Source organism: Lepisma saccharinum, chromosome 9 (assembly GCF_977018435.1).
Source record: "Lepisma saccharinum chromosome 9, izLepSacc3.1, whole genome shotgun sequence".
Taxonomy (NCBI): Eukaryota; Metazoa; Arthropoda; class Insecta; order Zygentoma; family Lepismatidae; genus Lepisma; species Lepisma saccharinum.
Genome location: NC_139237.1, coordinates 76,531,075 through 76,597,948, shown reverse-complemented (window position 1 = coordinate 76,597,948; position 66,874 = coordinate 76,531,075). Strand labels below are relative to the sequence as shown.

The following is a 66,874-nucleotide window of genomic DNA, read 5'->3' as shown; positions in this document are numbered from 1 at the left end:
GCGCAACCCCCAAATTTTGAAGGGTGTTACAGCAGGGGTTTATCCAGGATTTTCCCCTTGGGGGGGTGTTGGGAACTTTTGGGGGGGGTGTAAGTTTGGAAATGTTAAGTGCACATTTTGGACCATTTTAAAATGTTTGCCCTAATTCAATTTGTTCATAGATGTTTCCAGAGATTAACCCCCCCCCCTTCCCTTCACGTAACATTTCAGAAGAAAAAAAATGTCAAATGCTGGAAAAGATGGAAAATATATTTTTGTGACAATGTTAACATTTCAGTCTACAGTTCAGTACTTGATTTAATCAATCGTTAGACAAACACAAGAGATAACATTGAAAAACACAAAATTTAAACATATTATTACCAGGGATCATTTAATGCAATTCTTAAGCTAGTTATAAAGAGATTAGGAACACTTGCGCAATATTTTTTTTACTGTATTTGTATGGTTCTTATCGTAGGTGTAATTCACATATTATCGTGGGGGGTTCCCAATTCACCGATGAAATATCGGTGAGAATGCATTGCATGGGTGCGTGCGCTCTTGCCTGTCTGAAGTAGTAGTAATAAGTACATGTATCTGCAGATATAATATGACTCTTAAATAAATGACAATACTGCGAGCGAAGCGAGCAAGAAAATATTTAGAACTATTTATTTGCAAACTTATAATGCATATTATTAATTAAACATAGCAACAATACTTTCATTTCACAGTATCCCACAATGTGTACTCTTTACAATCTTGCTTTGCTCGTTCGGTGTCCTCTTTACCGCAGCACATGCCCCCTGCCACCTCCTATTCTAGTTACAGTTAGGAAATATGCATATATATAATTTTAATAGTTCTATGTTGCGAGTGAGTTCCTAATGCCGCTGGTGATTTCAAATCTCTGTTTAAACAATGATTCACAAACTGAAATAAAATAATGAAACTCTAGAGCATGGCCATGAAGACTTTAAAATATAGTGGGAAGTTGAGATGCATGTTTGATAGACAGCTGGGGCCTCCCACATGGCGCAGTGGTAGCGTTGTCGCCTTGTAATCAAGGGGTCCTGGGTTTGATACCCGGAAAAGGCTCAGAGTGGTTCGGATCCCACTTTAAACTGTAAGTCCAGTCCCGATTAGCCTTACTGTGCATAAAGTGGACTTAAAACACCAACTCAATCAATCTGTCAATTGATAGACACCTGGTATTGCTTTTGAATGAAATCGATCAAGGAATTTCATACTGAAGTCTTTTTACCCTTACAAAACATTGGAAAATATGCTTGCTGCTGTTGAGAGTTTATCTTTCAAATACTGAACGAGAGACTCTAGGGAATTGTGCCTCTTTGCCTTAAAAGAAAACTAAATAACTGTGCAAATAAACACATGGCATGTTAGCTGCAAAGGAAAGGAAAGGAATTTTCACTTCTAATTTGAGGTAATGCTTTATTTTAAATTATTTTAAAATTGAATAGCATTTTTTTCACTTTCCAACACAAAGAGCGCAATGAAACAAGCAAAATTTTTCTCTCTCCACGTTTTCCAACAAGCAGTGGCATGCATCGCCGTGTCCCCACTGGTGCGCCTATGGTCAAATATAAATTTGGGACTTAATGTAAATAACATTTCTTTTTATGTTTAATTCCTTATACTTCCTTTGCTTCCTCTGAAAAGTTGGGGAAAAAAATAATATGTCATTATGTCGGGGAACAGACTAGATAAAAAGAGGAAGACAATTTTTACTAAATCTATATCTTTGCAAACTGACAATAACTTTATTAGGGTACCAGTAATTTCACAGGGCACTACGACGTTAACGCTTTTCTATTTATATCTGTTTTGCTTGTTTGGCAGACCATTTGTCCTTTGCACCCAGGCAAACCCCACTCTACCTCCCCCCACCTTTTACAACTCTCTTTCTAATCTCTTATAAAATATAATTTATTTTACAAAGGTAAGAACTCTTAAGGCCACAAAAATTGTCACACACATCAACTATAGACGTGAATGAATCACTTAGGTTCTACGTGAATGAATCACTTAGGTTCTTCGTGAAATTCTTGCCGTTTTATATTGAATACTCGGTCAGTAAATTTTATATTGGTACTTTATGAATGGTTGGTTGATTTGGTGTTTTAAGTCCACTTTATGCACATTAAGGCTAATCGGAACTGGACCTACAGTTTAAAGTGGGATCCGAACCACTATATGCCTCCGCCGGGTATCGAACCCGGGGGTACTTTATCAATATCCGTTGGAAGAAATTATGCCTACCACTGCTTTTCTACTCGCCACTTTCGGTTTCTTTCTGTCTGGTTTCAATTTCTCTCTCTTCTTCAGCCAATTTTGCAGTAAAGTTTTAGACATTGTTACACTAAGTAGAACGACAACACACAAACTGAGATGCTACACTGAGACTGACCTAAGGCATTTGACTGTTCTCTTCTCTACCACTCCAAAATCATCCATCTCGCCCAAGTTACAGAAAATAGTGTTGCTAACCATTGTAAAATAATTCACTACAAGAGTCAAACCTGTATCTGAATTTTTTCCCTTACTTTTATCGTACATTTTTCACATAAAAGAATCATGGTTGTTCGCAGGATTTTTTACAGCAAGAGACAAGGAAGGTATTTTTTTACAGGGGGGGCAAACAAGGGACATTTTCCCCAATAATAGTATTGTTCCCTCAAAAAACATTGCTTAAATTTGAATGTATCACATTCATGCAATAATGAACGCATATTATTATGGATGAAATGAAATTATATGTGAAAAATATATAATTTCTGGTTGACTTTCATTTTCCGGGGGGCGGAAGCCTTCCGGACGCCCATGGAAAGAATTGAAAGGAAAATGAAACGAAATGTAAATTTCATTGACTCAGGGGTTGAATTTATAAACCTGTAACGTATTTAAGAAATATTTATTTAGGTATTCAAATGCTGAACTGTCAACACTGTGTGGTATGTGCTCCCTGGAAGGAGGGTTAGCGGTCAGTTTGACATTTTCCAGATGGCAGTGTCCCTTTCCTAGCGAAGCCTTGTCAAGGGAGCTGGTGTTTCCAGGAAATGACCATGCTGAAAATTCCACCCTCCTTTGACACTTTGGTTGTAGTTGATCGAAAGGTCCATTGGATTACGCTTCTTGTAGAGCTACAAATGGTTCCTTTATGTTGAAGTATTGTCATTCTATTGTTGATATAAAAATCCATATTTACACCCCCCTGGAGGGGTGTGTTCCTCTTTTCTGCTTGGGGGGGTGTTCGTCAAAATTTGGGGGGGTGTTAGGGGGGTGTGGATAAATCACTGTGTTACAGTACCCCCTAAACCATAGATCCAAGTTGTAACCCCCCCCCCCCCCTTAGATAATTTGATAGACCCAAGGTGCTGCTCTTAAAAGGACCTATTTTCTAATCGCCCAATGAAAAAAGTGCATATTGTTTATGAGTAATATCTTCCTTACCACAGGAATTCAAACCATTGTAAACTTATTCTACTACATTGTGCTACTAGTTAGTTCATTGACTTGTGTTCTTGGTTACCTTTTTAAGGAGATGAAAATTGTTTAAAATGTTTGTGGAATGATAGAATCAGATAGTTTACTTTCAGAAAATCATGCTGCAGATGAATGCTCCTTTCCGTAAGGTAGGTACACTCTTCCAAAGAAGTGATTGCAACGATTCAATTACCTTTTGAAGTTTTTGAATGGAATTTTCCGAAACTAAATAGCTACTTCCACAATTTATTATTTCGAAGAATACCGCATTCTTCGGAATCGGTGCACGCAGGAAATACGAAAGAGAAAGTTTTGCTTTGCGGGACAACTATTAAACTACAGATTGCAGCCGAAATCGCTGTGGAATAAACTTAAAATGTTCGGCGTTGGGAAAAAATATGATAGTAATGAAATTTTTGGCATCTCCACAGAAGAACTAAATGGCCACTTCCAAAACGTATCAGGTATAAATCCTGAAATTAAGAAACGTACAATCGACTCCATAAGTGTTCATAAAAGCAACAACAACAATAGTTTCGATTTCTCTTTTATAATGCATGAAAAGGTCCAAACTACAATTAATGAAATGAAATCCAATGCAACCGGAGCAGACGAAATTTAACATGTTAAAGTATATTGCTACCCACATATCACCCGCAATTGCAGATATTTTCAACACATCCCTGTACACTTGCACATTCCCAAGCATTTGGAAACTCGCTCACATACGCCCCCTGGCTAAAATCACCAACCCAGTAAGCGCTAAAGATTTTCGACCCATCAGTATTCTCCCAACTTTGTCAAAAGTATTTGAAAACATCGTTCATGAGCAAATTTTTAACTATGTGCAATCGAAAAAATTGTTAAACCCCTTCCAGTCCTGTTTCCGCCCACATCACATCACCAGCACAGCGCTCATTAAAGTGGTGGATGATGTAAGGTCGGCGATGGATAAGAGATATTTGACAATGCTAGTTCTCCTTGATTACAGCAAAGCCTTCCAAACCGTAGACCACAATATCCTACTGGCGAAATTGTCATCTTATTTCAACTTTTCCCAACCCGCTGTTGACTGGGCTCGCTCATATTTAGCAGCCAGACAGCAATGCACATTCGTTTCTGACAATAAGTTGTCGTGGCTGCCAACGAATTGCGGTGTACCCCAAGGTAGCGTCCTGTCTCCGCTGCTGTTCTCCATGTACGTAAATGATATATCTGGAAACTTTCAATCGACAAATTACCATCTGTACGCTGATGACGTCCAATGTTATTTGTCGTTCCCTAAAACAAGCATCAATATGGCCATCAAAGCCCTAAACGATCATATTATGAACGTCTGCAAGTGGTCTCAGGCAAACGGTCTGCGAGTAAATGCTGAGAAAACAAAATATATTTTAATTGGCTCACGTCAGCTCATTTCCACAACAGAGAAGTCCTCCATCCCTGACATTCTTGTCGAAGGAAACCCCATTTCGTTGTCGCTTTCGGTCAAAGACCTGGGAGTCGTTGTGAACGAAAACCTCACTTGGAGTGACCATGTGAAGGCCATATGCAAAAAATCCTATGCAGCATTACACTCCCTGTACCGCCTTAAAAATATTTTACCACAAGAAGTAAAAAAAAACACTCGTGGAGTCGTTAGTTCTGTCTCAAATAGACTACTGTGACTTGACATATATTGACCTCAACGGTGAACTAGCAAGACGTCTACAGCGAATACAAAATGCATGTGTGCGCTACATTTATAATATCAAATATTTTGACCACCTGACCCTGGCTTTCAAGGACCTAGGCTGGTTCGACCTTTCCACTCGCTGCCGCTTCCACGCTCTTACAGCGTTCTACAAAATAGTAAACTCACAAGAGCCGTCCTACCTACTTTCTCGATTTCAACCCCTAAGTTCAGCACACACCTTTGCCACCTGTTCGAGAGACAATTCTCTGCTGGCCATCCCCTCCCACAAGACAACGTTTTATGGAAATTCCTTAACGGTCACTGCTACCAGAGCGTGGAATGACCTCCCCAACGACATAAGAAACTCTTCTTCTCTCGGCCAATTCAAATCAAAATTAACAAATCATCTTCTGGAGTCAACTTACCAGAACTGAAAACAGGGAAATAAAATTAAACCTTCGTGTAAACTGGTAGGACCAACACCCACCAACGTTTTCTGTAATTTGACTATGTTTGTTGCATGTGTGTTTATGTTTTACGTGTATTTTCTTTTTTTTACTTAGTGTGTATGTATTTTTGTCTTTATTTTTTATGTTTTTTGCATCTTTCTCTTTTATTTTTTCTTGTTTTTCTTTTTTTGGTATCTCAATGTTCTTAGTTTTTATAGATTTCATTTCTTGGTATCTTAATGTTTTTAGTTTTTATATATTTAACATACAGTTAGCTATAAAAATCAATTTATAAAATGTAATGTAGAGATGGTTAAGTGGAAGAAAAGGCTTGTGCCTTAACTTCGCCATCCAAAACAAGGAATAAATAAATAAATAAATTTAGAAAAACTAAATATGCTGACCAAGGCAATAATTTATTTTATTAAAAACATAAACTAAACGTAACGTTTGTACTTGATACAGAGTCTGAAGAAGACCTTGCTAGAAGGTTGAAACGTTACGTTTAGTTTATGTTTTTAATAAAATAAATTATTGCCTTGGTCAGCATATTTAGTTTTTCATAATCATGGAAACAAGGCTTAATGGTGTTATAAATAAATTTAGGCATGACAAACGAATTTGGGGTGTACAATGTGTTCCTGTACCTCACATCAGAGGGTGTTCAGAAAACTGTGCTTAAACCTCTAGAAAGAGATTTGTTGAAAATAGAGTTGGTACTGAGGCAATAAAAAAAGTCTTGAAGAGACTGAAATAAATCTCAGCAAAATCAAACCAAGATGATACTTATGTCTGCGGCGATCTCATAGCATATTTGTCTTATTCACACATACGACATACCAAATGTATATCTTGTTGATTTCTCAAATAAGTTTTATATTTATTGTAATTACAAAGTTAATATATTAGTGGCAATTGCGAGCCTGTGCTGCCCTGTTTCTATTCAGGATAAAATTCCTTGTTTCAACGGTTCGCAGCGTCGAAACAAGATGTAAAGCAGAAAAACTTTATTAAGAAAAGTTTTTGCTTTAATGACATATGCATACACTGTGAATGTTTGAGCAGTGACAATGTATGTGTTGCTTATATTAAATATTACGTGGGTCTGGTCGAGTTATCTCGCCTTGTAATGAAGGGGTCCCACATGCACAGTGCCGTGGATTCCACTTTAAACTGTAGAGTAAATCCAGTCCCGATTAGCCTATCTGAGCATGAAGTGAATCTAGAATAAGTTTAACAACATCTGAGTTGAAACCAATACAAGAATAAGCAGAAACAAGAACAAAAAAGGACCTCACCACACAGGATGAGATGAGGCTGTGATGAATCTCGACTCGCCTCATCTCGATACCATTCCTAGTTGAAATGGAGCATCGATGTTTGCTAGACATTAAAACAGGGTGGGTTTCAGGCACATAGCCAGGGGGAGGGCTAAGTGGGCTGAAGCCCCCCCCCCCCAAATTCCCACAAATATCTATTTTGGATAGTGTATAGGTCCTAGTGGTAATTAATTGTACTTCCTTATCAGGATTAAACATGTTGCATAATCATTTGTAATATACTGAGAAATTCATCTTCAGGGCTTCCAGCTCCCCTTTTTTCACCTTTAGATGGCGGCTACTGATTAGAGATGAGCCCCTCCTGCAATAAAACCCTGGCTACGGGCCTGGTGGGATTTGTGATTTTATCAAAGAGAGGAGGACATATTTTTACCTATACATTAGGCATACTTAGAATTGGACATTAATTGCTTAAAATCTAGTTTTGATATCAAATGCAACACAAACACAACACAATTCTAGGTTGTCAAACTGTAAGAACATTACATTACTCAGTTGAATGAACGAGATAAGTAAGGCTTGTGAAGGGCACTATGATCCTTAGACTTGATCAAATTTTTCTGCATCAAAGCTATGCACTGGGGTCTATTTATTGAAAGGAAAAGTAGGTTTAAGACTTGTAAATGGTTCCTATAATCAGTTAGGTCAGGCTCATGGCATTGAACCTAATTTCACATTCAGCTCTAGATATTTATAGAATTTGAATTGGATTTACAAGGTCTTTGAGTGAAGTGGGAATGTGTTTTGGATTTTCTTTGTAGATGTAAACATCTTTAAATGGTGATGCACACATGCTTTCACTTACACCTTTTCACATCAACTTTGCCTTGCTCGGACTCTGAAGGATTTTGGTCTTGTACATGTAATGATAGTACTTTCAGTGTTTGAAGAGCATCACTCGTAAGGTACAGCTAAATACGTACATTACAAATAATTACATTGTCGAATGTTTTACAAATAGTAGACAAAAGTTAGGCCTCTTATGAGTTGATCGGGAACACAACATTATAGCTGTCAACAAGTGCTCGAAAAGTATTAAAAGACGAAGCAGCCAAACACACGTTAAAAACTGGTTACAGTTTGAGTTTAGAAAAGTACTTGTGAAACACCCTCTAGAAGTCTTGAGAAAATACGGAATACATGGCTTCTAAAAGGCACTGTATGTAGTACACATCTGCCATAAATTAGTCAACAATATTTTTATACATAGCTTTCGGGCTCTAAATTGAACTGTTCGGAAGTGGAACTCTATAAATATGATATATTTAATAATATATGATAGGCTACATACTCACAATTTTCACATTACAAACTCCTGATTTTCCATTCCATTAAATTGAAAATGAGGCCAGAACATGGTCCAGAGGTTTGTGTGTTTTGGAATTGTTATCTGGTCTAAAATCCTGTTTTTAAAATATTCATGAATTTTAAAAAAAATATTTATGTAAATTTTGCATTATAAACAGAAATTCGTGTGTGCTGTTCTAAAATGGAATTTCCCATGTGTCCACGTTATACGTAGGTCAGGCACGTATACAGAAGGGGGTCTCGAGCCTCCTCCAAAATAATTTTAGATTTACACTAGATATAAAGAGATTTTTGACTTGTGTGTGTGTGTGTGAAATAAAATATTGTGATTATAATTTAAAGAGAGATATAATTATCGAGGAAAAGCGGAGAATGTTCTAGAACCCTGAGGGATAAACCTGTTATTGATAAAATAAAATTGTATGTAAACTTTTCTTGCTCTTTGGGTGTTGTCGCATCGAACTTGAGCATTATTTAAAGATTTGTCAGCATTTGGAAATTGCACAACAAAGCACTGTTGAAGGCAGCGCTCCATGAGTTGGGCGATTCGTTGGATTACTAATTCTCTGCAAAGTTCGAGAGGGAACGTTCTTGAAGAGGAGGTGGAGTCGAACTACAAAACATTTTATGTGCGGAACATTCCAGAATATAATATGGATATAAATATGCAGATTCAATTTCACGGTTGGTCTATACAACAGAATCATTCAATAAAACTTCAGGAGTAAGTGTGACAGTCGATTAGTCAGGCACGTAGCTAGGTTGATCAGTTTGGGGGGGCCCAAACGTAAGATTTTTTCTATCAAAGTATTATAAATTAACAAACTATTTATACACCATATAGGTCTATGCTGTATACATACATTATGTTATGTGTGTGTGCGTGTGTGTATATATATATATATATGTATATATATATATATATATATATATATATAATATAGTCTTGGAAAGAAAAGGATCAAGGGCCTCCTCGGTGGCGCATAGTAGCATCGTCGCCTTGTAATCAAGCGGTTCAGAGTTCGATACCCGGTGGATGCTCATAGTGGTTCGGATCCCACTTTACACTGTAGAACCAGTCCCGATTAGCCTTTCTGTGTATAAAGTGGACTTAAAACACCAACTCAATCAATCAATAAATTGGAAAGGAACATCATTTTCGTCTGTAGCCCCAACAGTCTACGGATATATATCTCGCGAAATACACAGCCATTATTCGGGAAACTAAATGCAGAATGAACTCATTAGTTTAATGGCTTATACACCAAGAACAATGTTATTAGTCTTTAGATTTGTAAATTTGCTGGAAAAAATTGAGAAGTAGATAAAACCCTTTTCCGTGGCTTTGGATATAAAGTGCTGGAACCAGGTTTACAAGTATTGGCAACAGTGCAAATATGAAATGTGTGCGTAATGAGTTCAAGCCAGGCATCTCATGTATAAAGTTCATACCGGAATCAAGCGCCTCCCCGATGGCGCAGTGGTAGCGTTGTCGCCTTATAATCAAGGGGTCCCGGGTTCGATACCCGGTGGAGGCACAAGTGGTTCGGATCCCACTTTAAACTGTAGGTCCAGTCCCGATTAGCCTTACTGTGCATAAAGTGGACTTAAAACAACAAATCAATCAATCAATCATACCGGAATCGAATCCGGTATCTCTTAGTTCAAGGCGACCGCGTTAAGCACTATTCTAAAGGGTGGGACCGAGTCTTCTATGGCATCTGATTGTTCACTTGGGAAATGATGACGATAAACAATTATATGCACACGTCTAATTTCTTAAAATTAATCTTATTTGTGTGTGGAAAACTGAATATATGATGGCACTGGATAAAACAAAGTTCCCACACGCTCAAATAATTACGCTCTCGTCTTTGGTTCGGCAGGTTCAACAACCTACCCGGGTTCTATTCCCGATGGAGGCACATAGTTGTTCGGATCTCACTTTAAACTGTAGGTCCAGTCCCGATTAGCCTTACTGTGCATAAAGTGGACTTAAAACACCAGTTCAATTAATCAATCAATCGAAAGGTTCAAGGTTCGATCGCTGGTGGTCAGGCCGTTAGCCAGAATTTGATTTCGGAAGGGGCTTATCCCTTATCGGCAGCCGCCATCTAAAGACGAAAAGATTGGGGAGGAGTAAATGCACTGAAGATGAATTTCTTGGTATATTGCAAATTACCATATACTAGATATTTAATCCTGGTAATGAAGTAAATTTAATTACTACTACACATTATTAAAATCAGATATTTGTAGGATTTCGGGAAAGGACTGCAGCCCCCGAGCCCCTTCCCTGGATATGTGCCTGCTTGTATGGGTTTCAAAATTTCTGTGCTGTTCCAACATCGTGAGGACAATTTGGGAAGTACTTGCAAGCGATATGGAAGCAAATTCTGCTCTCGAAACTATGGGACTGGATGTGATGACCACGCGCGACCGAATGAAAGAACTCTTCGCAGGCCTTGTCCATCAATATTAATTGTACTGACTAATTGTAAGTTTCTCTCGGCCTCCTCGATGACGCAGTGGTAGCATCGCCGCCTTGTAATAAAGGGGTCCCGGGTTCAATACCTGGTGGAGGCACATAGTGGTTCAGATCCCCGATTAACCTTACTGTGCATACAGTGGACTTGATACACAAACTCGATAATTGGAAGGTTTTAGAAGAACTAAACATGGCTTTTTATGCATTGTACAACTTTGCTTCTTTACACCCTACTTTTACAGTTTATCTTCCTAAGAATTCCACTGAGTATAACAAGCTACGAAACAAGAGGTCCATGGTTCGGACATTGGACAGATATGGTTGTATCATGTCTGTCCCATCGCCATTCCTTCGGCTCATCATTCATCCTCATCGTCGCATTTAACCCAAGAAGTAGAAAAGCGGCGTAATATAGAAATATATAAATGATTGATTTGGTTTATTTTACTTCGCTTTTCTGACACTTTTTGGCTAATCGTGAAGATGAAGATGACAATGAGTGTTGTGAAATTGTTGAGAGGACAATCATAAAGAACACACACGCCCAGTCCGAGATTCGAACCCAGGACCCCTGGCATCAAAATGCACCTTGTTAACCACTGCACAACAAATAGAAACAGAAAATGCTTGATAAGTTATTTGTTTCTCCATAACTCATGGTTATATTATAAGTATTATTTGCTGTATGACAAGGGATTAATTATATTTGTATGTCTAGCCAACCTAGCCACCTAAGCAGCAGCAGCTTACGCATTTGCAGGTGGAGGCTAAATTAAGAAAAATCACAGAATGCCAGAAAGATATACAAATTTTGTAACATAATACTTATAGAGCATACAGATGGCTGTAAAACCAATTGCTACACACCTAGTTTCCTTCCTTAATTGAAACGTGGTTTATTCTTCATTATACATGAGATCAACCACCCTGGGAGTTGAACACAAGATCTTGTGTGGTAGTCAGACTCTCTTTTAGAATGCCAATATGTTGGATATTTGGTCGATCAGTCGATCCTGGTCCATTGTTTCCAGAGGAAGACAATCTGGCAGCTCCTCATTCGACATTTTACTCGTGATGTAGGAAAACGAGATCATAAACACTTCGTGATGCTGTCTTCTCGCGTTTACAGAAGTTTACCACCGCTCGGACAACAAATCCTACTTTAAACTGACAGATATCAACTGTCCACCAAATCAACAGATGAACTGACCGCTTCGATGTTTCTCCGAATTTTCAGAAAGTGGACATTCCCTCCTAGCAGGGCAGGTCATTAGTAGGAGGGTTGAGTGCATGTGAGAAGAACCGCTATGTCATTCATTCCCGCGCAGAAAAAGGGACAAGCAATAGAATTCTGTTCTTGGAATTTGAAACGCATGGGGATATCTTTTCTGAACCATAAAATAATTAACGCAGAAAGTTCTAGCCACCCGTAGCTAAATCTTCATGTTTGTGTCGCCCTTTCGGCGCCCATGGAGCCAGTACAGGGCCAGATGAAGAGAAAGTGCGAGTTTTTGGGGGGGATCCTGGATCTGGTGTGCAGCAGAGAGGAAAAGTACTTTTTCAATAGGTCTCAGACTTCCCTGACCGGGGCGGACCACAAAACCATCCCCTCCCAATACATCTGTTTGTGTTCAACAAGCAAGAAACAAGGAAATAAGAATGAAATGCATTGCTTGGGTTCGTGCTACTGAAAATTGAAGAAGTGTTTCAAATTGCAAGCAAAATTTACTGAATAATTATTTTGCAATATTTGTCATCAAAGTAAAATTTCCAGCAAATACAGATCAATTTCCCGGGGCCACATGGACATTTGCCGGGGCCAGTGCCCCTGCGTGCCCCCCCTAACGACGTCCCTGCGATTAGTGATCAGTCAGCGTCCATTGACAGTTTATAAGATGTAGAGATGAGGGGAGGAGAACTAGTAACACATTTGGTGGAAAGTGCTGAAGTCTACCACTATTACAAGTTCGGGTCCAAAGCTAAAGACATTGCTGACAGTGTAGTGCTAGTTTCGTGTCATGAGCCGAAGAGATCGAAGGTCTCTAAAAGTAAATATTACAGCAGTAATTGGGCATTGGAGCATCATTTTAAAAAAAAAAAAAAAGAAAAAAAAAGAAATAAGCTGCACAGATTGACTGAAAATCTAAGTTTTGAGTGACGATTTATCAGTGACCGGACCAAGTTTCCTGCATGCAGTCCGAGAGTTTCATGGGTTAAAAAAGGACTTTTAAGTCAACTGTTTTGGAAAAACACTCAAACATTAACTACCACAAAGGGGCAGCCATGAAGGCCGAAAATGTTATGAATGTCGAGAGGAGAAAGCAAGATGATGTTGAATATGTGGAAATTTTAGTGGAAAAAGCAAGCTCAACCATGACTCTGGCATATACCGTGCCATTCTTTGTTCTACCAAGTGAGCTACCGAGTCGCCCTTGGCTTCGCTTGATCTTTTGCTGTCAGTGTAGAGCAATGGCACAGTATACCTGGTGGAGCCTGCATTTTCCGCTAAAATTTCTGCATGGCACATCTCTTGTGTATGCTCAACAGTGGCGTAGCATGGACATTTCGGGTGGGAACGCCAAGTCCGAAGGAAGGGTCGGCCCTTTCTTGCTTAATAACTTACTTATGGTATTAGTCGCCACAGGTATTGTTTATTTGCCTGAAGTCAGCTGGGTTTTCAATAAAACATCATCCATGCATGTTTTAGCTAGACAATTAGATGCCTCACTATGCCACAAATGTTTTGAACTCTGGTGTTTTATACCTTTCTGCATGACGCAAGTCATTAGAAAACCTACCTGAATCACAAGCACCTTTGAACAACAGCAGACGTCATTGTTGTGGTTGATCCAACTACTCATTGATTTGGTTTATTTTACTTCGCTTTTCTACCACTTTTGGTTAATCGCGAATATGAATATGAGTGATGATATTGATGAAGGGACACTGACAAAGAACACCCGTGCTCACGCTGGGATTTGAACCAGGGACCTCTGTCGTCTTGGCGCACTGTGCAAAGCAGAGTGGATGATCCAAATATCGTACACTCAACTGACGTAACAGTGCCGATTAGTAATTCAGACCACTGTTTATTACATCTTGAGAATCCTGATAAACATTTTAAAATAATTTTGTCCAGAGACCATTCGATGTTAAGAGCTTTCAAATGAATGCTAAACATTTCCATTGACACAATATTAAGCAGTTAGATAATAACGAAAAAATACAATAAAAAAATAATAGTTTTGCAGGTTAAGTGGTAGAGCAGCAACACGCTGAATTTCTACCACGAGGACTTCACCAACTTACTTCACAAAAACTGTGTTGATCTTTTAGTTTCTAATGCACATCGCTGTTCGTGCGATAAATCATACAATGCAGTGACCATTAAGAAGCAGTATATTTGAGATTGGTAAAGTTACGTCAGTCAATATTGCGTATTGTAGCATCACATAGCACGAGTTGCATGAGAGCGAAGAACCGGGTAGGAATGCTACCGCTGTCGTCTGCTTCAGAAGGCAGGAAGGGTCACATGAACCAATCACGGTAGACCTCTCGTACGCCAGCGTAAGAGAGCCCATTTACGCGCGTGCTGTAGAAATGGAAGCTTTCCCTCCATAAAGGCAGCAAGGAATATAGGAGTCCTGTACGCCGAACCTGCTCGGCGTCCGGCCTGGAAAGGCATTGAAAAGAGATGCTAGAACGAGTGTTGAGAGTGGAGCGTTGCAAGCGGATCGCGAAAAATAGCTATTATAATGCCATGAAGGTCAAACATATTTGAAATTAGTCACGTTTTACTTTATAATCACAGCATTTTTGAAATTTTAAATCTGGGAATGCCTGGCCGCGGTGGCTCAATCGGTAACGCATCTGACTACCATGCTAAAGGTCCCGGGTTCGATCCCCGGCCGGTTCAAATCCGGGAACTTTTCTAACGGTGGAAGCGGCCCCGGCGCCCACCCAGCGTCGAATAACATGGGTACCTGGGGGAAACCCTGGGGGGTAAAGGCGGTCAGGGGCGTGATGCTGATCACATCACCCCCACTCACGACCGGATCAAGTAAGTGTGGGGCGTTACCCCCACACCCCCTATACGCCTTCATGGCGTGGTGCTATGCACAGGGGAACACTTTACCTTTACCTTTTACAGGGCGTACTATAACGCTACGCCACTGATGCCCAACCATAAGATGTTGCCTGTTTAATTAACAAGCACAGAAAAATGAGATAGAATAAAACTAAGGGACATTCCCACCGGTTGACAAGATATTTTTCTTCTGTGGTCAACATGAGCTGCCATTTCAAGATGACAATGAGATTGACCCACCAGATTTCACATCGAAGCTACAAGCTATACGTGTCACTTGAGGATTTCACAAATCGAACACAGGCTTGTGCAGCCTGTCGTGTCGCTACTGTGTGAAAAGTTTCTGTTGATTGGGTCACTCATTGCAAACGACATGTGTGTGCCTTCGGTTTGAATTCTTCTTAAATCTTGAAGATCCAAGTCACAAGGATGGAAAATTAGGATTTTTGGTTACGTTTCAAAGGCAGGCGACAGCACCATAAAGGATCATATCCAAATCTGGGAGAACACATTCGAATGGGCCCTTGGGGCTGAGTGGTTAGCACATCACGCTGCGATGCCAAGGGTCCCGGGTTCGAATCCCGCTCGGCCATGGTTGTTTGTGAATGTCCATTCATCAATTTCATCACTAATCCCCATCTTCGCAAATTAGCCAAGAGGCACAAAACGCGAAGTAAAATAAATCAAATCAAATCAAAACATTCGAATGGATTCTCCATTGCATAACAGCTTCGTGAAACGGACACATACACATACTGAGATCGTTTCGGCACAAACACAACGTTCGTACATGCAACAGAGGAGTCGAGTGATAAAAAATGTCCCGATCAGTGTTGCCACAATCTGTAAGCACAATTTCCCTTTCCAAGGGGTAAAATTTCCCTTTTTCGCCCATTTTTTCCCTTCATCTAAAGAATTATTATTATTATTGTTAATAATGATAATAATAATTAAATACTATCGTTGACCCATGTTCGTATGTATGTATAAAATGTTAATCAATTTAACTTTTAAATGCTACGACGCCAGGGGTATCGGGTTCGAATCCCGGCCTGGGCATGGCTGTTTGTGAGTGTCCATTCATAAATTTAATCATATCATCAATCATCCCCATCTTTGCAATTAGTCGAAAGTGGAAGAAAAGCGAAGTAAAATAAACCAAATCAATAAACAATGAAATCAATAACTTTTAAATGTTTTTTTGGAAGATTTAGATTTTATTTCTAAACCAAGCTAAATTTTTTGTTTTGAGATGAAAGCTAAAACTATGTTATAGTTGGCAACTGAAGATTTTCATCAGTAAAAAGCAAAACACACAAACAGAGATTGGATTTAGGGAGACCAATGCCCCTTGTCTTCATCACACCTTCAGAAGAAAATTAAAAATATTCTACACAAAATGCTGTTCTAGTAAGGCACACATATGAAGAGTTTCTGTGGAAAATCACATTTTTGCCTCCCCATAAATAAATATAGTACATACCCGAGCAAATGTTCTATTCTGGTAAATTTCACATATTATGTGGAAACTTCTAAAACACAGCAAGTTTTTTATTAAAATTTAATCCATTGTTCAGGCACGTATCCAGGAATTCCTTTCGGGGGGGGGCTCAACACCTTTTTTTAAGAGGTATAGTAAGAACCTCATAATTGTATGTTTAAGACCAGTGGTAGCAATTGGGTTCCAAAACAGGGGGGGGGGGTGCAAGGAAAGTTTACTTTCTCTTGGTAGACAAGGCTTAACATTAAGAGGCCATAATGTTGAGGCAAAAATTGGAGCAACTATACCCCTTAAATCGTCGTCACTGTAAGGCTATCATTTTAATCAGAACGTGAAATCGGAACATTTTTTACCCTCGACTTCTCTGTTTGGATGCATTAACATTGTGTGCCGGAACCATCTCAGTATGTGTGTTTGTCCAATTCTTATCATCAGGCATAAAAACATCTATGGTGTCTTTGAGTGTTTTTACGAAACTGTTACATATGCACGGGATGGACAGTCCACACGACAACGCGAGATTCAAATTGTGGGCTGAGAACTGGATACAGACAGCTATCGAATATGTATCTCTGATTCGAGCCTGAACACCACTAACGTGTCTTGTCATCCCATGTTTGCAGCTCTTATAAAAGCCGAAACCCACCAAATTGTTAAGATTCAGGCATTAGCACTCACAAGTGTTCAAAAATGCCTGTCGCAGCTTCCGCTGTCTTGTCATATATCGGCACGAAACAACGGAAGTCTTCTCGAATACAGCTGGATCACGAAACAATTAATGCACAATGAAAACCCTTCCGATCCCAACACATCTAATGTTTCGTCTCCCAGTATGATGAAATGCTTATTAATTTATCTCCAGTGACGTACCCAAGGTAGGGTTGTTGAGGTCATAACCCTATTTGACCCAGTATTCCTTCTTGTTCTTATTTTTTTTTTTAAAAAAAAAAGTCGAAGACAGGAAAATAATGGCAAAATCAGGACTGACCACCAAAAATAGTATGCGTAACCCCTCTCCCTTTCGAAAATCCTGGGCACGCCAGTCTTTATCTCGGACAAATTTTTTAAAATCAACTCACCAGAAGTTTTTATCATTCCGTATTCAAGATTGAAGTAAGATGCATTCTTCCTGCAGGTTTGGATATGATCCTTTAGGGTGCTGTCGTCTGCCTGCCTTCACACCTAACCTTAACAAGGCCCTAAGTTTCCATCCTTGTAACTTGGATTTTCAAGACTTAGGAAGATTTCAGACGAAAGGGACACGCGATACATGTCGATTGGAATGGGCCAATCAACAGCAACGTTTCACACCGTAGCGACACAAAAGGCCGCAGAAACCTAATTTCGACTTGTGAAATCCTCAGGCGACACGGTGTGAAATCTTCCTTATTAGGCCACTGTCATTGTCACCTCGAAGTAGTAGCTCTTGTTGACCACAGAAGAAAACAAAATCTCCTCAACCGGTGGGAATGCTCCTCAGTTTTCTTCTCTCTCCTATATTTTCTGTGCTTGTTCACTATACAGGCAAACCTTACGATTTGATATACACAGGACATGTATTATGTAGACATTTTAACGAAAAATCGGTTAAGTCAAGGATGGCTAGGTGGCTCAGTTCGTAGAGCTCTGATTCGGGTCCTGGTAGAGCCTGCAATTTCCGCCTAAAATGTCTACATATGCAACATCTTCTTGCTTTCTCTTCTCGACATTCATAAAATTTTCGGCTGTCTCTTTATGGTAGTTAAGTGTTTGAATGTATTTTGAACCCAGTAGGCTTAAACAAAAGTATTCTATTATACCATGAAATTCTCGGACTGCATATACGAAATTTAGTTGTGGCAAAACTAAATCATCACTCAAAACTTCGATTTTCAGTTGATCTATGCAGCTTATTTCTGTTTTAATATACCACTCCAATATCCGGTACTGCTGAAATATTCACTTCAGAGAGGGAGAGAGAGGCCTTGATCTCTTCGGCCCTCGACCTGAACTAGCACTACATTGAGGCCCCGGAAGTTCTACTATCGTCAATGTCTTCATTTTCGAATCACTATATCTTATAAAGCAACCAGAGGACGCTGACTGATCACTAAATCGACTTACCTCTGAAATCTCATTAACTGATTCTTTGTAGAGATGACCCGAAAAATTGAATCCACATATTCATATCCTCATTATATTCTAGAACGTTCCGCAGATAAAACGATTCGTTAATATTGCCAGTAGTTGACTCCTTCTCTCATTCAAGAACATACCCTCTCCCGCCTTCCAGAGATTAGAAATTACAACGAATCGCCCTACGTGTGGCGCTACCTTTGTTGTGCAGCTTCCAAATGCTGACAAGTCTCTACATAGTGCTCAAGTGCGCTGCGACAACACCGAAAGCGCAAGAAAAGTTTACGTGCAATATTATCAACAACAGGATTATAGAACATTCTCAGTCTTGCCTCGATAATAGAACATTCTCCGTCTTGCCTCGATAATTGTCTATCTCCTTAAATCATCGTCACATTATTCAAGAAGCCAAAAACCTAATTTTATCTAGTGAAAAATAAAAAAAAATCCTGGGGGGGGGGGCACGAGCCACCTCAACCCCGCCTTGGATACGTGCTATTAACAATAACAGGGTTGTAGAACATTCTTCGACTTGTCTCGATAATTATTTCTTCCAAATTATCATCACATTATTCAAGAAGCCAAAATCCCAATTTTATCTAGTGTAATCAGAAACATTTCCTGAAGGGGGGCTCGAGCCTCCTGATTCCCACCTTGGATACATGCTATTGACAATAATAGGGTTATAGAACACTCTCCGTCTTGTCTCGATAATTATTTCTCTCAGATTTATAAATTTATTATCTTCACATTATTCAAGACGCCAAAAATCTAATTTTATCTAGTGTAAATTGAAATATTTCCTGAGGGGGGGGGGGGGCTCGAGCCACCTCATCCCCACCTTGGATACGTGCTATTAACAATAACAGGGGTATAAAACATTCTCAGTCTTGCCTCGATAATTATTTCTCTCCTTAAATTATTTTCACATTATTCAAGAAGCCAAAAACCTAATTTTATCTATCGTAAACTGAAAAATTTCCTGGGGAGAGGATCGAGCTCCTGTGCCCCATCTTGGATACGTGCTATTGTCAATAACAGGGTTACAGAACATTCTCCGTCTTGCCTCGATAATTATTTCTCTCCTTAAATTATTGTCACATTATTTTATTTCACACCACAAGAAACCAAAAACCTCATTTTATCTAGTGTAAACCTAAAACTTTCGGGGGGGCTCGAGCCCCCTAAGCCCCCCTCTGGATACGTGCCTGCCATTGTTGGTCACTTCTTGCCACTCTGCACGGAATATTTTAACTTGTTTCTGCGGTGTTTTTTCGTCTTCCGATAATTCTCCACAAAGTTTTCTAGTATATTCTGGAGTTGAAGATAGTCTCCTTTGCTTCCCTTGTTTTCGCGTCGTCCAAGACGGGCACAGCCTTCCACCAAACACTCGTATACGACGAATAACCCACCCAGTGTCCAATGAAGGTTTCCGACAAAGATAACTTTATGGTTTGCACGTGTAGTATTTGAGGCAAAATTCAGAGAACCGGGGAAAGCTTAAATAAACAATACCCTCGGACTCCCACTCCCATAAGGGTGAATGGCCAAAGACCTCCGGGACCAAACCGTAGACAGATGTGGGTCAACCCAAATTCCACCCTTCCTCTCAGAACAAAGTATACGACAAAATAAAAATAAAAAAAATCTCATTTTCAAAACTGGAATCTGTTATAATGTTTAATATAATTAATGTTTAGTCTGTCTTAAAATTTCCCTGAAAATTCGCTATTTTTCATCGAATTTCCCTTTTCCCTTTTCACTTAAAATTAGCTCCAAATTTCCCTTCAAAAAGGGAAATTTCCCTTCATGTGGCAACACTGGTCCCGATATCACGTTTTGAAAGAAAAAAACAACAACTTAAACAGTGGCAGATTTAGGAGACAGTTGCTCTCCATTTTTGGCCCCGCACTATGTCTTTTTAATGCTAACCTTTGTCTACCAAGAGAAAGTAAACTTTTCTGCCCCCCCCCCCACCATTTTGGAACTGAATCGCCACCATCGACCTTAAACATTGCGAGGTAAAAAAAAAATATATGTTTAGCCCCCCCGAAAAGAATTTCTGAATACGTGCCTGACGTAGGTGTGTGTTACATTAAGCGACCTTGGGTGTGTGTGTGTGTATGGGAGTATGGGGAGCTGAATCTTGTACCCCCAAATGATAAAACATTCTTGTGCCACTGATAATGATGCCATCTCTTTCTTTTGATACATCACAAAATACATTTCTTAGCCTTTCTCTAGCTTTCTTAGCCTTTTTCTAGCAGAGCGTCCTACAATGCGAGGGGTCTCAGTTTCAAATCCCAGAAGTTTGTGTGTGTTTGTGTTTTGCAATGCGCCACCTTCTGTCCATGGAGGAAAAAGGATGACAAAAATGTCTTGCAGCCATTTTTCCAAAGCAATATGTGCGGAGTAACAAATAATTGCTATTTTAAAAGTAACTATGGACATTAAATCATGTCAAAACGTCTTTATTTATTACTAATAGCCAGTGGCGGCGATTGGGTTCCAAAACCGGGGGGTGCAAAGGCGGTATATTTCCCTTACATATAAGATTTAGCATGTGGGGGGGGGGCAGTTGGCCCCTGTAATCGGCGCGACTGCTAATAACAAATTTCAATAGGCAATAAAACTCTTCTCACAAAGCAAAAGAGTAAGGTCGTCAAAATAACTACGCCTTAGGTTTAGCGTTTCTCATTTCCCACGTCATCTCTCTATGGCTAAATTCAAATTCAAAAACTTCAAAGATATTTCAGCAGCAGACGATTTTCATAATTTGCCTTATCCAACCTCTATTTTGCCACTTGACTGCTCCGGTCGGCGCATGCGCACTTGCGTCGATGGTCGCGACAAAAGCAGACGGGTTATAGCATATTGCATTTTGATTCTTGTTTTCTTGTAAAGATCTTATCAAAGGGAAAGATTTTTGCTTTACTTCGTTCGTTGTCGTTTTTATTGAAGTTATTAAATTTCATATTGCATAGAAACCAGAGCGGTAGCCTAATAAACCTCCTGACCTGACGACGGGGAGTGAACCGATATAGAGGTAAAAAATGAAATTCGAATTTAGCGATGGACAATTTGTCTACTACTTTGTGCAGCTACTGTGCTCTCGTCCGATTAGACGAAATTTATTTTTTTATACTGCATAATGTTATTAAATTCGATACCAAATTCGATCATTATTATTTTGATGGGTTTAAGCTAGCTTTTCTATTTCTGTTGTAAATAGTTATCATATTTTCGTGTCGAAATGGAAGATGTCCAGTGGCGGCTAATGGGTTCCAAAACTCGAAGGGAAGGGCAAGGACAGTTTAATTTCCCTTGGCAAATAAGGTTTGCTATAGTGCGGGGGCAAAAGTGGCAAAAAGTGGGGGCAACGGCCCCCATAATCGCCGCCACTGAAGATGTCTGTTTTGAATGCATTGAAAAATGAAATGAATATTCTGCTGTATAAAAAACATAGTAATACTAAATTCCTTAAGTGTACAAAACCCGAACTGATATATATAAAACCACGGCCCACCTATTTTCTCGGCTTTTATTCACTTCCGCAAACTGAATTGGTTGAAAGTTTTATATTAATATCTCATCCTTCTGATACAATCAAAACATTTTTCCTTTTCAAAGGTGTACTTTTTTTCATAGCAACTTTTCCCTCCCAGCAGACGACATAGAATATTATCACATGCTGTGCAGTATTTCCGCAATTTGTATTCATTCAAGTTGATCAACCACACTATATCACATCTTCTGCTGCACGAGAAACAAGTATTTGTTGTCAGTAGTTTATACACGTTAATCTCAATACATGACATAACATCCGCCATTTTTGTTACTTGCAGAAGGAGTATATTTGTGGGGTTGTGGCCAGTGGCGTTGTTTGTTGTGGACGATCAGAGACTCAGAATACATGACGGAAAATCTCGAACGTGGATTACTAAAATCCTTTGGAGTAGTGAAAACCTTTCAATTAGAGGAAAATGGAGAGTTCTATTGTTTCGAATCAGAGGTATAAAATAGTTATTCATTTGTTTTTATAATTTTTACGGGAGAAATGAAATGTGTGGTGAACCTTCCCCGTATTACACTGTCAAATGCTAACTCTTAAACCTGTCGTATGTAAAACTAATTTTTAAACATCTTTTACAAACTTCTTATACTTTGTTTCTTCTTTTCCCTGTGTTTGTGGTGTGGTTGTTATATGGAAGTTGGTCCGATTCAAATGCATTACAGTTTAACCCTTAACTACCATGGCAAGAAAGTAACACTAATACCATGGTGGGGTATTTTTGGATCCCAAATATTTATTAACCTTATTTTCATGTTAATGCAGTATACAGGTAACAATTTACATATACACTTAAGTATCATAGTGTATATTTACCATATAAAAAAGTACTACAAAATTTAAATAGTTTTGAGTGGTGATGGAACAGAAGATCATATTTTTTTGTTTTTCCCTGAAGAAACCGGGGTAATTATCCGATAAGGTCCGAACACCTCTCACTCGTTTGTTTCGTTAATTTTAGCATTGATACTTACCTATTCTGCATTGCGGAAGATTCTTTCAGATGAAGTTATGCGTTTTTCCATAAAATAGTGTAAACTTTTCATACTACAAGTCATTATTTGTCTTCCTTGTTCTGCTTGGGTGACAGACAATATGGCATGCACTCGTCATGGATCATCGTGCATCGTGCTTGTGTTTTGTCGATTTGGAATGGGTATGCAGTGTTTCAACCTTCTTAATTGAAAAATACCTACTTTCCTGTTCATTATGTCATAACGTACCATTCACGGATAGCCCTAAAACACATTCACTATAGCCCCACAAACCATTGACGAATAGCCCCAAAAATTATTCATGATAGCCCCACGAACCATTGACGGATAGCCCCAGGTTAGGTAAGGAGTTAAAAAAATTCTCGTAAAAAAAAAGGCACGTTTGGAAACACTGGCGAGACCACGTGACTTTCGATGCTCACTCCCATCTGCACGTACATAATGTTACAGAAAACGCAAGTTCCTTACGTAACAAGTGAGTTTTTCTTGTTCTGCAGCATTCTATGGTAAACTTTTCAGTTTCCGCGAAAGAGAATACCTCCAAGAACTTCGACAAGACAGAAACTGATTTCAATAAGTAGTTTCTCCTGTAAATTTGAAGAAATCCGTTCGGGCAATATCGGATATTTACCAAAACTGGTTTTTGTCAAGCACTAAACGGTTTCTCCTAGCTATTTGTATTAAGGCAAACACATTTTCACTGTTCAGCTTTTCATTTCACCTGAAAGAAATATGAAAATAAACACCAGGGTTTTGAATTTCTACGTGACTTTCATTGATCTGCGCAATTATAACAGACCTTGCAGATCCCTTGAAATCACTTGGAGCAAGATGTCCCATGTTTTTTGTCTTTGCTCCATTGGTAGATGCAGCACAGATGTCATTTTTGGGGTTCATGTGATGTTATGGGTCTTCAGAAGCCATCCTTGTGTTGACTGAATAGACATTCATTGCTCGAAGTGAGAGAGAATGGCATGCCCCCCCCCGCCCCCGGTTGTCTCGTTGTCGTCATGTTAATCCATAGGAACATTCCCTCAGCTAATCCCATGGCTCGACCAAACATCCCCCAGCTAACATTTTCTACTTCGAGTGCTGGCTACATTCACACTGTAGCAATAAAAATCTAAACTTCAATTGGTGTAATGTCAGTTACTGATCATCTTGAAACTGATTTATTTATTTTTTAGGTGGAAAAGTTCCTGGTGCTTCACAATAAGGAAACATTGCACCAATTATATCCTGGAATGTTTAGAAGACACCTCACTCATTGTGAACAGAAGGAATTATTTGAATTAGGTATGTGATGCTGAGAAGAATTAGGTTAGGAGGACCAGGTTTATGTCTCTTAACATTCTGTATTTTTGCATTGGGTGGAAGCTGGATGCAGGGCCAACATTAGCCAATTTGCTGCCCTGGGCAGTGGCAGCAGATGCTGATCTCTTTCAACCCCCCCCCCCCCCGCCACATTATTGAGCACAAAAGGATATATCACTCAACCACAGTAAAGTTTAAAAAAATGTGACACTAATTTTGTATTATTATTATATTTTATGAAAACTCACTTGCTCTCTCTCTCTCTCTTAAACGCATGTTAAATGTATCAAGTATTAGGAAAGAAATGAAGGCTTGTATTTATATGTTTACCGTTGCATTGTAGGTCTGTGATATATGATTGGATTTTTAAAAGAATTATATGTAATATTCCCAGATCTCCGCGTAGGTGATCTGAGGTCTGAATTCTTCCTTGCGTTGTTCCTGCATAAAGTGGCTCTGGGTTTCATCCAGCCTCAAATTAATGGGTACCTGGGGGCAACCCTCCGAGGTAAAGGCATCCGGAGAGTGGTGCTGATCATATCACCTCCAAAATGGCCGAGATCGAGAATGTGTGGAGTCCTACCCCCATCCTCTAAATGTGCCTTGATGACATGGTGTTACATGCATAGGGAACATTACCTTTGCATATAATATTATTATTCGTATAATGCTATCTTGCATAAAATGGAAACAAGCATGTTTCAGACATGATTGACCGAAGATAGTATATTTTATTAGCCTTAATTTCCAAAAAAAACTTCATTCACCACTTGCCACTGTTACCGATAAAGTTAATAAATTCGAAGTTCTACACTCGCATTAGGTGCAAAATCATGACCGTTTATCAGTTTAAGGTCTCCTTTGGTGTAATTGTTTTATTATAGCCGAAAACAATTTTAGTTCATCTTTTAATCCAGTAGCCTTCATGTGTTAACATTCTGGGAGTTTTCTACACTTTTCAAACAAAGATCAGATGGCATGTCTTTATGCTTACTAATATCATAAAAGAAATTGAATATTCACTATGATGTTTAAGCTGCTCTAATCTTTCTCTTAGAGCTAAACTATTCATCTAGGACCTGGCAATAAAAATCAACTTTGTACCATTTTTGTGGATCTTCAACAGTTTGATCATACTGAAACTGCTTCTTCTTTCGATTTCGGCCCTGTACAGTGTTGCCTATCTTAGAATCATCTGTATGATGCCAATTCTTTCTAATCAACCGGGACCCACAGGTTGCCTCGCCCTACACCTCCTGCCAGGCTTACAAGTGGCGTCTATGAAACTTTGAAATTTTTCATCACTCCTGCTTTTTTCAAAGCGCTGATATGTTTGCAAGAAATCATCTAACACATCGTAGATTAATGTTTTGAAGACATTTGCTCATTACATTACGTGGAGTAAAAAGTCATACCAGATAACTAGTGAGCAAAGAAATGTATAGCCACACAACTGGTTTGCAATAAACTGAGCCTCATGTGTGACCATTTGGACAGTTTTATTGTCGCCACTTATTTTAAGGAGCGCATCATAGACCTCCGAGTTAAGGCATCGTATCTGCTTTCCCACCTTGTGGCACTCAGTGGTTTTAAAGTGAAACTACTGATATGTTACTTCAAAACGGTGGGTTGGCATATATTAACTTCCATGTTATACCGCGTGTCCCAGAAGTCTTTCCCTTATTACAAACTTTATTCATATCCACTATATCCAAGGTAGAGATGTGAAAGTGGTGCCAAAATGGTGGAGAACTAACCAAGTTTTTTTTTTGTTGCAGGTTTGAGTAACGTGGCTGTAGTGTAGAAGAGTCAGTGGCCAGAAAACCGGAAATGTTCACATATCAGGATAAAGCTCAGCATGTCCTCTGGCATCACGAGACCCGGTCACCAATAACAGTGCAGAGGAACTTTCAAATGTACAGAATTCTTTCGTCTAGAATATCTGCAATTAATAAGTTGGTATTCAAAAAATTGAATTTATCTTCATTCCCAAATCCTGTCAAGTCCAAGAAACATTGTATGGAAAGATGCCACCCGATGTGAAGAGCATTAATTCCGGATTCCTTGGCACTGACACTGCTACACTACAGCCACATTACTGAAACCTGCAACAAATAAACTGTTAGTTTTCCAACATTTTGGCACCACTTTCACATCTCTACATTGCATATAGCGGATATGAATAAAGTTTGTAATCAGGGAAAGACTTCTGGGAAACCCGGTATAATATAATATTATAACTTTCAAGTTTTCAATCGGCTTATTTTTTTCTTCTCTTCAAATTTTTCCGCTCTGGGCAGTGGCATGGTTCGACCCCCCCCCTCCCCCCCTGTCTGCCGGCCCTGGCTGGATGAGACCCGAAATGAATTTGACATTCACAGGAGAAAAATAATTGAGAATACATTAATGGAGATACATTAAATTAATATGCATATTTTACATATTGGTAAACTCTTTTACAGCAGACATTCATTGGTAAAGAGTGAAATGTTTGAAATGTGTTTCTTGCAGCTGAAGGTTTTTTTTTACAATAAAAAAATATGCTGTAAATAGAGATCAAGTAAGTTAAAATATTAGAAAATTGATAAAGTCACCAATATTTTAGCCTTTTCAGATAATATAAAGTTCATAAAACTACCAATTTTGAGAGACATAAATATTCTCGTTTGACTGTTAATTTTATCAACAGTCATATTTCAATTTGTAATTAATTACTCAGAAATGACAGTGTAAAATAACATTTGGCAGTGACCAGGTCATGTTTCAATTAGTAACCATGAAGCATATAGGGTTTTTAGGTAAACACAAATGCAACATACACAACTTTCTTTTTCAGGTATGTTCAGAAATGGATGTCCAGGTTCGGTGATAATGAAAGCATCAGAGGTAGAAGATATTGTTAAAGGGAAACGCCGGAAGTACACGACTCCTAATAATCACTCATTGGCTTCAAGGTGAGTACAAAGACTAAAATGGACACTATAACCTACTGAGCTGAATTTCACTACTCCCTCTGTCCCATAATTATTGTCCGGTACACCTTTGTTTGTTGTTTCATAATAATTGCCTGATATTCAAACTGTGACATTGGTGTATACAGAAGAAGAACATGAAACATGGGAATGAGTCATACAACTTTACTACTAAAGGATCAGTACAAATTGTGCTTTCCATCTGCCTCTTCAACTGTCATTTCTGTACTACCATTTTGGCATACCGGACTATAATTATGGGACAGAGGGAGTAGTTAAAGGGAAAAAAACAATTAAGTTGATTTCTCGAATATTAGGTGTTTGTTCATATTTCACATTCAATCTTAATTTTTTTGGTCTCCAACTTATATGATTTCAGTTTTATATCCTCGCAAATTGCTCCTTCAATTCCTGAAGCCTTCAGTGAGAGCTGCACTTTTGTACAAAGAAATTAGCGGTAGCTCAGTCGTTAGGGCATCTGACTACCATGCGAGAGGCCCGGGTTCGATCCCTGACGGGAGAACAGGGATTTTTTCCACCTGTTCAAGCAGCTCCGGCATCCACCCAGTGGGTACCTGGAGGAAACTCTGGGGAGTAAAGGCAGCCAGGGGTGTGATGTTGATGATCATATCACCCTGACCATCGGCCGTGATGAAGAAATTGTGGGGCCCTAACTGCACACCCCCTATACATCTTCATGGCATAGTGCATAGCACAGAGGAGCACTTTGCCCTTTTTTTTATAAATCATTCAGTGTTTGTGAAATTTTACAACAGTGTTGACCATAAGGAATTACGTGCAATTTTAGCCCATTTATAAAATATTATTCCCTGGATTTTTTGAGTTGAAAGTATGGGTTAATGATATTTGAATCATCTTTGTAAGGGAAAAGATGCAACACTTACATAAACAATTAAGAAATTAACTTTAAGATATCATCTGACTCAACTAGCACTAAAACTGATTTTTTCCCCACTCTTTCTGTAAATATGATAAATAAGAAATTTTCATGAAATGAACTTCTGGATTACAAGTTGTTCTTTTTTTTTTTTTTCATAACTCAGAATCTATGAAGCTATCCTAAAAAATTGCATTGAGGTAAATTTGTATAGGTTAAAATTGTTACATTTTTTTCTTATTGCTTTTTTTTAGTGGAAGCATCCCTAGTAGTTATTTGTGGTGAAAATCACAATACCGAATAAAAATATGTTGAAACAAACCTATCAGAATGTTGTATTCTTCCTTGAAGTGTGTGTGTGTTTATATATATTGTAGCGTGACATTGGGTATGGCACGGGATCGAGTCACGTTGGGATGTAGCTCCAGGGGTGCCCATCCCCCCCAAGGCCTATGATGCACTCCCCCAAAATGTGTAGAACATACCCCCTTTATTCCGAATTATTTGCTCAAATTATTTTCTTCAGACAAAATTTGCGGAACTGTATAAGACAGACATATTTAAGCAATATGTGTTTACTTTAGGTATTGTTTACAATGTAGACAATTGCATGTATATTGTATATTACTTGACACTGATTGAAATAACATTTTACACAAATGGTAATAATTTCTGACGTTGTTGCAGCAAGCTTATTGATAATTTCCTCAATTGGTTGCACTCTTAAAATATCGGACTCACAGGATGAAATTAAGGTAGACATTAACCACTCATCAGCCATACATGAGCGTAGTCTGTTTTTAATGGCTCTAATTACACTCATTGTGCATTCTGCAGAGCAATTTGTCAACTTTTTTTATATAATACCTGCAATTTGGAAAGGCCGATAACTGGACAACAACACGGTATGGTTTAAGAAATCCATTCTTAACCCATTTCTGTAGATCCATAACTTATTCAGAACCCGTCATGTCGTTTGTACCTGAACTTTTTCCTCAATCCCATCTTCCCCATCGTGATTAACCACAAGGTAAAAAAGCGACATCAAATAACTCAATACAAATAATGTTTTCCATTGCAAAGCTTCAGAAACACTTTAGAATCAAACCATGTGAACAGGAAGGATATCATAAAAAAAAAACTTTAAAAATAATTACCTGTCATGTTTTTCGTGGCTCATCTTATTAGGCTGATTTTGTTAACCTGGTCCTAAACCTGAAGCACCTTCATCGTGGGTGTAATTTTGCCAAGGCCTACTTCCAAATTTAACTTCCACAGTTTTGTACTTTATGCAAAGATTATTTTTAGTTTTATATTCATGTTTAAGTTCATAGTGTTCTTTCAACTTATCGTGAATGGTATTACACGTGTACTCCATACACATATATTTGAACTGTCTTGTAAGACCCTTTGGAATGAATGTTCCCCTTTCAGTTACATAGTCAATAAAAGTAAGCTGTAGACAACGAAAACTGACAGTATTATACAATTATCCAGTAGCACAGGAACACAACAGTTGAACAGCTATAGCGGCGATTGGGTTCCAAAACTGGGGGAGCATAGTGCCCAAACTGGGGAGCAGAACAGTTTACTTTCCCTTAGTACATTAGGTTTAGCATAGTGCAGGGGCAAAAATGGCAAAAACTTGGGGGGGGGGGACGATTTGCCCCCCCCCCTCCCCCCCCAATCTCCGCCACCGCAAGGGAAACAAATCGTGCCTGAAATCATCTAACGCTATGACTGAAGTTTGCAGTGTCCGACAAACACCAGACATTGCTTACCACTGGCCGAGATACCAACAATCGAAAGGTGCATAATATTTCATTGCAAGATAGAAAAAGCACCTTTCATACATGTTTCCTAACACAAACTTACAAAACTGACTTGGCTCACTGCCATTGTTAATGTACTGAACCTTATTTTTAACATTTTGTCTGCTTGACTATGCGAACAGCGCATCCCCCCCTCTTACAAACTGATTTGGTTTGATTTGATGTTTTAAGTCCACTTTATGCACAGTAAGGCTAATTGGGACTGGACCTACAGTTTAATGTGGGATCCGAACCACTATGTGCCTCCACCGGGTATTGAACCCGTGACTCCTTGATTACAAGGCAACAATGCAAACCCTTTTTAAAATTTTTTTATTTACAATTCTTTTTACATTAAAATATCCAACTACAATTTGCAAATAATTTGCATACATATGTTTTTTTTCCATATACCACAAGAGTTTGCATATGCATTACAAAAGTCTCGAAAATTTCCTGAAACCGGATTTTCTATAGTTTCATACATTACAAAGATTCCTTGGCAATACTTTGTTTATAGATTTGACGTACAGTTTGTTTTGGTGGATCGTCATTTCTCATCAAAGCATATACAGTGCTCAAAAAAAGTTTTGCATATTCAGGGTTTGTGATCATTTTATTGTACTAGATATATGGAATCATATTCAAGAAGTAGAGGGGAGACATACAAACAGAAAGAAAACAGTGCAGCCATGCGGAAGAAACAAAATCATACCAGAAGCTCAAGATTGAAAGTGTGGGATGCGAAACACAAAAGAAAGGCAGTGTAATACCGTGTACCTACGGCTCGCAGGCATGCTTAGGATCAACAGATGGGAGTTCAGTACCGTGTATCACTGTATAGCCACCTCGAGCCCGAAGGCATGCTTGAACACGACGGGGCGTGCTAAGGATAAGAGCATTCAACTTCTCCTGAGGAAGACTGTCCCACTCTTGAATGGCAGCCTCCAGCAATTACACCTTGTTCACAGGAGGATTTACGTGGCTGACAATTGCTCGCTTCAGGTGACCCACACATGTTCCACGCAGTTCAAGTCTGGAGAATACACCGGCCTCACCATGTGTCGAATGCCGTGCATATCAAGGAACTCTTGAATCACTCTGGCTCGATGTGGTCGGGCGTTATCATCCACCAGTGTGAAGCCATCCCCCACAGTTGTAGAGATACCTGCTACCACGGGTTCGAGAATAGCGTTTCTGTACATCAGACCAGTCACGTGACCCTGGAGAAGAATTAGGGGCGTACGTCGACCAAACATGATTCCACCCCAAAACATGATGGAGCCCCCTGCTGCTGGTGAGGTTCCTGGATGAAGGGCTCGTTCAATCTCTCATCTGATTGTCTCCAAACCCTTATGCTTTTGCTTAACGGGTGCAAACTGATGGTGACCTCGTCTGTAAAGAGCATCTGCTCCCACTGTTCCTGACTCCATTCGCTGTGCATTGTTGCCCACCTTACACGGTCTCTCTTATGGTGTGGTTTCAGAGGAACCTTGGGTGTGGGTCTTCTTGACGTCAATCCTTCCTCATGAAGTCAATTCCGCACTGTCTGATTGGAAACATTCGCTCTTGACCCCCTCCGCAGATCCTGGCACAAACTGATAGCAGTTGCAGTGGGTCTACGACATGCCGAAATCACCACATACCGATCTTCCCTGTGTGTTGTTTTGCGTGGTCGCCCTGTCCTTGGTCGATCAGCAACTGATTGTGTCTCCATGAACTTTTTCCACACTCGAGAGACATCACTTTGGCTCAGGCTCACTCCAACACGGGCAGCGACGTCCATTTGGCAATATCCCTCTTGCAGCAGCGTTACAATTCGAATGCGGTCCATAGCAGAAATGGTTGCTTGTGACATGTTGCCCTTCGTTTTCCACCTGCTCTCTATGCAGTTTCCAACTAACAAGTGTGGATAAGACACGGACAATGCCTCCCATCAGGCTGCTTTCAAATCTGGTCAGGGATCATGTGGCAACTACTGCTCTCTATCTGCTGAATATCGAACTCACTTGGGGCATTATGTCGGTTTCTGTCTCGGGCATTGCTCACATAATGAACATTGTATACCTTTTGGGGATATCACGACTCAAACCGCATGCAATCATAATATGCAAAACTTTCTTTGAGCACTGTATTAAATCAATTATCACAGGGGAGTAATGACTGAAGAATGGTGGCACCTTTGGTTTGTTTACCGGAGACTTTTTAGTTTTGATTTAGCTAACCACTTCTACCCTGAAGGAAGCTGATGAAGGATTGTTGGGAGCCTGTGTTATTGAACGCTACTTACACCTTGCTACTTGTCCTGGCCCGTGACTCCTGGCATCTGTGATGGTCGGAATGGAGACGGACCCCCACTGGAGAGATTGTTGGCGGCGATAAGACGCAGTTGGCGATGTGGTGATTTAATTAACAGAGCACTGATTCTCGGGACTTTGGTTGGCTTTAGGCTAATGATTCTCCGTAGTCCGAACTGCTTCTTGAACTGCTCGCTCGTTGCCGCCTTGTAAAGTCGAGATATCTCAGCTGGCAGTTATCGTGGTCTCGTCGATCGCCTTGCTGGTAATTGTGAAGATTGAAAGAGATCGATTTACCGTCTCTAGGGGTTTTATACATTGGAATTGAGTCATGACTTGGTGGACTTTGCACCTCCAACTGTTCACCTGGGGTATCCCTGAATGCAGATGGAAATTTACAGTGGAGGTGCACTCACCGCTGGCGAGGGCCGTTGCCTTGCTGACTGTGCAGAGCCGAGTGGAATGTGGGGTGAATGAGCGTTCAACTTGCGAGCTTCAGAGCCATGTTTTTAGGAAAATTGATGTTTCTACCTTTATGCTCCCAATTCCTTCATCAATATATTTGTCTTAGTCTTGTGCAGAGACATATCTAAGAACAAATTCATATCTCTTCCATCCCTGGAATGTTGCAAAATCTACATTCCGGTGTACCCTGTCCCCCCTTCCCGAAGAGAGTGTGTAGACTCGCGTAGACAAAAAAAAGAAAAAAAAATAACCCTTAGTACCAAAAAAGGTGGCTGAAGGTATGTGTGTTGTGTACCCGGTTTCCCACATGAAATAAACTATTGGAATAATGTGAAAAGAGCAAGTGTGTGTATTAAAAGATAAAGTTAACATCCCTGTCGGTTCACATAGTAAGGAAAGAAAGCTCGCCCAGCCGCTCCCCTCAGAGTAAAAGATACCTCTTACATTGCTGTACTCCGCCAAACATCTGAGACCCACTGCTCCCCTGCCCTTCATATTTATAGGCCCCGCTAATGACCTAAACCGTTACTGGAAACTTACCGCTCCCCAATGGCCAAGAACTCGAATGTACAGGAATACATAGACATTCACAATTTATAACATAAAAAAGGATCCAGTAATGATCGCATCATTACAACTAATAATCATTATGTGCTGACAAGGACATATTTAGAGGGGCTCCGGGGGAATCTTAAAACAACCCCCCCCCCCCCCCATTCCTTCTCCCAAAGGACTTACTGAGTTCTAAAATGAAAGAATGAAAATTACTTGTTTAGCATTAATTGTGTAATCGAGGTTTATTTGTATCCACCAAACTTACTGAAAGGCAAAGTTTAGATTGGGAATGACAAGAATTACAAGAATTATGCACTACTTATAATAACATGCATAAAATAGTGATCAGGATTTTTTTCATTAACTAGATCTAACATCCTTTTTTCATTATTATTCAATAAATATTCAATTCTTTATCTTTTTGACATTAATTTCTTTTTCAGGACAGTTGTTTTTATATAATTTTTGTCAATCTTAATTACGTAACTATACATAAGGTGGATAATGAATATATGAATATGTGCTGTTATATCTTTATTCTCATAACGTCTTTTCACATATTCATGTAATAATAACAATGCAATATTAATTTACATGTTCATATTATTTCTGAGACACTTGGTTTTGTCCCCCCCCCCCAGATGTATATTTCTAGATATGGCCTATCTACTGATTTATATTAAAATACCATATTCTGAGAGTAAGTTCTCATTCTGATTGATTGATGTGTGTTTCTTTTGCAGGGTAAAGGAAGAACCAGAATTGTTGGCAGCAACTAGTAACAGTGGTTCTTCTACTGCACAATCCAATGTGCAAAACAATCTTCCTTTGGTTCAGCCAACTGAAACAGAATACAATGCGATGTCGAAGAACTTGGTTCAAATGGAGAATGTTGTGAAGAGAATGTCTAAAGAGAATTTGCGATTGTTTCAAGAACTTAAAGCAGCGAAACAAGAGGCAAACTTCTACAAAGGCATCAGCAAAAAGCCAGAACCTGTTGGTAAGAATCATTAAACATTGTTTTGTGTTATATATCTCCAGTGCAGTGTGAAGTCGTGAAGTATCGTCAAAATGATATACAATGCTTATTTGTATATCATTTTTGTTTTTATAAGTTTAAAGTAGAATGCAATATATTTTATTTAGATTTTAATATGCTACACACTGCCATGAAATTAGACAGGTAGCAGAAGTTCGTGCTGCTGCCATGTCGAAGCACAATCCCGTGTGTTCGGAAGTTTAAGAGAATGAAAGATCCCGGTGTAGAGTTGGTCATTGTACTCCATGTGATACAAACTGACAGTATTTGCTCGAAAGAGCAGGGGTGACACAAAAGTGTCCCAGAGAGAGGTCACTCTGACACTCAAACTAGGCAACGCAGCCCAATTTATGTTGCCACGCAGTGCATGGGAATCAGCAACTTTTGTTCCACTCTCACTTTGCTTTTCCTATATGTGACACCAGCACAGTTCTGCCCAGCCACCTATTTTCATGGCCTTGTGTTTAGTGGATATTATATGTATACTATGTATATTAGTATTTTATCAGGATGTTGTGAATGTTTGCTGATACTTATGACAATTTATTGATACCATGACTAGGGTGTGGATTTTTAGATTGTAAAAATTTTGTTAATAGTAAGTAATAACAACAATGTCTAAGAATAGCAGTGTTGTCATCTTTTGGAAAAAAATCTAGAAAGTTGCTTCTAGCATCAAATCTATTGGAAGCACAACAAAAGGCCACTCTTCAAGGACACTCCCTCAATTTTGAAGAAGAAAATAGGAGATATTCAAAATTTTAGAAAATTGTAATTATAGGGAAATTTTGAAAATTGAACATCTCTTGCTGGACCCCTAATTGCTGCATGTTGTGAACACGTTTTTTCCCCTTTCATTTCATTATTACATGTAAAAGTTAAACATGAGCAAAAGGTGGTGGTTGAAAAGCAATATTCATAAGTTACATAACATAACTTTTGGAGGAAATAATCAGCACATTCAAAATGCATTTGTTTAATATACTAACAATAAATATCTTGTTTTATTATTTCAGTATGCCATATCTGCATATGCATATAACTGAACAAAGAATACAGAACTGAAATATCGTATGTAGTTTTTAAGAAATGGCATGTTAATCGGTACCACATGCTGGTGGTTTCGTTTGAAACCAGTCATGTGGAAATGCATAATTTAGGTGATTTTGTTTGAAACCAACCATCTACTAGATTAAAGACAAGGTTATGCAAAATAGGCACTAAATGTCAAAATGTAATATTTTAAGTATTATACAGTGGAACCCCAATTTTGTGTTCCCAGTTTTTACATTTCCCGCATTATACATTCAATCTTGATAGTCCCAACCTGCAAATACTGTATAACAAAACTTTCCTCGATTTTACATTTTCCTACATTTTCAGTCTGGTTCACTGAAAAACGTATAGATCGAGGTTTCACTGTATTCACAAACATGCAATCAGAAAGAGTCTGCCATGTTATCAGAAGGCATTGGCACAGGTCTTCATGTAATTGATGTTTTATTACTTTTTCACTTTTTGTGCCCAACAGGTAAACAACTATTGTCAGTTCCTGTTCTGAGTGGTGAGGTACACAAAATTCCTGGGAAAATATTGGCTGTCCATTCAGTTATGGTTTCTAAAATTTGCGGGACAGCAACAATTTCTCCAGTTCCTGTTCAACCAATACGGGTTCAACCAGTACCTCTTCAACCAGTCATAACAGACGTGCGATCACTGAGTCATGATCAAGATAAGACTTTGATCCCAACGAATCCTTCGCCAGAACAGGTAGGTATACACATTGTTTCAAAATGTGAATGATTTCAACTCGTTATATTTTATTCATAAATTGTCAAAATAAGATACAGTTTCACACATTCATAATGTACTATCCAAGTTTAAGTGCCAATGGTTATTGCAAAGTTAACTCACTAATGCTCAATGTGAGCACCCTTTGTTACTCTGCACACATCAGTACAATAATCTAACTCCATCCAGGCACGTTTCAGGAAGTTCCTCACTTCCTACATGGAGGAATCGCCCCTCATGCTAAAAGGAGTGAAGAAAGCAGGGGGATATGAGAACAGAAAAATAATGCATCCTGATGAAGTTCAGAAAACTACCAAAACATTTTTTAAAAAAAAAAAAAAAGACAGTGTGTTTTGCATTTCAGTAATTGCTACACACATTTTTTTAAAAAAGGATTGTCTTATTGCCTCACATAATTTTGTACAATAATGAAACATTGTCGTATTGTCAATGAAAAATATATAATGGTTGGCAATGAGAATTGTGAAGGCCAGATAATATTTTTTAATGAAATCCCAGTTTTGCTTTCCGGATGACAATTTATTAATATACTATAAATAAATTGGTCAGTGGTTTGTTGGTATTTCGTCAAGTTTTTTTTTCTTATTTTGGTCAGTTAAATCAGTAATTTTGACCACTTGATTAGTGTCCACCCCTGCTAATGTAGTCAAGTTCAAAGATGTGCCTTCCCGAGTTCAAATCCCAGCCTGGACATGAGTTTATGTGAGTGTCCCTTCATCATATCATCACTCGCCCTCATTATCACGATTAGCCTAAAGTGGCAGAAAAGCAAAGTAAAATAAGGCAAATGGATCAATGAAATCAAGGATATGCCCATCGCCATATTTACTATTTATATTAATATTTGGAATTTATAAGTAATGCTAAGTATATTTTTACATTTCAGACAGGCCAACATATGCTTTACGTGGCGCAGGAACCAATTCAAAAGTCTCGAAACCATGTAGCTGTTCAGAATAACGAGGTTAAGAATTCTCCAAGTGTAAAATCACCAACTAAATCTAATATGACAGTGATCGGAGTGGCAAGTGGGAAGTCAATCGGTAAATTTAAGATCAGGTGTCTGGAAAACAAATCAGAGCCTAACAGAGACCCTCTTGAGAACCTGAATAGGCTCGAACCAGAGTCTGTAGTGTGCAGCGTCCGTTTGCCGGAGCTTATGTGCGTAGAGAATGAGGATGTAGGCAATGAAATTGATGATCCACATGAAAGCAAGGATGGAATCATTATTTCCGAAGAGAAAATACAGATTGACTGTATGCAGGAGGGTGAAACTGCCTCAAATAAGCAGCAGTGTGTTCAAAAGCATGATGTAAACGTTAAACATTCCACTGCAGCCACCAGTGATGCAGACACATTGGATGGAGTAGGAAAGACTGGTAGCATAACAAATGAATCTGCTCAGGAAATTAGTAATGGCTTAAATGTGAAGTTATCAACAAAGAATACACTCAGGAAAAAGCAGTAAGTGTTTGAAGATTATTGGTTCTTTCTTAAGTTTTCTTTCAAGTTGCATATTTGTTCATTGTAATGAATTAATTAATGTTAGGGGTGGAACAGATTAATCGGTACTCTATTGCTATTGGCTGATATAGGCTTATCGGTTGTTTATTGATCAAATTACTGATAATTTTACCAGTCTGATATATCTATAAATGTCTTACAAGTTCGTACAATATTGTGCCATTTTGTTGTAATTTTTATGGATGTAAACATATAATCTCAATTCCATACTTTTCAAAAAAGTAAATGTCTAAATATGCATCGCCATCTAGAATTTTATATCAAATTTGTAGAATATTGGTTATTGGTATCAGTAAATTTTATATTGGTGCTTTATCGGTAACAGTCAAAAAATTTTATATCTGTTCATCGCTAATTAATGTACAAGTGTGTGTGAGAAGTGTGCATACCCTTACTTGCATGTATCCTGTTGCAACCGTGTTGAAAATTTGCCAGTACTCTGTTCCTTGGAATGATTTTGTTTTTGAAGTTGGCATCCCTGTTCTGAAAGTCACATGGAATGCTCACTCAAATTTGTATGACAGTTGTTGCACCTTGGCTGACGTGAGGGGACATCATTACAGTGCTGAGAAACAGTTAATGATGTGTGTGTGTGTGTGTGTATGTGCGTGCATGAATGACAATGCATGGGACAAACAATGCACTGCGACATAACGTAAAGTTCCCATGTATGTTATAATGTAAATAAATTGATATATATGATGATAAATAAATACATCATATACTTAGGTATATCCAAGGGTAATAGGTACTATGTAATACCATCTAAGGGTTCTGGACTGCTTGGACACACTGTATAAGCACGTAATTGTTGTTTATAGATCTGGCACATACAGTATCTAACAATTGAAGAGCTTATTTCCAATGTGGAATATCTTAATCCAGCATAAGACTTCTGAAATGAGGTTTTAATTTCTAGAAAAAATATTTTTTTTACATGTAACTCTTATTTGTATTTGTAGTGTATGTGTAGTAAGTAAAAAATTCTGCAGCAATAGAATCAGAGAAATTTGCAATTTTGAGAATGAAATTACATCATTTGGGAACAGAAAGAGTTGTGTTTTAATTATTTTTCTTACAAATCATTCTCAGACTGTATTATATGAAAAAATTGTTGACATATGCTAAACTCTGTGTAAATGTTGTTAATAATAATAGTGGTACAGGTATTATATTGAATGTATAAATAAATGTAATTCAAACACAAATAATAATTTCTGCATTCAGAGTAAGTGTACGAGGTGTTGCAATAAATAATATAAACTGAACTCATGCTCTAACCTTTAATGAAAAAAGTGAGACAATTGAAATGTTATCCCCTTCCCAATCCCTACACCGCTCCATGAGAATTTTCCACTGTTGGAAGCAGTGTTGCAGGTCATCTTGTGTTATACTGTTTAAGAGTTGCGTCGCTTTTGCTTTAACCACATCCATCCACAGACTCGAACCTGGTTCCTTTGAGCACAGACTTGTCGTTCGTAAAGAGAAAAAGTCGTATGGGGCTAGGTCCGGTGAGTTCGGTGGATATTCCAACACTGGAATGCTGTGTTTTACCAAAACCTTCTTCACAGATAGCACGTTGTGAATTGCCATGCTGTCCTGATGACGAATCCATGAGCTATTCTTTCACACGTCTGATCTCCCTTCTTCTCACTTGTTCACGAAGGGTCCCCAAAAGATTCTTAAAATACAACTGATTGACAGTCTGACCTTCAGGCACCCAATCAACGACCAATTTTGGCGACCTTCTCGATACTGACTTCAGTTTTCGAAGAGCAAGGGCAGCGTGATCGTGGATCGTTTCCGATGCCTTCTCTACCCTCTTTAAATTTCTTAAACTACTCAAAAACTTGTGTGTGTAATAAACACTGATCCCCACACATTTCTTTGAACTAATTGTAAGTTTCCGTGGCAGATTTCCCAAGTTTTGTGACCTTAACACGTTCCTCTTTATCACTTAGCATGATTCCGATGGAGCTCACACACACGATCCTCTTCTAACAATGGTCATAGCCAGACTAAGCACCGTACGTGTGTGAAACTTTGTGTGTGGGTAGAGGAGAGTCCCCAAGTCAATGTCCTGCCCTTCCCTTCGTCATCTACGTCACCTGAACTGAGAAAAAAAATCAGTCCGGTTTCTTTACTGCCACACCTCATATCATTGAGCTGAACCATCGCATAATTTAGCATCACTATTATAATCCATTTTGGTTCTTATTTTGTCTAAATCAAGTGCTTTGAGAAACCAGTAAAGTATTAAGACAAATCTGCTGAAACATGTCCAGCATCTAAGGGTTGCAAAAGAGTTGGACATTTTGCTTCATTAATAATTTAATCAATAGATCCACTTTTTTTTTTTAGCAATGCTGAATTCAGAACAATATTGATGAAATGAAACTAGTGCTTAAAAACTGTGTAGTGATGAGAATTAAATGTAATTTTTGTTTCCTGTATTTGCAGAGAAAAAACAGCAGTAAGGCAATATGCTGAAGAGCTTCAGAAGCAGTTACCAACTAAAGATGTGAAGAACTTGTCAATTCCATGCATTGTCAACAGTGCTTTACGACACATTCAGGTATGGAACTTCTGTATATATTTTTGTGGTATAGATATACACTTGTTTTGGAGATACAGTTTTAAATATGCTTTTTCATTTTCCAAAATAGAACACACATCAATTTAGTCACATTTATTTTGGAGGGGAATAAAATATTAGTCAGTCAACTGTGGACGTGGTAAGCATTCGATTATACTGAACCTACGTCACTAGTCTTGATCCAAATACATTACAAATTTTGTTCATAGTGAACCTTCAACTTAGGTTTTAGTGAATCTAAAATATGAAATGCCCATTCAAGTATTGTAAGTACAGTATGGTGCTTGTTTTTGTTTTTGTAACATGCAGGGTGACTAAATTGGAACAGGGAGGCTGAGGGGACGGGGTTGTAACTTCTGATAATGATAAAACATTTTCAAGGCAAGGGACAGACAACCTGTGACACTCTGTACTAGGCTTGTCAGCCAACTTTGGGTACAGCAAATCAATTATCTGAATGTTTAGGAGTTCATTATAAGTGGATTTGACTGGATGTAATATTTACTTGGGTATTGATGTCTACAATTATCAGACAATTTTTCACACTAGTATGTTGTTACCTTCAAACTTCAATTTCAGCTTTCATGGTATTGAAAAAGAGACTTTTCATAAACAGATGAGATTAGAAAGAAGTAATTTTATCATTGGTTTGTTACTTGTTTCAACACATAGAAAAAACACTGTCATGAATAACCTACAGAAAGGCAGAGAGTGAGATGTTAAATAACTAAACATGCACAAATCTTCCATTTTAAATGATACTAAATATTAGGGATGGGACAGATTAATCAGTTTAGGCCGATATAGGCATATTGGTGTATCAGTTTATCAGTAAAGTTACCGATAATTTTACTGATCTAAATATTTTATAATATAGTGAAATATTGTACCATTTTGTTATAAATTGTGTGGATATAAACACATAATCTTCCTTCGGTCCTTTTTTAAAAAGTAAATATCTAAATATGCAGGTTATTTTGCATTGCAAAAGCTTGGTTCATCTGGTAACATACATTCATTAAGGAGGTCAATGAACCATCTTCAAGAATCATTTGGAATTTTATATTAGATTGGTAAAATATTGGTTATTGGTATTGGTAAATTTTGTATTGGTACTTTATCGGTATCAGCCAAAGTTTCTATTGGTCGTTGCTAAATATACTATATCACTTACTGCCAGCTGTGTGGCTGACTTTTGATCTCAGCACTGAAGTTCCCAGATTCAAATCCCAGGTGGCCATTGGTGGTCTTCATGGGTGTCCCTTTATCACATGTAATCATCCCCGTCCTGATCAGGCAAATTGGCAAAAATTGACAGTAATTACCAAAAATACAAATGTTTATAATTTACTGTTTTATTGATTTTTGTGACACAAATGGAAGATGAATGCTAAGTCAGGTGATAAGCTATTACCAGCATCTTTGTTACTCTCTTGTTTGAAGCAGTTCAAATACTGTGAAGAATACCAAATGTGTTGGAGAGACTTAAATAAAGCACAGCAAGAGTTACGCCTTTATTGTTTAAAGTAAATCATGTCAGCACAAGATCTGAGTCATGTCTTAACAAGCATATCTTTCACTTTATTACTGCAGAGTTTGAAAAGTGAAGAGGAGGAATTGAAATATAATATAGAGCGTTTGAAGGGAGAGAAGACTGCTTCAGAGGAACTCATTTTAACAGTAAGGAAGGAGATTTTAGAGAAATTCAACAGCTTAAAATTACCTTCCTTGGAAGAGACATCGGATGGTGAAGAATGCAGTCCGGCAGCTAACGTTCCTGGTGAGAGAATGAAGTGAAATTATTTTATATAAGTAAGATCTGCAAGATTATAACAACACATTCACATAGACACATTTCCTTAAATTTTCAGGTTTTAGTTTACTTAAGTAGAAACTTGTTCCATTTTGTCTTGCACTCAACTTGTTTCCTTTTTGTACGACAGTTGACAAAAAAAAACATTATCAACTGAATCAGTCTCAACGATCAAGGTAGTTTGGACATGTACAGTCACAAGAAAATTTCCTGTGTTGGAGGCTTGCTGGAATGCGTGCTGAAATTCCTACAACTTGCACCCTCTCCTGAAAGACAACATTGCATTGACTATTGTCTCATGATTTTTTACCCTTATCTGGCCATTCTGCTAAAAGGAATATAAATGTAAATTCTCATAATTTTAAGGTTTGTATTAATGATTTTGTAACAATGCCAATTTAATCCTGGCTGGTGATATATAGAATAAGAAATGGATTAGAAGTGGGATCGATCCCCCACCCTATCTGGAAATTGACAAGTTACAAGAAAGCAGAAAGCTTGTTATTTTTAATTTTAATACCAGAAATAAACCACAATTAGTATTTGAAGAAAATAACTAAAGTTAAATCTGAGTTAGATCAAAAAGATTCAGTGTAAGATATAAGAGCCAGTTTGTGTTTTCATATTCTGCCATTTAATCCAAAGATTAAAGTTTTCAAAATTCCAAAAATTACAGTTATACGCAAGAAGTGACTCAACATAAACTATATGCCTGAAATTTCCCCTTAGCTTCTAAAACTTTTCATGAACGAAGCATGTAAAAGTTAATAACTAATCATTAATCATTTCAGTATACTAACTGTATGAAGTATAAAAAAAAATAATGAAAAGCAGGTAGTCTGGATATGTAGTCGTCTGGTGAAAAGAGTAGAAAATTCTCCCATTTGTATAATAATAAAAAAAATTCAATAAAACGTTAATTTTTATTAGTTTATAATAGTTATTGTCCTCCTCCGTAGCCGAGCATGTTAAGGTGTTCACTCTTCTTCAGATAGTTTGCTGCGGGACGGTGTAGGTTCGAATCCTTCTCTGGTCGGAATTTATTCGGCCTATGTATAGGACCGGTGGCAACCCACCATCGTGAGGAAATTGGGGAGCTCCGAGTGAGTGAGCGTAATCCGGTCACGGAGACCTACTATAACGGCTGGGGATATGTCGGGCCGACCCCCCGACTATTCCAATACTGGTTGAAGATTTCCACGCTTAGAGGTGACGAAGGAAAGTGTGGGAGGGAGACTGGCAGTCGGTAGGTAAGCCTAGGCCCTTCAAGGTTGTTGCACAACGGATTATTAATAGTTATTATTAAAATAATAATAATATAAAGTGCAAAGTGTCATGTAACATTTTTGTGGGCTCTGTAAGATATATATAGACTCCGGAAAAGTATGCAATGCTTTCAGTGTATGTTACTAAGCTCTACTAGTGTGGCTTGTAACACTGTAACTTGCTCAGTACATCTTTTGTTTGTTTTCTTGCAGTTGTTATATTTAGATTAAACAAGGAGGGTCCAAAGAACAGTGAACAGAAGGCTTATGTAAAAATTATAGAACAGCCAGTTCCCAGAGCAAGTTTCCGTGTTGCAAATGACGTGAAAGCTGGACGTGCCATCCGAGGAAGACAGAGTCGGATAGCTAATTTCACATTTCCCACTATCAAGGTATGGAGTGAAATACGAGTTTCGATGTTCTAATGAATTGCTTCCACATTGTGGTAAAATTTGCTAAACTCGTAACGATTGTGCCTGCTGACATGTTTTCATTGGTTTTGGAACCCTTTATTGGCTACTACAGGGTCACCCAAACTGCAGCCTAGAGGTCACATTGACCTTTTTAGAAAAAGGAATTATCTTTAGTGTAAATATGATGTATTTTCAGGGTGTCTTCCAGTCTTTAAATCCTGGAAAAGTCGGAAATGTCAGTGAAGTTTATTGTTTCTGGAAAAATCAATGTTTTTGTAGAGTGTACTAAAAGTGTGTTTTTGAACAAAGAGAACAAAGGACAAACAATACACTTTTAATTCGTTTTGGACACACCATACTTCAATTTGATATCCTAAGTATTACCAGTGGTTACAGTAGAAATTGTGTATTAATTATTCTAGGAAAAGGTCATATTTTGAACTATTTTCACATAGAAATTTACTACAATAAGTGACTATTGGAATTTCCCCAGGTCCTTTCTGATGGTGCAGTGGTAGATACATTGTCTTGTAATGAAGGGGTTCCAGGTTTGATACCTGGTGAAGGCACATAGTGGTTCAGATCCCACTTTAAATTGTAGGTCCAGTCCCGATTAGCCTTACTGTGCATAAAGTTGACTTAAAACACCAACTCAATCAATCAATATTAGAGTTTTCCACTTTCTTGTTGCAATTTTTATGTTGTTGTTGGGTAGATATTAGGATTAATACAGATTTTATTTTTAATATTTACTATAATTATTTATTATTTGTGCCATCATTATGATTTTTTATAAAAATAATTATTTGTTAACCATAGGTCAATCCTGCCATTTTTACTTTTACATGTGAATTGCCCTAATGGCTTTATTCATGATGGATGCAGTAAACGTGGTTTAAAATTACTTACTTGAAATTTTGAAATTTGCTATTTCCACGTTGCACAATTTAATGGTTAAATCCTATTAATTTCAAAGACACTCTGTCTTTATTCACGGTACGGCATCTGGAGCAGAGATGGTACTGCGTCACTGCCTTGTTTGTTCCCGGGTGGCGGTAGTTGCAATTTCTCCCATTTGGCGCCGCTGGCATGTGTATCCTGGTTTGCATCGACTGCTGTGCTTTCTGCTTCCTGTTGTCAGGTGGCGCTGCCGGGTGGTGGTTGGGGGGCTGGGCCATGCTGCTCGATGCAATGCAGTTCCTGTTCCCCGCGTGGCTGGAGGAGGGTCGAATATGTGCACCTTATCTTTTCTTGATGGGTGCCAAGTCAGGCGTGCCTGTCCATTGTGCAGGTTCAGTGCTGCTTTCTGTTGGATGATAGCATGGGTTTCTATGGGTTGCGTGAAGTATGGATGTGGAGGAGATGGTGTGGTTTGTGGAGTGAGGCACCATCCAGCAGTGCCACCTGACAACAGGAAGCAGAAAGCACAGCAGTCGATGCAAACCAGGATACACACGCCTGCGTCGCAGAATAGGAGAGATTGCAACTACTGCCACCCGGGAACAAACAAAGCAGTGACTCGGTACCATCTGTGCTCCAGATGCTGTACCCTTAGTATGAAGACCAAGAGACTTTAAAATTAATAGGATTTAATCATTAAATTGTGCAACATGGAAATATGAAATTTCAAAATTTCACGTAACTAATGGCCTGGAAAATTTTGGTTCCTGGTTTTGAAAACCTGGAAAATTCAGGGAATTTTGTTTTTGGGAAATTATCCTGAATTATGGCTCATGACCAATTGCTCCACTGGTTAGCACCTCCGTGCTAATAGAAAAAAAGTGTATATGCCTTGTAAATTTCTGAAGAAAATTCTGACATTCTTGTTTATAGGCACTACCATGCTTCATAACTAAATCAGGGTTGCTACGGGTCTGGAAAACAGGGAAATGTCAAGGAATTTTGCAGATCGTCTGGAATTTATGTGCATTTTAGAGTCTGCAAGAGAAAAAATTGCGAAATGAACAAGCAGTTCACTTCCACTTCTGGATTCAGTTCTTGTGATTCCACACCAAAAAAGATTCCATTTAGAAACTTAATTTTTTCGTTCTTATGATTCTCAGTCTTGTGCAAAATTATGGTTCCTTTAATTTCTGTAATAAATTTTCACTTTTATAATACTAGATATTAGAAAGAATATCAAACTAAAACTTGCAGTCCAGATATCTCATTGATAACTAAAGTATATTGACAATATGATCATAATTATCGGAAAGGTTGTGAAGATGAGGTTATCATCTATTATTTTATAGATCTTAGTCTTGTTGGCATTTCCTATATAGAATTTATGCAACAAAAATTTCTCCAGATGCTGTGTACTTATAAATGTAAGCAAAAAAGCAGCATTTTCTATGAAACTATAAATCCGCCAGAAAATGAAAAATTGTGTATGGTTTATGAACTTTTTCTGTTGTTTTATATTGTGGAGATCTGTTAATGGTGAAATAATGTACCTCTGTTACTGTAGCCTGAAAGCTAGATGCACGTGATTGTAGCACCCAATACATTTGATGCCGATTGTAATTTTACATTTCACTCTTCAAATTTTCACATGTTCTTGTGTGTGTAGAATGAAATTTGCTAAAAAAAATAATTGTGGAAGTGAATATTCATTTCTTTAGTATAAAATTACATTATCTTTTCATGATAAAGTAAGGCTTTAAATAAACTCAAGAAATGCTTACAAAGCTTTTATTACTTTTCCTAAACACTTCAGTGTCATGCTTTCTTTATAAGCTAATTTTCACGTGTTCTTGTGTGTGTAGAATTAAATTTGCTAAAAAAAAATTGTGGAAGTGAATATTCATAATAATTAACAGATTATATAGTTAATTGAAAAACACAAGGTTCAAAAGCAAAAATCGTGATGATAAACATGTCTGGAAAAATTTCATTCTTGGACTAGAAAACCTGGAAATGTCAGGGAATTTCATAATCAAAAAATTGTAGCAACCTTTCTAAATTTACTTTAGGAATGTAGCAATGTATACCCAGCATGTAGAAATTATTCTCTGACTCTGACTTATGTAGGCTGTTCCCTTAAGGCTCAGCTGGAGTTTTGCTGATACTAGCAAAGTTGTTTTCTAAATGTCCTCTGCTTAGAATATCTTCTAGAGCATTCACATAAATCTTCATGTGGTTTGCTTTTGCTCGCCTATATATTCACACTAGTTTAATAGGCTTATAACAATAATAATGTCTGGCACAACAGCCTTTGAGGGCCATGGCCTACCTACCGACTGCTGGCCTTATTCTGACATCCCTCAGGAGAGGTGGACCATTATCCAACCAGTTAAGGGGTGACGTGTGATCAGCATGATGAACCCCAAGTCGTCGTTATAGGTTTTCCATGACTGGATTATGCTACTCATTCGTAGCTTCCCAATTTTCTCACAACAGTGGGTGGCCCCAGTTCGATTCACTAGCTAAAATCTCAGGAGAAAAGTTTTAACACTTTTCCCCAGGAGACTCGAACCGGTACATTCAGAAGCTCGAGCCCAAAGCCTGATGCCTTATACTGCACGGCCATGATCCGGGACATTTGATAAGCTTACATAACCACAAAATAAAACTTCCAATTTTTTTAGACACTGTGACAATGTCAGTCTGCATTTTCTAATGCTGAACTGTGCGTGGTCAATTAGATATTGCTATATATTAGTTGAAATTCTGAATTTGGCAATCACTGTGATTAGCACTATGGAAGAACATATCATCGTAGTTCCTGTTATTTTGCATATTGAATATACGTATATATATTCATTTTCAAATGTTAATAAATTAATGCATTATTTCTTCATATAGGTTGAGGGATATGTTGGTAGTGCTATTGCAATAGTGTCCTGTGTAACCAAAGACACTCCACATCGACCTCATTGCCACGAATTAGTTGGTGAAGGATGCAGGAAAGGTATATGCATAATGAACATTGATAATAAAAAAATGACATGCTCATTTCGAAATGTGGGAATTAAATATGTGAGGAGGATTCACATTCAAGATGCATTAGCCAAACGACAAGAAATGAAAATTGACCCCTTTTCAAGTAAGTGAGCTCGTTGGCTTTGATCAATAAAATTTCAAGTATAATTTTACTTTAAAGGTATGTCATACTATGTTCAAGTATATATTAGTTGTATTTGTACCATTATGTACCCTTAAATTCCATTGTGATAAAACAAAAAGAATATGGAACATATAGCAAAATATAAATGTAATTTATAGATTTGCAACCAAAATTTACCATGAGCCCACTTTGAAAGTTCCAGTTTGACTTGAATTGCCCTCATATTACAACTTAAACGACACTTTAATAGTTATATAAACAATAATGAAATGTCATAATTTTGTAGTTAATTTTGAAATGATTATGGAAATAGTGAATGAGTAACATTATCATAATTTTTCTGATAAATGTTTGCTGGCCAATACCTATAAGGTAAAGATTAACCCATCTCATCTCTAGCATACACACATGCAGACACTTTTTTGGCATTTTAATTTATATATGTTATATATTTTTATATTATTGCAGCCGGATTTTTACATAAAAATCAACCTAATGAATTAGATCCATATGCAGTGAGGTTGTGTTTTCAAGTATTCCTGGAAGGTACAGTTAAAGGAATCTTTGGTGTTCCCCTAGAACCTGTGGTGTCCGAGCCAATTCTTGATGACAGTAAGTATTGCCGTACTGCTTAATTGGTGGGATACATTGTGAATCTATTTATTTATTTTATTTATATAGGGTGGCAAAAAATCTGAGACTTGTTTTCAGCTATTTTTCTTGTGTTGTTACGTATTTTTTATTTTAATTTTCGCTGTTTATTTTAATCCCTCATTTAAGTTTAGACTACAAAATATGATTGCGTTCACTTCCTCACCGATGAAATTAAACAAAAGTGGCTGGAGAAAGCACGTCGTTGGCTTTGGTTGGTTGCTGGTGCCAGTCTTCAAAAAGTTATTTTTACTAATGATAGGATTTTCATCATGGATCATGTGCACAACTGTCAAAACTACCGCCAATTACTAAAGAAGAGTCAAAAGAATTCCATTGCTTCAACAGTTGTTGCTTGCTGTCATTTTACGGCATGTAGGGTGATTTAAGGTGATGGCATTTGTGTGACGGAAAAAATGCCTTTTGTGCCCATATGTCAAAATCAACGTTGCTAGCTATCAGAAATCGTTCTCCGTGACATTTTGGTACTTTGGGCAGCAGAGGTCTTTGGCGAAGATGGATTCATGCTTCAGCAGGACTGGACTCCAGTGCATTCAAGTTGATCAACTACTTAGCTCGATCAACAGTTGCACTGTGTAAAGAGCTGTTTCATGGCTTTTGGAGCAAGAGTGTTTGGCCTTCAAATTACCTGGACTTGAATACCATGGATTAATCCATGTGGTCAATTTTCGAACAGACATTTCTCTTGAACCGTACAAATAAGTGGACACTCTTAAATATCTTTACGACTTGCATTGTATGAAATTATAGTGGTAAAGTATGAGACCATTGTCAGTAATTTTTTGATAAGACTGCACAAATGTATTGATACAAAAGGAAGTAACTTTGAGCACTCAACTATAATTTTTATTTTTTTGTTATTGTTGTTAGTCTAATAAAGTTTTTTTTTGAAAAGTTACTGATTTAGATTTTTATAAGCTATTTATGTAACAGTTTTATGATGTTGAAATATTTTTAAAAAGTCTCCAAACTTTTTCGCCATCCTGCTTCTCCTTTCAGATTTGTTATTTTAAGCATGAACAATAACCAGTGCATTTATGTCCAGGCAGTCGAAGCAGAACTCTCACTTATACTTTTGCACAATATCAAAGCAAATGAGGAGAGGTAGGACCTTTACGTCCAGGCTGGCAACAATTTGTATTTGCATTATTTAGCATCAGGACACTCATTTGTGATGAATGAAAGATCAAGATTTTGGTACAAAAACTATACATTTCAGGATCAAATACAATGTACCGGGATGTTAAAAAAATTGTATACACACTTTAGAAGCATGTCATACATGCGATATGCTTCAATTCGCATTGGCTACGGGTACAATGTGTAGTACTATCGTTCAGAAACAGCAACAGATAGCGTTAGTGTTCAGCGACCTGATGCGCTGCGTGATGCGATGCAATAGGTTGAGAAAGTGCAGCGATGGTGCAAACACGGCTGTCACTCAAGGTGCTGATTGAGTACCCATCCCGTTCGCCGGATTTAATCCCCTTAAATATTTACTTGTGTGGGACCGTCAAGGACGTAGTGTACAGTAAGAAGCCACGGTCACTAGTGGACCTACGCCATGAAATTGAAATGGCTTGTGAAGCAATCGCTGTGGCTACTCTGGCAGATGTAATCAGGAATGTACAGCATCGTGTGCAAAGGTGTTTGCAGGCTGGTGGTTTGAAGTTTGAGTTCTTATTGTAATTGCACGCAGAAACTGTCTATATGTTGTAACTTCTCCCTTTGTATTGTTGTAATACTCACAATAATACATTTTTTGAACACCCCGGTATATAGTGGCGTTTCACTGTTATAAGCTTTAATTTGATTCAAAATGTATACTTATTACCAGGAAACAGGTTTATATGTAAATACATATTTATGAATGAAGCTGAAATCAGTTATATCTTGTGTTATCTTTGTACATCATGTAGACACGAAAAATTCAGTTTTTATTTTCCATATACAGGGTGCTCGGAAATTCCCCTTACAAACTCCTAGGGCAAGTAGACAATATTTGGAATAGGAACCCATGTCCGGAAATGTGCCGTTTTCGTGCTACAACCATGACAATGTGTCGGATGTGCCTGTGTTGGTATGCAACCGGGTAGGCAGTACATGACGTCAGAAGATCACCTGATGACCTAAAGTGTAATCATTTATTACAACCATGTCAAATGAGGTGTTACGTAAGGTACAGAAGTGAATGACGTGTGACTCAGTCCATAATACAAACAAAATTATTTGGTGACAATTCCAAGGGAACAAAAAAGATACGTACTATTCATTGATCAACACGACACCTGTGTCGACAGTGGAACGCGACAATTTGTAGACGTCACGTGCCATCAGGTGATCTTCTGACATCAAGTACTGCCTACCCGGTTGCATATCAACACAGGCACATCCGACACATTGTCATGGTTGTAGCACGGAAACGGTACGTTTCCGGACATGGGTTCCTATTCCAAATATTGTCTACTCAGTCCCCTCTACTTGCCCTAGGAGTTTGTAAGGGGAATTTCCGAGCACCCTGTATTAGCTTTTGGCTCATATTTTACATATTTTAGTTATTTTTACATATTATTTCCATATTTCAGAACATTTCTCAACTTATACTCCATATTTGCGCAATATCTACATGTCTCCATGTGACCTAAAGAGTTGGGTGAAGTTCTTGCGAATGACTGACAAATTTGAAATGCATTACTTCTTACTATATTGAACACAGTTTTAGTCAATATAAATCCATTTTAAGAGACAACAGAAGAAAATTCACATTCAAACACTTACAACAAAATTTTGTTATTCATTGTTTTGGAACCAGAAAATGAAAACACATTTTGTGCTGTTTTACAATTAATGTCAATGTAAGTGTACTATATTTTATGTAACTCATGTAGTGTCTTATATTATTAAAAAGGTAAATTTTTTACAATTTTAAATCCATATTTTGTTGAAAATAACTAAATATGTATTTACATATTCCGTCCATTTTTACTACATATAAATCCATTCCCTGCTTATTACACAAAATAAAAATTCCCTTTCTTATAACATATTTATGTAGTTATCAGAATATTAAGTTTATTCCTGTGCAAAGAAATACCTTTTTTGCTTTGCAAATATTTATGGCTAAATTAATCAATTTTACACAATTTTGCAGAAAGTTTTGATTCAGTACTAAACTCGAAATTTCATGTTTAAGAGTCTGTTTCACATTTCGCAGTTCATTTTGCATCATTTCGTGACAAAATATAGTAGAAAAATGAACCTCACACCTTTCAAAAATTGGTCATTTCCATCAAAAATGAAATAGCTATGACATTAATATCCATGTTTCATTTTTATTTTAAACAGGAAACTTTTGGAGAGAACAGAGTGATGCTCCTCTCGTCATTCAAAATGAATCGTCTGATCATGAAAGTGACCCTACCTATGTTGACCCCACACCTGTCACTCAGGATAATGGCTCCTCGAATGTCAACAATGCATCTTCCAGCCAGGTTGACAAGTCTTCTGCTTATGGACAATGTGAGGTTGCATGGGACTCTGATGAAGATATTCCTGCAGATACTAGTGGCGGCATTGCAGAGCAGCCAGTGAAGGAAAGTCTTCTTTCATCTTGTGATAAAAAATGTGAAGTATCACGTAGAAGAAGAAGGTAAGATATAGCCTTTATGTCTTCAATTTTTAACTGTAGCAAAGGGAAACCAAATACAGGGTGCCACAAAAGGTTTCCACAGTAAGTAAATTGGACACACTGTTTACATTCTCTGTGTAATTACCATTTCTTTTGTAAACACATGTGCATACCACTGATGTGACACTCATGCTGAAACATTGCTCTCCACATTCAGTCCATAAGCATTTCAGGTTTTGCAGCTTTTTCTAGTACAGCATGGACATATAGTTCCCCATGCAGATAAAGTATAAATGGGTTCTGATCTATGGAGTCTGAAGCCACAGTAGTCCTGGGTTAGAATTGGAAGGAAGGCTTGAATATTTCTCAGTAGTTGTTTTTTTTTTATGTAAGTAACAACGGTTAATTGCAAGAATACGTGAGAATGAAATTAAACATGGTGGTACCACAGAAAGTGGTAACATTTTCAAATGTTATACACCTTGAAGGTCTCAAACTGTAAAAGCTAGATCAATACATATTGCAGAATGCATAAATTAACATCATCTTTCAAAATCTGCAATCACTTTTAGCTAATAGTTTGAGATTGTTGACCCATCACTTGGTAATGAGCTTGATGCAAGCTGATTGCATGGTACTGTGTGATATCACAGTTATAAAACAAGTTACTGTAATGACCAGGTGAGTTGTGGAAAAGATTTCAAGCTTTCGAGAGCTACGAGGATCGCTATTTATATTTGGAGCCTTTTCAACACTGATTGAAGTTAGGTGCGATTTGACGTTTGCACGGAATCGTCTGGCATTATTGACCATAACGTACTTCAAATGTTTTGTCAATAGCTTCATTTGTGTTGTTTATGTTGCCTTGGAGATTGCGTGGCAACAATAAAATGGAATTAACTCGTGAACATTTTCGTGCGATGATTTTTTATGATTTTCGACGTGGATTATCAAGACAAGAGTTCATCGATCAACTTACTTCCACATTTGGCGATGAAGCCCCATCCTTTGCCACTGTGAAACGCTGGTATAACGAATTTAATCGTGGCCACCATTCGCTCACCGACGAGATTCGCGAAGGTCGTCCAAAATCAGTTGTTGTTCAAGAAAACATTGATGCTGTGCAAAACCTAATACTGCAAGATCGTCATGTGACATACTGTGAGATTGAGGCAACCATAGGCATTAGTTCCACCAGCATATATAAAATATTACATGATCATTTAGCTGTGAGAAAGGTATGTTCTCGTTGGATCCCACACAATTTGACAAAAACTCAAAAAGATGCTCGCGTCAATTGGTGCAAACAAATGCTCAATAAATACAATCGTGGTGCTTCAAAAGACATATATAAGATTGTGACAGGTGACGAATCATGGATATATGCATATGAGCCGGAACGTAAACATGAGTCGACAGTACGGGTGTTTCAAGATGAACCCAATCCAACAAAAGTTGTTCGCGCTCGAAGCACATCGAAACAAATGGTCACCTGTTTTTTCGGGAAAACTGGTCATGTGGCAACTGTGCCTTTAGAGGAACGTAGAACGGTCAACTCTGAATGGTACACAACAATTTGTTTGCCAGAGGTCTTCAGTCAAATATGGAAAACAAACAAACGCCGTCGGATCATTCTTCATCAAGACAATGTCAGCTGTCACACATCTTGTCTAACAACCGACTTTATGAACAGTCAAAAAATCGAATCAATGGGTCATCCGCCGTACAGTCCTGATTTAGCACCCAATGACTTCTTCTTGTTCCCGAATGTCAAGAATAAATTGCGTGGACAACGATTTTCGTCGGCAGAAGATGCCGTTGATGCGTTCAAAAACCATATTATGGAGGTGTCTCAAGAAGATTGGAAAAACTGCTTTGACAAATGGTTCGAACGAATGCAAAAGTGTATTGACCATAAAGGAGAATACTTCGAAAAACAATAAAGCAGTTTTCAATGCTAAATTCCTGTTTTTTCATTATTAGGCTCAAAATATAAATAGTGACCACTCTCATCTTCAGGATAGAGCTCTTGAAAGCTTGGAATCTTTTCCACAACACCCAAGAGAATCTTTTTATCATTCATCGCCAGGAAAGCTTCGAGACTTACTTCAAGTTATTGTAGTCCACAATAACTAACACCATACTTGTTTTTAAAGCACAATTATGTAATATTTATTACCCATTTTTTAGTTGTTTTCAGTTGGTTAATTTTGATTGAAAGTTTCAACTGTCGAATTTTGTTCTCATACAATTCCTGATTTAGTACTTGTTTGGTATATATGCATGTTTTAAGAGCACTGGGATTCCATTGATATATTAACTTGGATGTTCATACAAAGCCATATTAACTTGGATGTTCATACAAAGCCAGAAGATCGTGAAGGTTGTCAATGAATTGGCAGGATGTAACTTAGTGATATTTCATCAATCAACATGTGAGGCATTACTCACAATTTAATTGGTAATGGGTTAATACACTTCAGCTTTACTTATCCTGCCATCAGGGTCATCAGTTATTTGTTTCTAAATTTAATTTAATTATATATATATATATATATATATAAAAATCAAATAAGGTAAAAGGAAACACTCACCGGACAGTAGAAAAATTCAAAATTTTCGCTAATTTATAGCATCATCGGTGTGAGAAGAAACAGAAGACGGAACCGGAAGTTGGGGTCCTGCAGAGTTGCCAGGTCCCCATTGAAGAAGAAGCGGTGCGTAGAACGAAAAAAACACTGTTTCGTCACCAGGCTTGTCGTAAACTGTGAGTGGGGAGGATGAGTTGGGAGGGAGGGCGGGAGTGTGGGTGAGGGTGGGCATTACTGGGTGGCCTTGTTCAGGCCAGGTGGAGTGGTTGCACTCATGGCCGATATATAGGCCCTCTCCCATCTTTTGCGAACAGAGGTGTTGGCTGGTTGGGGTAGGAGGTGGATGATCGCTACCCGGAAGCAGTCGTTGAAACTGATGTTGTGGTGGTTGGTGTGGACGGCGACAGTGAAGTCCAGGTTGTGGGTGGAGGAGCGGTGGTTATTGATGCGGAGGTTGAGGGCCGTTGATGTTTCCCCCAGGTAAAAATCACCACAGATGTTGCAGGTGAGGATGTAGATAAGGTTTGAGGCATGGCAGGTCCCTTTGGGATGGAGGGTAAATTTGCCAGTGGCCGTGTGCACCTGGAGGGTGTGAGAAGTGATGAGGATGGGACAGGTCTTGCACCTGGGTCGGTTGCATTTATGGGCAGGGGGGTGTTGGATGTGTGGTGAAGGAGTGTTGTGGACCAGGATGTTTTGGAGGTTAGGGGGGCGTTTGAAAACCACCCTGGGTTTGTCGGGAAATATGTTTTTGGTTTCGGGATCACTGTGGAGGATTGGGAGAAGAGAGTGCAGTGTGTGCCTGATTTTGTTGAGGTGGGGATGATATTGGGTGATGAGTGCAGGTGGGTTGGTGGCAGCAGGTTTCTTGGTGGTAGTGGTATGTGAGGCAGCTCGTGATATTTGCTTGGTGACCAGGATGGAGGGATATCCACGGTTAACCAGGGCCTGGTGTAGGCGGAGGTTATAATTCTGGCGGGAGGTGGGTGAAGAGTTCAGGCGCTGTCCCCTGAGGGCCAGAGAGAATGGAATTGCTTTTTTGGTGTGGAACGGGTGGGAGCTGGAGAAGTGTAGGTATTGCATGTGGTTGGTGGGTTTTATGTGGATGGAGGTAGTCAGGTGTCCTCCCTCGATGTGCACGTCCACATCCAGGAAGGTGGTCTGGTTGGGGGAGTGTGTCCAGGTGAATTTTAGGGAACGGAAGTGGTTAAGTTGGTCCAGGAAGGCTGACAAAGATGGTTCTCCATGTGTCCAGAGCATGAAGATGTCGTCGAAGAAGCGGAGCCAGAGGAGGGGTTGGAGGGGTTGGGTAGCCAAAAACTCTTGCTCAAGTTGGCCCATGAAGAGGTTTGCATAGGATGGGGCCATTCTGGTACCCATGGCTGTACCTCGGATCTGAAAACCAAAATTTCCTACAGATCCGAGGTACAGCCATGGGTACCAGAATGGCCCCATCCTATGCAAACCTCTTCATGGGCCAACTTGAGCAAGAGTTTTTGGCTACCCAACCCCTCCAACCCCTCCTCTGGCTCCGCTTCATCGACGACATCTTCATGCTCTGGACACATGGAGAACCATCTTTGTCAGCCTTCCTGGACCAACTTAACCACTTCCGTTCCCTAAAATTCACCTGGACACACTCCCCCAACCAGATCACCTTCCTGGATGTGGACGTGCACATCGAGGGAGGACACCTGACTACCTCCATCCACATAAAACCCACCAACCACATGCAATACCTACACTTCTCCAGCTCCCACCCGTTCCACACCAAAAAAGCAATTCCATTCTCTCTGGCCCTCAGGGGACAGCGCCTGAACTCTTCACCCACCTCCCGCCAGAATTATAACCTCCGCCTACACCAGGCCCTGGTTAACCGTGGATATCCCTCCATCCTGGTCACCAAGCAAATATCACGAGCTGCCTCACATACCACTACCACCAAGAAACCTGCTGCCACCAACCCACCTGCACTCATCACCCAATATCATCCCCACCTCAACAAAATCAGGCACACACTGCACTCTCTTCTCCCAATCCTCCACAGTGATCCCGAAACCAAAAACATATTTCCCGACAAACCCAGGGTGGTTTTCAAACGCCCCCCTAACCTCCAAAACATCCTGGTCCACAACACTCCTTCACCACACATCCAACACCCCCCTGCCCATAAATGCAACCGACCCAGGTGCAAGACCTGTCCCATCCTCATCACTTCTCACACCCTCCAGGTGCACACGGCCACTGGCAAATTTACCCTCCATCCCAAAGGGACCTGCCATGCCTCAAACCTTATCTACATCCTCACCTGCAACATCTGTGGTGATTTTTACCTGGGGGAAACATCAACGGCCCTCAACCTCCGCATCAATAACCACCGCTCCTCCACCCACAACCTGGACTTCACTGTCGCCGTCCACACCAACCACCACAACATCAGTTTCAACGACTGCTTCCGGGTAGCGATCATCCACCTCCTACCCCAACCAGCCAACACCTCTGTTCGCAAAAGATGGGAGAGGGCCTATATATCGGCCATGAGTGCAACCACTCCACCTGGCCTGAACAAGGCCACCCAGTAATGCCCACCCTCACCCACCCTCCCGCCCTCCCTCCCAACTCATCCTCCCCACTCACAGTTTACGACAAGCCTGGTGACGAAACAGTGTTTTTTTCGTTCTACGCACCGCTTCTTCTTCAATGGGGACCTGGCAACTCTGCAGGACCCCAACTTCCGGTTCCGTCTTCTGTTTCTTCTCACACCGATGATGCTATAAATTAGCGAAAATTTTGAATTTTTCTACTGTCCGGTGAATGTTTCCTTTTACCTTATTTGATTTTTACTTAGCCCTTTTGGCCCTCCTTGCTTTTATCCATTATATATATATATATATATATATATATATATATATAAATCAAAGAAGGTAAAAGGAAACACTCACCAGAGAGTAGAAAAATTCAAAATTTTCGCTAATTTCATAGCATCATCGGTGTGAGGAGAAATAGACGGAACCGGAAGTTGGGGCCCTGCAGAGTTGCCAGGTCCCCATCGAAGAAGAAGCGGTGCGTAGAACGAAAAAAACACTGTTTCGTCACCAGGCTCGTCGTAAACTGTGAGTGTGTAGGATGACTTGGGAGGGGGGGGGGGGCGGGAGGGTGGGTGAGGGTTGGGCATTACTGGGTGGCCTTGTTCAGGCCAGGTGGAGTGGTTGCACTCATGGCCGATATATAGGCCCTCTCCCATCTTTTGCGAACAGAGGTGTTGGCTGGTTGGGGTAGGAGATGGATGATCGCTACCCGGAAGCAGTCGTTGAAACTGATGTTGTGGTGATTGGTGTGGACGGCGACAGTGAAGTCCAGGTTGTGGGTGGAGGAGCGGTGGTTATTGATGCGGAGGTTGAGGGCCGTTGATGTTTCCCCCAGGTAAAAATCACCACAGATGTTGCAGGTGAGGATGTAGATAAGGTTTGAGGCATGGCAGATCCCTTTGGGATGGAGGGTAAATTTGCCAGTGGCCATGTGCACCTGGAGGGTGTGAGAAGTGATGAGGATGGGGCAGGTCTTGCACCTGGGGCGGTTGCATTTATGGGCAGGGGGGTGTTGGATGTGTGGTGAAGGAGTGTTGTGGACCAGGATGTTTTGGAGGTTGGGGGGGCGTTTGAAAACTACTCTGGGTTTGTCGGGAAATATGTTTTTGGTTTCGGGATCACTGTGGAGAATTGGGAGAAGAGAGTGCAGTGTGTGCCTGATTTTGTTGAGGTGGGGATGATATTGGGTGATGAGTGCAGGTGGGTTGATGGCAGCAGGTTTCTTGGTGGTAGTGGTATGTGAGGCAGCTCGTGATATTTGCTTGGTGACCAGGATGGAGGGATATCCACGGTTAACCAGGGCCTGGTGTAGGCGGAGGTTATAATTCTGGCGGGAGGTGGGTGAAGTGTTCAGGCGCTGTCCCCTGAGGGCCAGAGAGAATGGGATTGCTTTTTTGGTGTGGAATGGGTGGGAGCTGGAGAAGTGTAGGTATTGCATGTGGTTGGTGGGTTTTATGTGGATGGAGTAGTCAGGTGTCCTCCCTCGATGTGCACGTCCACATCCAGGAAGGTGATCTGGTTGGGGGAGTGTGTCCAGGTGAATTTTAGGGAACGGAAGTGGTTAAGTTGGTCCAGGAAGGCTGACAAGGATGGTTCTCCATGTGTCCAGAGCATGAAGATGTCGTCGATGAAGCGGAGCCAGAGGAGGGGTTGGAGGGGTTGGGTAGCCAAAAACTCTTGCTCAAGTTGGCCCATGAAGAGGTTCGCATAGGATGGGGCCATTCTGGTACCCATGGCTGTACCTCGGATCTGTAGGAAATTTTGGTTTTCAAAGGTGAAGTTGTTACAAGTGAGGACAAGGTGGGCTAGGTGGGTCAGGAAGTTGGTGCTGGGGTTGTGAGGTTTGGGTCTGCTATTGAGATAGAATTCTATGGAGCGGAGGCCATGGGAGTGAGGTATGTTGGTGTAGAGGGAAGTGACATCAATGGTGGCAAGGATGGTATTTGGGGGCAATGGTGGGAGGGTGCTGATTTTCTGGAGGAAGTGGTTGGTGTCACGGAGGTAGGAGGGCAGAGCTTTCACAAGAGGCTGGAGATGGGAGTCAACAAAGGCTGAGATTCGTTCTGTAGGTGAGTTATAGCTGGACACAATGGGTCTGCCAGGGTTGCCAGGTTTGTGGATTTTGGGCAATAGATAGAAGGTGGGGGTGCGGGGATTGTCGGGTATTAACATGGCGGTGGTACGAGCTGTTAGGCCTTCAGGTGGGCCGCGGGTGTGGATGAAGTCCCGGATTTTGGTGAGGTGTTCGGCGGATAGGTCAGCTGTGGTGGGTTTGTAGGTGGAGGGGTCAGCCAGCTGGCGGTTGGCTTCCGCCAGGTAGTCTTGAGAGTTCAAGACCACCGTGGTGGACCCCTTGTCAGCTGGGAGGATTTTGATGTTGTGGTTGTTGCGGAGGTCTCTGAGAGCTTTCTGTTGGGGAGGATTGAGGTTAGGTTGGTTGTGAAAGTTATTTAAGAATGAGCTGTCAGAGGTGGTGGAAATGACGGCAGTGATGTATCTTTCCAAGGGGTGGTTGGTGGGCAGGGGGGGTGGATCTTGGGAGGAGGGGGGGCTAAATTGAAGGAGGCTCGGGTGGGTTTCACTGGTAGTAGTTTGGAGTGAGGGATTTTTGGCCCAGAAATGTTGCCATCGGAGGCTGCGAGCAAATGTGTGGATGTCAAAAAGTAGGCGGAATTGGTTGGGGGGAGTTGTGGGGGAGAAGGTGAGGCCTTTGGATAAAACAGCTATTTCATCAGTGCTCAGTTTATGGCTGGATAAATTGAGTACAGTCTGGTTGTTTTTGAGTGGGTTAGGGTCATTGGTGGTCATGGATCTGGTAGGGGTGGGTTTGTCCGTGGACTGGTTGTTTCCCAAGGTGCGATGTATGGGAGTGCAGTTTTGGTTTTCAGGGGGGGTCTGTGGTGGTGTGGGAGGGAGTGGGCAATGGTAGAGGGGGGTCGGGTAATAGAGGGCATGTTGGTGTGGGACTGAAGTTGGGCGGCAGTGGAAGGGGAAGGGTGCAGCCAGTCTGAAAAGCTTGACGGCAGAGATTGGAGAGTTTTTGGAGGTGTTTAATGTTAAGATCACTGGCAATGGAATGGGCGGTGTGCCAGAAGGAGTCTATTTTGTGATGGTGGTTACCTGGGGTCAGCAACAGGATTTTGGTAAGGGATTGAATAGAAATGGACAGTTCTCGGGCGCGATTTAGCTGGGATCGGTACATGGCGTGGGTCAGTTCAATAGCGAAATTTCTCGCGAGTGGGAAAATCGTGGGTTTTATGCTTGGGGGCATGGCGGAAAACGGCAGTTTGGGTGTGAGGCTTTTGGGTGTTAGGTCTAATATCAAACATGAGTGCAGGAAGCGTGCATGGGACGTAGCTTTGGTGTAGGAAACAATAAGAGATCGCAGGCGGTTCAGTTGATAGGAGTTATACGTGAACGGATTCATACCAAAAGTGGATAATAATGGATAAAAGCAAGGAGGGCCAAAAGGGCTAAGTAAAAATCAAATAAGGTAAAAGGAAACACTCACCGGACAGTAGGAAAATTCAAAATTTTCGCTAATTTATAGCATCATCGGTGTGAGAAGAAACAGAAGACGGAACCGGAAGTTGGGGTCCTGCAGAGTTGCCAGGTCCCCATTGAAGAAGAAGCGGTGCGTAGAACGAAAAAAAACACTGTTTCGTCACCAGGCTCGTCGTAAACTGTGAGTGGGGAGGATGAGTTGGGAGGGAGGGCGGGAGGGTGGGTGAGGGTTGGGCATTACTGAGTGGCCTTGTTCAGGCCAGGTGGAGTGGTTGCACTCATGGCCGATATATAGGCCCTCTCCCATCTTTTGCGAACAGAGGTGTTGGCTGGTTGGGGTAGGAGGTGGATGATCGCTACCCGGAAGCAGTCGTTGAAACTGATGTTGTGGTGGTTGGTGTGGACGGCGACAGTGAAGTCCAGGTTGTGGGTGGAGGAGCGGTGGTTATTGATGCGGAGGTTGAGGGCCGTTGATGTTTCCCCCAGGTAAAAATCACCACAGATGTTGCAGGTGAGGATGTAGATAAGGTTTAAGGCATGGCAGGTCCCTTTGGGATGGAGGGTAAATTTGCCAGTGGCCGTGTGCACCTGGAGGGTGTGAGAAGTGATGAGGATGGGACAGGTCTTGCACCTGGGTCGGTTGCATTTATGGGCAGGGGGGTGTTGGATGTGTGGTGAAGGAGTGTTGTGGACCAGGATGTTTTGGAGGTTAGGGGGGCGTTTGAAAACCACCCTGGGTTTGTCGGGAAATATGTTTTTGGTTTCGGGATCACTGTGGAGGATTGGGAGAAGAGAGTGCAGTGTGTGCCTGATTTTGTTGAGGTGGGGATGATATTGGGGTGATGAGTGCAGGTGGGTTGGTGGCAGCAGATTTCTTGGTGGTAGTGGTATTGTGAGGCAGCTCGTGATATATTTGCTTGGTGACCAGGATGGAGGGATATCCACGGTTAACCAGGGCCTGGTGTAGGCGGAGGTTATAATTCTGGCGGGAGGTGTGGTGAAGTGTCGTTCAGGCGCTGTCCCCTGAGGGCCAGAGAGAATGGGATTGCTTTTTTGGTGTGGAATGGAGTGGGAGCTGGAGAAGTGTAGGTATTGCATGTGGTTGGTGGGTTTTATGTGGATGGAGGTAGTCAGGTGTCCTCCCTCGATGTGCACGTCCACATCCAGGAAGGTGATCTGGTTTGGGGGAGTGTGTCCAGGTGAATTTTAGGGAACGGAAGTGGTTAAGTTGGTCCAGGAAGGCTGACAAGGATGGTTCTCCATGTGTCCAGAGCATGAAGATGTCGTCGATGAAGCGGAGCCAGAGGAGGGGTTGGAGGGGTTGGGTAGCCAAAAACTCTTGCTCAAGTTGGCCCCATGAAGAGGTTCGCATAGGATGGGGCCATTCTGGTACCCATGGCTGTACCTTCGGATCTGTAGGAAATTTTGGTTTTCAAAAACTCTCAAGACTACCTGGCGGAAGCCAACCGCCAGCTGGCTGACCCCCTCCACCTACAAACCCACCACAGCTGACCTATCCGCCGAACACACTCACCAAAATCCGGGACTTCATCCACACCCGCGGCCCACCTGAAGGCCTAACAGCTCGTACCACCGCCATGTTAATACCCGACAATCCCCGCACCCCCACCTTCTATCTATTGCCCAAAAATCCACAAACCTGGCAACCCTGGCAGACCCATTGTGTCCAGCTATAACTCACCTACAGAACGAATCTCAGCCTTTGTTGACTCCCATCTCCAGCCTCTTGTGAAAGCTCTGCCCTCCTACCTCCGTGACACCAACCACTTCCTCCAGAAAATCAGCACCCTCCCACCATTGCCCCCAAATACCATCCTTGCCACCATTGATGTCACTTCCCTCTACACCAACATACCTCACTCCCATGGCCTCCGCTCCATAGAATTCTATCTCAATAGCAGACCCAAACCTCACAACCCCAGCACCAACTTCCTGACCCACCTAGCCCACCTTGTCCTCACTTGTAACAACTTCACCTTTGAAAACCAAAATTTCCTACAGATCCGAGGTACAGCCATGGGTACCAGAATGGCCCCATCCTATGCGAACCTCTTCATGGGCCAACTTGAGCAAGAGTTTTTGGCTACCCAACCCCTCCAACCCCTCCTCTGGCTCCGCTTCATCGACGACATCTTCATGCTCTGGACACATGGAGAACCATCCTTGTCAGCCTTCCTGGACCAACTTAACCACTTCCGTTCCCTAAAATTCACCTGGACACACTCCCCCAAACCAGATCACCTTCCTGGATGTGGACGTGCACATCGAGGGAGGACACCTGACTACCTCCATCCACATAAAACCCACCAACCACATGCAATACCTACACTTCTCCAGCTCCCACCCATTCCACACCAAAAAAGCAATCCCATTCTCTCTGGCCCTCAGGGGACAGCGCCTGAACACTTCACCCACCTCCCGCCAGAATTATAACCTCCGCCTACACCAGGCCCTGGTTAACCGTGGATATCCCTCCATCCTGGTCACCAAGCAAATATCACGAGCTGCCTCACATACCACTACCACCAAGAAACCTGCTGCCACCAACCCACCTGCACTCATCACCCAATATCATCCCCACCTCAACAAAATCAGGCACACACTGCACTCTCTTCTCCCAATCCTCCACAGTGATCCCGAAACCAAAAACATATTTCCCGACAAACCCAGGGTGGTTTTCAAACGCCCCCCTAACCTCCAAAACATCCTGGTCCACAACACTCCTTCACCACACATCCAACACCCCCCTGCCCATAAATGCAACCGACCCAGGTGCAAGACCTGTCCCATCCTCATCACTTCTCACACCCTCCAGGTGCACACGGCCACTGGCAAATTTACCCTCCATCCCAAAGGGACCTGCCATGCCTTAAACCTTATCTACATCCTCACCTGCAACATCTGTGGTGATTTTTACCTGGGGGAAACATCAACGGCCCTCAACCTCCGCATCAATAACCACCGCTCCTCCACCCACAACCTGGACTTCACTGTCGCCGTCCACACCAACCACCACAACATCAGTTTCAACGACTGCTTCCGGGTAGCGATCATCCACCTCCTACCCCAACCAGCCAACACCTCTGTTCGCAAAAGATGGGAGAGGGCCTATATATCGGCCATGAGTGCAACCACTCCACCTGGCCTGAACAAGGCCACTCAGTAATGCCCAACCCTCACCCACCCTCCCGCCCTCCCTCCCAACTCATCCTCCCCACTCACAGTTTACGACGAGCCTGGTGACGAAACAGTGTTTTTTTTCGTTCTACGCACCGCTTCTTCTTCAATGGGGACCTGGCAACTCTGCAGGACCCCAACTTCCGGTTCCGTCTTCTGTTTCTTCTCACACCGATGATGCTATAAATTAGCGAAAATTTTGAATTTTCCTACTGTCCGGTGAGTGTTTCCTTTTATATATATATATATATATATATATATATATATATATATATATATATATATATATATATATATATAAACACAGGAATAGGATCAGAAAAGGTGCCAGAAGGGCGGATAAACACTAATGATGAAGGAGACAGTAAACACTTACTGCAGTCAGTATTCTGTGCCTCTTCTCTTAGTAACGCCGATCTTTCTTCTTCAACTTGAAAATGCGACATAGATCGCGAAATATTGAATAATTTCTCTTCGTGTGGTAAGTGTTTACAGTCTCCTTCATCATTAGTATGTATATATATATATATATATATATATATATATATATATATATATATATATATTTAATTATACCTACTCAATACCTTGTGCCATCATATTATTGTAATAAAAATTTGAATTTTTACATGCACTTATTTATATTTCTGGCACAAATCCTTTTTACCTATGTTATGAAAGTTCAAACTATATTCAATAAATATCTTCTGCTGTTTGTCTGTTTTCTTCAATATAAGGAGAAAAGCTTGTGAAAATACATCTTAGTCTTTTAATCACCTTACGACAGCTCTTCAATTCCAGAAATATAAATAAACCCCTTCTAAGTGTTCATATATTACATTAGTTCATACACACACACAAATATGTATTAATTTCTTGGACTCTCAGCTTACAATAATTTTCTTTTTGCTTACTGCAGGAGAGTGAAAAAGAGAAGAAAGTGTGAAAGTGAAGAAGACTACAATGATCGTCGTTCAGCGGATGAAGATGGTGATATTGAAATAAAGAAAGAGAGGGACCCATTGCAGTGGAGACCACAAAGGTTTAAGAGCCTTAGAGCCCGAAGGACCTTTGCAATGATGCACAGGTACCTTAGTGTACCACCTGTTGGGGCTGCTGAGAGACAGGAGTATCCTGTTATTAATCCAATACAGTGTGAGAAGTGTGAGGATGCTTTCTCCAATCTGGTGTTGTGGAACGAACATATGGAGCAGCATAAGAAAAGTGAGAGATGCAATTCTCAAGACTCTAAGAAATGTGAAGTGTGTAACGTATTACTTCCTTCATACGAATCATACCAAGTTCACAAAGAGATACATAGACCGGCATTTACGGTCAAAAATATTAAGAAACGGGTCCAGGAGTGTGAAGAGTGTGGTGAAAAGTTCAATTCTGTTAAATCATACAAACGACATGCACAGTATCATCGTAAGGAAGCTTTACGAGCGAGTAAGCTGAGTTTGAACGCGAAGAAACAACGGAGACGAGGTGGCATTCTCAAGTGTGATTACTGTAGCAGAGAGTTTGCGTGCTCGTCCCTTTTAAATCTGCACGAAATGTCTCACAGTAATAAGGGGGAGTATAAGTGCAAGATATGTCAGGCAGAATTTTCCTCGCTACACTGTATGACTGCACATTCACGTCTACATGACGAGGTTTATTCAGACGAGAATAAACCTGAAAGCATGAATATCAGCAAAATAGCTTCAGTCTCCAGCACAAGTTCTGAAGATGAAGAATTGGAATGCGTTCCAAGTGCTACGTCTTCCACTGATTACGGAATTTCCAAAAGTGTTAAAATTATTCTTGAACGTTGTGACACATCTTCTATTCCTGCTAACCGCGAACTTGTTGATAGTAAACCAAAAAGTGCAACTACAAAAACCCAACCAGAAATTGACATTCCGAATTCACCTGCATCAGTTCGTGGAAATACTTCGGATTTGCATAATCAAGGAAATAAAAATGAAATTAAAACAAACAATCGTAAACATATTATTATGCGGACAAGTAAAACTGATAAGAGAGATTCCTCTCACACAACTCCTGTGAAGAAGAGTCTTTTCTGCCACTTGTGTGAAAGAACATTCGACTGTGAGGATGAGTTTGTGCATCATGCTCAGTTTCATTTATTTTAGTTGTGTCCAATCATGTGGTTGGCAGATAATGTCAAACTGACATCAAACTGCTATTGAAGTAATTGTTTTGATTCAGAAAAAGCCTTTTCAAACCAAGTAATTTGAAAAAATGCATTTTTTTATTGCATGTATACATTTGTGTTTAAATGAATCTAAAGCTGTAAAATGTATGAAATCAAGATATTTCAGAAATATAAATGTATTCATTTTTAAGGAAAATGACTGTAAAAATTGTGTTACTTCCTGTCTTTAGAAAAAAACCATACTCTTGTTTATTGTAGAGTAATAAGTATTTTACGTTAAATGAACTGAATAATTACATTTTTATTTAGTAATGTTATATTGAGTTATAAGTTAGTCAATGATCCATCCATTTTCATGTTAGAATTAAATATGAAGTTTGCAGTGTAGGCAGATGAATATTACAGAAGGTAGACAGCCATTTGACAACTCTGAATTAATATCAATGTTTGAATCATAAATATAGTGACCAACAGGATTCACTACATGTACGATTCCAACACTGCAGTGTGAATGCTTGTTTGTCTTCTGCGATCCTCTCTGGCTACACTGCAGCTGCAAAATATCACCATTTTTTCTAGTTGGTGTCCCTATTTCCAGTAATGCCATATATGTTTGTGCGAAGAGTAACATTCATAACAGAAGAAGAATAATTTATTATATGAATGTTACGTATATA

At 39.9% G+C, this 66,874-nt stretch overlaps 1 protein-coding gene across 1 annotated transcript; it reads left to right on the top strand.

The window, feature by feature from the left end:
- Positions 1-22,002: 22,002 nt before the first annotated feature.
- LOC145992160 (uncharacterized) lies at positions 22,003-66,631 on the top strand. Its single transcript, XM_083128440.1, has 13 exons — positions 22,003-22,461; positions 24,203-24,311; positions 27,166-27,283; positions 34,071-34,327; positions 35,898-36,136; positions 37,065-37,642; positions 40,163-40,277; positions 41,892-42,078; positions 43,590-43,768; positions 47,594-47,834; positions 48,324-48,467; positions 51,873-52,176; positions 64,956-66,631. The coding sequence occupies exons 1-13, from the start codon at positions 22,363-22,365 to the stop codon at positions 66,172-66,174; spliced, it is 3,789 nt and encodes a 1,262-aa protein (XP_082984566.1). The 5' UTR covers positions 22,003-22,362; the 3' UTR covers positions 66,175-66,631.
- The last annotated feature ends 243 nt before the right edge of the window (positions 66,632-66,874 follow it).

Coding starts and splice junctions, on each gene's coding strand:
- LOC145992160 (XM_083128440.1), top strand. CDS start 22,363: ATGACGGAAAATCTCGAACGTGGATTACTAAAATCCTTTGGAGTAGTG. Junction 34,328..35,897: donor CAAAAAGCCAGAACCTGTTG/GTAAGAATCATT, acceptor TGTGCCCAACAG/GTAAACAACTATTGTCAGTT. Junction 47,835..48,323: donor GAAAATTGACCCCTTTTCAA/GTAAGTGAGCTC, acceptor ATATTATTGCAG/CCGGATTTTTACATAAAAAT.